We start from the raw sequence: 72,089 nt of genomic DNA, 5'->3' as shown, positions 1-72,089 counted from the left end.
CAAATGGCAAGACTCATTCTTTTTAATGGCTGAGTAATATCCCATCATATCTATCTATCTATCTATCTATCTATACCATCGATATCTATGGAGAGAGAGATCTCCACATCTTCTTCCTCCATTCATCAGTAGATGGACATTTGAGCTCTTTCTATAGTTTGGCTATTGTTGATAATGCTGCTATAAACATTGAGGTGCATGTGCCCCTTCAAATCACTATTTTTGTATTCTTTGGGTAAACACCTAATAGTACAATTGCTGGATTGTAGGGTAGTTCTATTTTTAACTCTTTGAAGAAACTCTGTACTGTTTTCCAGAGTGGCTGCACCAGTTTTCATTCCCACCAACAGTGCAAGAGGGTTCCCATTTCTCTGCATCCTTGTCAGCACCCGTTGTTTCTTGGGTTGCTCATTTTAGTCTTTATGACAGACAGGTGTGAGGTAGTATCTCATTGTGGTTTTGACTTATATTTCCCTGATGATGAGTGATGTTGAGCATCTTTTAATGTCTCTGTTAACCATCTGGATGTTTTCTTTGGAAAAATGTCTATTCGTGTCTTCAGCCCATTTTTCAACTGCATTTTTATTTTTAGGGTGTTTATTTTGGTAAGTTCTTTATAGATTTTGGGTACTAACCCTTTATCAGATATGTCATTTGCAAATGTCTTCTCCAATTCTGTAGGATGCCTTTCAGTTTTGTTGATGGTTTTCTTCTTTGTGCAGAAGATTTTTATCTTGAGGAAATCCAAATAGTTCATTTTTGCTTGTTTCCCTTGCCTCAAGCAACATGTCTACTAAGAAGTTACTATGGCCAATGTCAAAGAGGTTTCTGCCTGTTTTCTCCTGTAGGATTTTGATAATTTTCTGTCACATTAAGTCTTTCATCCATTTTGAATTTGTTTTTTGTGTATGGTGTAAGAAAGTGGTCCAGTTTCCTTCTTCTGCATGTTGCTATCCAGTTTTCCCAATGCCATTTGTTGAAGAGACTGTCTTTTTTCCATTGGATATTCTTTCCTGCTTTGTTGAAGATTAGTTGAGCATACAGTTGTGGGTCCACTCTTGGGCTTTCTATTCTCTTCCATTGATATTTGTATGTTTTTGTGTCAGTACCATACTGTGCTGATTACAACTTTGCAATATAGCTTGAAGTCTGGTATATTGATGCCTCCAGCTTTGCATTGCCTTTTCAGAGTTGCTTTGGTTATTTAGGGTCTTCTGTGTTCCATACAAATTTTTAGGATTATTTTTTCTAGCTCTGTGAAGAATTCTGGTGGTATTTTGATAATTGATTGCATTAAATGTGTATATTGCTTGGGGGTAGTATAGACATTTTAACAATATTTGTTCTTCCAATCCATGAACATGGGATGTCTTTCCATTTCCTTGTGTTCTCTTCAATTTCCTCCATAAGTGCTTTATAGTTTTCAGAGTACAGATCTTTTACTTCTTTGGTTAGGTTTATTCCTAGATATCTTATTGTTTTTGGTGCAATTGTAAATGGGATTGATTCCTTGACTCTTTCTGCTGCTTCATTATTGGTGTATACAAATGTAACAGATTTCTGTACATTGGTTTTATATTCTGCAACTTTGCTTAGCTCATGTGTTAGTTCTAGCAAGTTTTTGGTGGGATCTTTCAGGTTTTCTACATTCTATGTATCATGTCATCTGCACATAGTGAAAGTTTGACTTCTTCCATGTTGATTTAAATGCATTTTAATTCTTTCTGTTGTCTGATTGCTGAGGCTAAGACTTCAAGTACTATGTTAGTTAATATAGTATCCATTCTTGATGAAAACCCTCAACAAAGTAAGGTCAGATAGAACATATACAACATCATAAGGCCATATACAAAAAACCCACAGCTAATGTCATCCTCACTGGAAAAAAACTGAAAGCTTTTTCTCTACACACAGGAATAACACAGGGATGTCTGCTCTAACCATAACGAATAAACCTGTGTTTTAAGTAGTACTATTACACTTCATTTTATTAAAAAAGTAAATAGATTTAGAAAGAATATAGTTGATTTGACCATAGTGTTATGTCTGATGCAGATTTCACAGGTGCACACACACACACACACACACACACACACACACCATGTGTATAATGTGAAACATGAATTGGGAAGAGTAAACTAACTGGCATTCACTGATGATCATACAGCAGATTATTCATCTATTATCCTCCCACATCTCCTGTTTCAGTACTTCTCAGATCTTCCTTCTTCCTCATATTCTCCAAACACAAAACAATCTCTCATAAATGTTTCATGGGAAAGGTTACTGACAGTGGTGTCCTGTAAGAGTCAATACACTCATAAACTTCTTTTTCCTAACAATAATGAGTCAAAAAAGCATAAATACTTGTCCTGTAAACATAAACCAGTGAATATTGAAACATCATTTTTTCACTTATTCATCTAGTCAAAAAATATTAATTTGAGCTGAGGATAAAGGTTGACCCACAAAACAATGCAGAGAACAAGGCAAAACTGCTCCCTACACTCACAGAGCCCACTACTCTTATAAAAATAAATTCAATGGGTATCATTGATACCACTGGTGTACTTAAATATTTACCAGTAAATACACATGTAATATAACAAAAAGGAAAGTAAATAATGCTCTGGGAGGAAAAAAAACAGAACCATCTAAGCTCCTCTGGGAAGACAAGGAGTACTTCCCTGAAGAATATGAGATTGAAATTGAAAACCTAAGAATAGAAATAGAGCGCTGAAAGAGAAACATTGAGGGGAAAATGATACAGGCAGAAAAACACAGTTTGTGCAGTCATGGAGGAAGTACAGAAAGAATATAGGGTCGCTGTAGTCGAGGCAGTTAGAGAAGAATGCAAACCATACTGCTTTAAAGGAAAGCAGGAATTAAGTAATGTTATTCCTTTTAAACTTTGGTAAGTAGGGGCACCTGGGTGGCTCAGATGGTTAAGCATCTGACTCTTGGTTTTGGCTCAGGTCATGATCTCACAGTTCGTGAGTTTGAGCCACACATCCGGCTCTGTGTTGACGGTGTGGAGCCTGCTTGGGATTCTCTCTTTCTCCCTCTCTTTCTGCCCCTCCCCTACTCATTCTCACTTTTGCTCTCTCTCTCTTTCTTTCTCCCTTTCTCAAAATAAATAAATAAACTTTACATAAATAAAAAATTAAACAAACTATGGTAAATATTTTGAGAATGGGAGTCCACTTGAAAGCTTGTAAGTGGTGATGACCATGACCAATTTACACCCCAGCTGTGGAACAGAGATTAGAGATGAACAAGAATGGAAAGGTTATTAGAAGGTTATTGCAATAATCCAAGAAGGAAAGATAGTGGTTTGAACTACAATCACACAATATTGAAGGGAGCAACAGAAGATAAGTGAGATGTGAATCGATTATTAAAGATGAAAGAAGGAGAAATTGAGAGCCATTCATGGGATTCTGGCTGGAGTGGTTAGGTGGACTGTGGTGGCACTTATTCAGTTTAGAGATGCTGAAGGCGGAGTAGTTCTGGGGAAGAGATGATAGGTTTGCTTTATGATATGTGTTCAAGATGTCTAAAAGACTTACAAGTGAAGATACAATTGAAAAACTTGTCTATAATGGTCTAGAGTTCAATAAACATGTAATTTCTGCATGTATTTGGAGATCATCAGTATACTGATAAAAACTGAACAACTACAAAATGATGAGGTTCTCTGGGTAATAAGTATATGAGGAGAAGAGAAGAATACCTCATGCATAGAACTTTAACATTTAAGTGTTGCTTAGAGGACGTTTTTCTTCAAAGGAGACTGAGAAGTGAAAAGAGGTAAGAAGGAAAAAGAGGAGTATATGAAAGATAAAGGCAGAGTGTTACAATAATATAGTTTTCAATGTGTAATGCTGTACTGAAAGGCCAAGTAATGTAAGGACTGATCGGCAGCCAATGAAGTTAGTAATGAGTAGTTATTCACTTCTTCCAAAGATAATCCCTCATCATTTCCTAAGTGTTCCTAAGTGTTCCTAAGTGTTCATAGTTTTCTAATATGATTACTTTCAGCTTCAATTTAAATTGCTATTTTATTTAAATTTATTACAATAACATCCAGCAGCTCTTACAGCCATGGAAAGAGGCAACCAGTTAAACACTTGAAGCTTACCCGTTCACACAATACCCTTATATTAGTGAAACAGGTAGATGAGACTGCTAAACATAAACTACCACTTTATGCGTGTCTGATAAATCTATAACACATCCTTCCATGTGAGTGTCACCACTGGGTTAGGCACCTTCTATATGGGATGCCTTGGGCTTTAAAACAGTTTTATATTATGGACACTCTTGCTTTCTAAGAGGAAACATTTACAGTCCAAATTTATCCTCAGCATTAAAAAATATTCTAATGATAATTTAGACACAATAGGCAGTTGGCAAAGCATTTTGTTTATTGTTGGCTAGTGTGTATTTGTGTGGTGGGGTACTTTCTGGAAATGCTCAAATTCCTCCTTCCTAAAAGTAGCCCTAACTGACCCAGCATGGTAAACAAAAGACTGTTCTGACACTAGCCTTCCCAGAACAAGATGAAATCAGCACTGGGTTAGATAGCCTGAAGGAATGAATGATTCAAGGGCAGATCTCACAAAGGTCTGACAGGACCAATGCCATCAGTTTCAGATGCTGCCTTTGAGAGTCTGATGAATGCTATAAAGGTGTGTATTTTTGCATATTTTCTAGACATGCAGCATTATTTATGAGCTGATAAATAACCATTGTTTAGACATTGACTTTTTAAAATTGCATGTTATCAAGGAAATTGACTTTTTTTCCCCCTCTTTTAGCAATGGTTCTGAACACTGGAAGGGTAGTATACAATGTACAGGTATTCAGAAGCCATGTCTGGAAAGTGCAGCTCAGTTTTACTGAAGTAAGGCCCAGGACTCTGTATTTTTAAATGTTTCACGCAAATGTCAAATGCATATTTCTGGCTGGGAATTACTGGAATGCTATCAAAGCACTTGGCTAATATCACTAATGGCTTGTTGGTGGCTATATCAGTGGCAGAAGTGCTTAGCAAAATGATCCTTTTGCACATTGTAAGATTCTGCAGATAAATACTTCCAATGCTGAAAATAAAAGTAACTTTTGGCTGTAAAAATGGCTCAATCCCATCTCTTTGAGTCAAGATAATAAATCTTTATGAATTTGTCCCTGAGGAAAAATTTTCATTTTCAAACACTTTGCCATTTTTATAATGGGGGAAAGAGCAATAAAATGCTTGTGGCAAAACAGCAATTCAGAGCTCCACTCACTGACTTCTTTTGAACCAAATTTGATGGTGTCAGTGAAAATTGTCCTCCTTTGGTAACCAAAGAATACATAATATTTTCTTTTATTTTCTTTCTTTCTTTTTTTTTTATTTGTTAAGCACAATGAAGATATTTTCATCAGCTTCAGAAAACGGAAACATGCAAAGTCTTAATATACCTATGTATACATCAATCATTTTAATAGGAAAATGACAAAAGTTTATATTTAGTTAGAAAATCCATGGCCTTTTTGATCATCCTGTAGGATGTTGGGTATGAATCTTTTATTGTGTGCAAGCTCAGGTAACTATGATTAGCTTCAATGTAAGAGATAACTTCTACACCATTTATACATACACTTGTATCTGTGAAAAAGTCTTTAAACTCCAATTCAGCTTCCTTATTTGGATAACCAGATATATAATGATATTTTCAAACTGTGTAACATGTAGCGCATTCAACATGGGTTCAACAAACTGAAGCCCCCAGGAAAAATATGCTGGCCTCCTATATTTTTATAAATAAAGCTTTATTGAAACAGAGCAATGCTCATTCATTTATATATTGTCCATAGCTGCTTTTGTATTACAGAGTAGTGTAACAGTTGTGGCAGAGACTATATGAGCCACAAAAGCTAAGATACTTATTAGAAGGTCTTTAATTAAAAAAAAAGTTTGCTCATTCCTGTTTTAGATTGTTGGTAACACAATATTCAATTGAAAGTCACTTTAACTCTGATGGTTTGGTTAGTTTACACAACCTGAGATAGGTGGACCTTAAATGAATAATTTTGTGTCACAGTGATATCATTCAGAATCCAATTGGTCTGTGATATTTCTGTACATGGTCACAGGATGATCTTAATTATTTAAGGCAACTTATATAGACCATATAATATCCAATTATGAAGAAAAGTATTTTATTTTTGATGTACATGGGTGAGTTCTTTCTATCAGAGAGAAAAACTTCTTCCTAGAAGCTTCCAGCAAACTCACTTTGGGTTCCACTGGAACCTATTTAGTGACATAAACATACCTAAATAAAACACAAGCTAGAAGAATGTAATTACCATAATGGACTTAGAGGGTGGTAGATAATCAATTGTATGCAATTAGTGCTCTGTCAGCAAGAACAAGTTAGTGAATGGATGCGGGATAGACATCCACCTGTCTGCCAAAGAGCCCAGAAACACTCAGATAGATCAGCGTTTGGATCTCTCCCTTCATGTTTCCTAGCTGCATAACTAGCTTTAGTGAATTTATTTGCCAAATGGTGTTAAGATCATCCTTAGTCTGTTTATGTAAGGTGAAAATGTAATAGCATGTACATTTCTAGCAGATGGCTTAAACTTCTCAACTTCCCTTTTGAACAAATGACATGAGCATTAAGGCATCAAATTTTTTCAGCTAGTCCTCAGATCATCCCTGTGACTTTTGGCATTGCCATCAGTGAGTCTCTATGAAAAATGCGTAAGTCCAGTCACACATGATGGTTAGTTATTAAAGAGGCTGGGCTGTTTGTTTTCTTGCATACATAGGACCAAATTTGCATTCATGTCACAGAGCACTCTCTGAGACACTTCAAGTCATATGCCTTCTCTGGCGCCTATCAAGTAAAGCTTCTTTGGAGTTATTTAAACTTAAAATTGTGAGCTACTTCAGCCAAAAGATTTTCCCTTAGTAATGAAAAGGGAGGCAAATGAGTAATAGTCATATATTTTTTTAATTTCTGATAAAACAAATGGGCTCGATGTTTACAGCTTCTAGTTATTTTTCTAAAATTTTTAAAATACGTAACTATGATTTGATTCAAGAACGAACTCAGACAGCCAAGGATACCTTCCCCTGGTTTCTTCTGGAGTCAAGATAAACTTTATTTATTATTATATTTATCTTATATTCACTTAGGGAATAAAGAGAAAATTATGGATTATGAAAAAATGAATTTAAGTTCATGAGAATTTTCTCCTTGAGACTTACATAATTCTATGGATTAATTTTCATGAATTATATGTGTTACAATCCAGATTCTGCCCAAAGTCATCATTAGTAGAAAGTACCAAAACAACGATTTATATGACTAATACCTTATTCTATTGGATTATTCCCAAAACTTTATCTAAAAATGAAGAAACATTCACAAGCATATGAACATTTTCATTAGGAGTATAATTCAAATTATGTTTAAATCTGGTATCTGATGTATACATACAATTTTATAAAGTAAATTAAATAGAAATACCACATAATTGGACCTTATTCCTTGGTATACACAATGTTTCCTCTGGTGCTAGTCAGCTTAGAATCAAAGGAATAGAACAGAATGTTTTCATGATTTGTTACATACAATTTCTGTATGTGTTATTTACATATATGCAGTGAGAGAAAAAGAGGGAGGGTTTATCTGGTTCAGCTGAATGTATTTTGATTAATGGATTCATCCTTAACAGTCAAGAAAATGACTATTAAATTAACTAATAAAATCTACATATACACATTTATTAAGAGAGACAATTTCACACTAATTAAGAGTAAGGACTTTAGACTTTGAGGATATGTTTCATTTCATATTTATCAGCTATGTGGGTCTCCTTAACTTGAGTTTCTTCATCTATAATATTGGATCATAAGAGCTACCACACAGAGTTGTAAGAATTGTAAGATGAAACACATTTAAAGCACTTAGAAAGACACCTTGCATAGAATAGGGAGGGGATCAATAAAAATACGTTAATACCACTCTATTAATATTATTGCTATCATGAGTACTATAACTCCATATTGGAGCAGCAAAGAAAAACATAAGTACTGATCAGACTTCAAGGTGCTAGACAATAAGATGTTAGTTTAAAATGCCTAAAAGCATAAAAATGAATTGAAATCATTAAAAAATATATAAAAAACAAGGAAAAAAGTATAAATAATATTCTTCATTTTATTAGATGTTTTATATAAAGATATATGTATATACATATGCATAATAATGTATTGATATCATATGTATGATATCAGTACCTATAGATGAAATCAGTACATTATTATAGCAATACTATATGTATGTACTATATATGCATAATATATATATGCCAGTACATTATTATAACAGTATGCATATATAATCAAAACACAATGATGTATTTGCCAGCAAAACAGATACAGCTGTGGCTAGAACTACCATGAACACAGAACAAAAAAATAATGACAAGTAAGGAAGTGAGGTTAAGAGGCCTGAGAAATAAAGGAATAAATTACTAACAAATGTCAAGTAAGATTTCCATAATAAGGAAACTGGGAGAATAGGGATAATGAAGTGAAGAGAAATAATTAGAAATAAATACTGAGATGATGAAATAACGTAAACCTTCAAATTCAGTAACTGTACCAAGTAGGATATAAGCAAAAAAGTAACACATACAATGGAACAGTTTAAATGGTGTAGCAAGTATGTATACACTTCAAAAGTATGCTATTCCATTTAATAATGTGTCAAAAGGATTCAGCTAGTGTTGACTCCATTATATAAAATTAAACAGTATATACATTTCATAAACCATACAAAACACTATTTATGAGTATAAACAAAAAGTAAGAGAAAAAACCTTACTGTATTTTCATTTATACAGTTCAGGAATAGAAATGCGTGGTAAAAGTTAAAACCATATTTAGAAATAGTAGACACTGGATTTAGTAGGGCTGATTAGGGGTATGAGACTTAACCTGTATCTTAAATATTTTATGTTTTTAAAAAAATAATTTAAAAATGTACTGAAACCAATGTAATAAAATATTAGCATTGCTGTGTTGGTATTGGTTGGTGCATAAGTGTGTGTTATATTATTTTCTGTTCATTTAAAATATTTCAAAAAAATTAATTGTTGAGCTACAATGAGATATAAGAATTTACAAACAATAATTCTCAGGAAAAAAAAAAACAAACCTTTGGGGGAATTCTTCATTAATTAGGTGGTTAACACAAACCTTTGGGAATAGAAATATTTCTTTTCTCCAAAGATTCAAATAAGCTGACCTACAAGGAATGTATCTTATCGCTCAGAAAATTAGGGAGCTATGTTGGTTTTGCCAGGAAATGAAACTGTGGTTCCAGAAAGTCTAAGAATTTTAGTGCTGATACGTATTCTACTAACGGTCATTTCAAGAGACATTTATAAACCAGATGCTCCAAATTCAACCTTTATCAGAACAATTGCAAAAATAATTTAATGAGAAGAATCTATAAATAGTTTTTCTTAAAAATTAAAAATGTCTTTAACTGAGAATATAAATGTTAAAGTTGAAACAATGAAAACACATGCAGACTGAATAAAACAAAATTACATAAATGTTCTTTCTTTAAACTTCAAGGCAAGTATTTGTTTCTATATGAACAGAACAAAATATATGAGCTACTGTAGTATATGCAATTTCACTATATTTCCTGTCTGCAATGCAGTTAAAAGCAATTTTATAAAGGTAAGGGCCGAATAGAACATGATATCAGACCAGTGAATCAAGTCCCTGTGTTTTCATTCTTCTCTGTCATTCTTATGCTGACACTGCAGCACCTTTGTACAAGCAGGAGTGAGCACTGCACTTTTAGTGGTGTCATCTTTCAGTCATGATGTTAGGCCTTAGCCTTCTGCTGGATTCTGGTAACTGAGGGAAACTGCTGATCAAATTTTAAAAACCTTTCAGCATTACACCAAAGACAGTCTGTTTCTTAGAGGCACAATAAGGAAGATGGAGAATAGAATTAGTTCTTTGTGTCTTTAAAGAGTTGGGTTTTTGTTTTGTTTTTAATTTTTGGTTTTTAAAACTTTGCACACATTATATTTTCATTATGGATAAATTGTGATGTACTGAACAGTATCTATACTTTGCCAATGTCTATTTCTAACAACTACAATCTCCATTCTCACCCCTCAGAAACAACCATTATTAACATGCTATTCAAATACATGTTCATACATACTATTTTTAAAACATAAACTGGCTCCAATTTTACGAGCAATTTCGTAATTCATTATTATTCTTTGGCTTAACAATTTAGGGCAAATATCTTTCTATGCAAATACATATTTATCAATTTCTGACCATTTAATTACCACCAGTTTAACTTATTTCCATTGTATTTTAAGGTTTGAGGACTCTGAACATTCTTGTACAAATACACCTGCATGTGATATAAACGTGAAATTATAGATACTACAAAAGAAGCCTATGTAGAAATAAATCATGATAGTCAGACCTTTTTTCTGACCTTGAAGAGCTGATCCAAAGGCCAAATGTCAATCATATTTGTCTTTTAAAAACATTACTCCAAGTCCTTATTCCTGGACAAATGAATTCCAAACAAAAAGTTATCAGTGCTGAGAGACTAAGACAATGTTGTACTGTACTATTCTCAGTAGCCTACAAATACACACCAATTGTAGGACTGGAGTCTTTAATTTAAAAGATGATAATGATAACCATCATCATTATGACAATACTGATAATACTATGTGAAATATTGAGCCTGAGTTAATGGACTGTGAATTTGGTAGATATTAATATTGAAATAATATTTTGTGAGATTCATTCACATATATAAACTTGATGCCTCCTTTTTGAGAGGCTTGAGGTTGTTAATAAATAATAAAATTAAAAGATTATACTTTAAAAGTTATTATTAAGTAATCTCTTGGGGCTTGAACTGATGATGTCAAGATCAAGAGTCACATGCTCTACAGACTGAGCCAGACAGGTGCCCCATAAAAGTTATACTTTAGTGTGGTTGGCTATTTGTGGATGTGAATATTTTGTGAAAAAAATAAGTACAGTGACCCTTGAATAACAAGGGGATTAGGGCCACTGAACCCCACTCAGTCAAAAATCCATATATAACCTTTGAATTCCCCAAAACTTAACTGCTAATAGCCTATTATTTACCAAAGATATTACTGGTAACACAGTTAGTTAACACATATTTTTTATATGTATTATACACTGTATTCTTACAATAAAGCTAGAGGAAAGAATAATGTTATTAAGAAAATCATAAGGAAAAGAAAATACACTTACATTCCTCTACTGTACTGATTGAGAAAAACCCATGTATAAGTAGACCCACACAGTTCAAACCCATGTTATTCCAGAGTCAACGTGTATTTGTTATATTAGAAATAATCATGCCTTGGATAAACCTTGTTGGCTATGATCCTGCCACTGTGCAAAGCTAATGTGTATTTGTTATAGAGCTACTTCTCCAGCATGTCACTAGTATAGACTCATTTGGAGAGTTGTAAAACTGGGGAATTGTAGCATGAATATACTATAGAGATAGAAAGTAGTGCTAAGTATTTTCCCCTAATTCTTAACAAATTCATATGCAGTATCAATCCAACTGTCTATAACTGGTAATATTTAATTTTGCATATTTTTTATTGTAAAATAAAAACTTTCTGGCACTATCAGATTGCTATAAAAGTTAACATTTGCCAGTTGTCGTAAGTAAGATCTACTGAGGCAAGATGTGAGTAGAGTTGAAGAAGGGTTTTAAAATAGTTTTTAAATACGTTTTAAATAGTTACTTTTATTAAAATAACTTGGTAAATTCAAAGCAGCTAATATCACAAGCTACATCTTTACCCTGTGACTGAAACCATACAGAAGTGATATAAGGAACATGGGCTTTTGACAAAAGCTGGAAGGGAGAGTATTCTTAACCCAAGTAGGAACCAGTACCCAGATGAACAGAGTGTTCTGCACAATATCATAGTCTTATGTACTATATTATAAATTGCAACAGATGGTATAATTGGAAGGACAAAATAAACATTAATTACAAAGCACTCTTCCCCAGGCTTTCAGGAATAAAACATGCACTGCAGGGAGTATGTTTATGGAGTCTCGTCCAGTATTCATGACTATCAGCTACTCTAAACCTAAAATGAATGACAAAAAAAGTATTAACCCTGTAGGTATAAATCAGCCCCAACATAAATTCCTTTCCCCCTAAAATATTGGAATATGTCTTACAAGTTGATAATCACAAACAACAAATATATAACTGGTTGTTGCTGCTTCAATGTTTACTTCTCCAAAACAAGACATGCTTAAAACTAAGCAATTATGGAATTTAACCCATCTTTTGAAGTTTCATTTTTATGCCAGCAATGTTTACTGAGAACCTGCTATGTTCTAGGCATTGCTCTAGGTGTTGGAGACCCAAGAGAGCAAGTAAGTAAGAAAGACACTATTCTTTTTTTTTTAAGTTGATTTATTTATTTTTGGGAGAGAGAAAGATTGTGCACACGTGTGCACAGGGAGAGGAAGACAGAGATAGGGAGAGAGAATCCCAAGCAAGCTCTGCACTGTTAGCATGGGGCCAAAGCAGGGCTCAAACTCATGAAACCATGAGATCATGATCTGAGCCGAAATGAAGAGTTGGATGTTTAACCTACTGAACCACCCAGGCACCCCAAAAGATAGTATTCTTATCCTATTCTTTTGGAACTGGCAGTGAAGATGGGCGAAATAATGAAAACAATAAAATAATAAATACAGTTATGGTTAAGTGCTAAGTAAAAAGAAGAGTGAAGTAAGAGAAAGTGAAGGAAGGAAAGCTACATGATATGTGGTTAAGGAGCTGGCAAGAATGATCAGAGCTAAGGTACAAATGAAAAGAAACTAAGCATATGATTATCTGGGGAAGTATATTTCATACAAATAACATGGACTCATCCCTGAGATGTGAATAAGTTTGGCAGTTTGTATTCTTAGTTTGAGACCAAAACAAACAAATAAACAAACAAGTAGAACAAAACAAAACAAAACAAAACAAAACAAAAAACATGTAGTGTGACCCAAGATGAGGCTAGAGTAGTCAGCAAGACAAGGACATATAAGGCCTATATACAGATGAACTCAGATATTATTTTCAGGAAACAGAAAGCCATTTGAGGGTTTTAAGTAGAAAAGAATAATATAATCTGATTGTATTTTCACTGAGTCACATTGGTTGTGTGAGGTAAAGGTAAAAGCAAAAACCTAATGAGGGAGTTTTGCAGCTCTCCAGGTGAGATAACATGGTAGATCCAGGTAGTATACTGATGGTAGAAATGGAGGGAGGAACACAAGTTATAGAAACATCAAGAGGATTGAACCGACAAGAATGAGATACAGAGGGTAATCAAAGATGACTCCAAATGTTACACTGTGATGAATTTGGGAGATGATGGCACCATTTTCCAAGATGGGGAAACTTGGGAGAAGAAGAAAAGTGGAAAGAAAAAAATCAAAATTCTGTTGTGGACATTTGAGATTTGAGGAAACATGGTATCGTTGCAAGAAGAAAAAAAAAAAGCCAAGTGTGGAGTCTGCAACTCAGGGATGAAACCACGACTGAGATGAAAATGTGTCACTGACAGAAAAAAGGTATGTAAATCCATGGGACTGGAACCAAAGAGACCGATATTGTTGGAGTAGTGCAAGCACATAGTAGAAAAGGAGATTCGGAGTAGGAAATGCGGTTCATGTAGGGCGTTATAGTTCATTTTAAAAATGTTACCTTTATTCTAAGTGAAATGAGAAGCAATGGGAAGTTTTGTGCAGAGGGATCGTAGGCTTTGTGTTTTTAAATGATCCCTGCTGTGTGGAGAGTAGGCTGGAAGGAGAAAGGCAGGAACAGAGAGGCCTATTAGGATATGCTACTGCAGACCCCAGGTGAAGTGGAGGTAACAATGGGAGTATTTAGAAGTGGCCTTATTCTCTCTGTATCTTGGAAATAGAGACAAGAGGACTTCCTGAGAGATGAGATGGAAGATGTGAGATAAAATGCTGAATCAAGAAGGACTCCTGAGTTTTTTGACCTCAATAACTGGAAGGATGGAATAGTTATCAGAAAGTTGAAGGACGTAAGTAAAGGAGTGAGGCAGTTCATACACTGAATCAGAGTTCTCCCAAGAAAAGGCATGATACATACACACAAAGAGATTTATTGTGAAGAATTGGTTCATGTGGTTATGGAGGCTGAAAAATCCCACAATCTGCCATCTATAAACTGGAGACTCAGGAAAGCTGGTGGAGGGATTCAGTGCAAATCTGAAGGCCTGAGAACCCTGGGAACTGAAGTTGTAAATTCTAGCTGAGGTCAGGAGAAGATGAGATGAGATGACCCAGGTTAACTAGTAAGACACATAAAGGACAGATTCCTCCTTCCTCTGCCTTTTGTTCTATTCAGTCCCTCAAAGGATTGAATGATGCCAACCCACATTGGGAAAGATAATCTACTTTACTAAATCCAGCAATTCAAATGCTAATCTCATCTGGAAATATCCTCACAGACTCACCCAGAAAAAAATGTTTAATCTGAGTATCCCATGACCAAGCAAGTTGACACATAAAATTAACAACACAGCAGGTTTGGGTGGAATATCAGTTTTATATATGTTTACTTTAAGCTATGTGCCTTGATTACCAGATGGTTGGTGTCTTGCTTATGAAAATGACAGAAGAGAAAACAGTAGTCACAGCAGGTTACATATGGTCCCAGCTCCATATTGGTTTATTAGGCTTAGCATGATAATATAGAGTATATTTCATTTATACACACCTTGAGCATAGTGGCTTTTCTGTGATAGTAGTCAGTTGCCTGAATAACCATTCTATTTAGTTTTCCATTTTGGAGATGTGTATAGGTATACCTTGAAAGATTTAGTGGGGCGCTTGGGTGGCTCAGTTGGTTAAACATCCGACTTCGGCCCAGGTCATGATCTCACGGTCCGTGAGTTCGAGCCCTGCTTTGGGCTCTGTGCTGACAGCCAGAGCCTGTTTCAGATTCTGTGTCTTCCTCTCTCTCTGACCCTCCCCCATTCATGCTCTGTCTTTCTCTGTCTCAAAAATAAATAAACTTAAAAAAAAATTTAAAAAAGAAAGATTTAGTGACTTGATCTCTACATTTCTTAAAGTTTAATAGTCATAGTCTGCGAAATAAAATTCATGCCAACCACCATAATATCTATGGTGACTCTAGTAAAGATGGCCATTTATTCACTATCAATAAATGTACCTAATCATATTATAATTTTCTCTATGCTGTCTGACCTTAATCTTGTAAGAGATTTCAATATGTGTCCTAGCACTGATCTTCCATCTTATATGTTTCTATATTGAAGTTACATTGATTTGTCACTACACTGATTTGTCATAGAAACTCAGGTTGGGCTTGAACCATTATTCCTGAAAGAAAACAGGTGTAATTTAAACTCTCACTATTCTTTCCCCAACTCCACCATACAATATTCTATGCAAGCCTAATCCTTGCTAAATTTTATATATACGTGATCATCTTGACCTCCTGTTTCATCAGACAAGGAGGTGATTCAATCCTAACATATTAGAACAAAGCAGCCATATGGTGCACATTCTTCTTTGTGATAAGTAATTCGGGTCAGCCTCTTGATATTTTTCTATATATATTCTCTGCTTAAATTTTATCTACTAGATAAACAAATTTCAGATAGCACATAGCAATCTATAGACTGAGTTAAGTTCAGTTCAGCCTAATAAAGTGTTGGATAACTTAGAGCTTATCTACAACAAAGCTGTCAAGTGAGAAAAAAAAAATGACCAAGAGCCACTAAAACAGATATTCTGGTGATCTTTCTGTTTCTTATTTCCTCATGACTCTTGGCTATTCAGAGAACAGTTTTCTGAGTCTTTTCTGAAAAAAAAAAAAAACCAAAACAAGTGCAGAGTGGCATGATAAAAACAAAGCAGAGTTAACGATGATTCTATTTTTGGCTCCCAAAGGGTTTCATTCAGTATTTCAGCACACTTGATGTATGCATTTCAAAATGGAGAACATTTGGTGGTTATAATCTGTGTATGTCTATTTATGTTATTCATGAATATTACCATGGGTCAACCTAGGGAGATCTTTAAGGCCAACAATATTTTCATGACTTACATTGTATCTGATTGAGACAGAGAAATTAAATTATTTTCACAAAGACAAAGTGTAAAAAGCCTTAAATTCCATATTTTTCCTATTTTCTCTATTTATTATAGCCATGTTTATCTTCATAAATCCTCTTGAAACATTTCCACCAAAAGGTGTGTGAACACTCAAATTTATACCTTGACCACATACATATCTTGGCTACTATATAATCAGAAAACTTAAAATAACAAAGTTCTTTATCAGTAAGGCTTTTTTTCATTTTTGTTCAGTAGTGACCTTATATAAACTGTGTATTCTCAGGGCACCTGGGTGGTTCAGTGAGTTAAGCTCCAAGTCTTGATTTCAGCTCAGATCATGATCTTGTTGTTAGTGAGTGTGAGCCCCACATCTGGCTCTGTGCTGACTGCCCGGAGCCTGCTTGGGATTCTCAGACTTGCATTGTCTCTCTGCCCCTACCCTGCTCTTGCTCTCTCTCTCCATCTCAAAAGTAAAATGAATAAACATTAAAAATAAAAAATAAAAACCATGGGTTCTCTATGCTTTTCTAATGTTTTCTACTTTAATGTATAAGAACATTAACCTCTTTATTCAGAGAAAGCATGAATTTATCAGGAATCACCAAAAAGAGATAATTGAGTTTAAAAGGGAATAATAGATACCATAAAGATTTTAATATGAACCATTTAGACAGGAAATAAGATTTCTTATTTTCTGTGGAAAGGATATATGAGGGCATAACACGATACTAGAGAAGGTTAGGAATAAAGAATGTCTCATCTTTTAAAAATATGTGAAAATATGTTGATACTCCATATGTGTGTACTCAGTGACTTGACAAAGCCCAGACATTACAGATATAGAAAGTTGCATAATACTGTGAAAATTAAAACATAGTAAGTTACTACTATTGGACTGAAGTTAATACTTATTAAATGTTTTTTTTTTAAACCTGCATTAATTTATAAACTTGTTTAGGTCCCTATCCTTAAAATGTTGATATTATTCTGTTATCACCCACACTTGTTACTTTTTATTCATTGACAACTTCCTAAAGACTGCTCCAAAGAAAAAGTTAGTTCATTGGGTGAACTTTTTATTTTTTCCTTATTAATTAGTGAAACATTGTAAAAACTTACTCCAGTCTTTTTTTCTCTTTTTCCCCACATGATAGGAAAAGATAAACTTATCTAAGCTCTGGTAAATTATTACAAGAAAAGAAGCTCATTCCTTCTGTTTTCCTTCATGTCAGTTGCAGGTTTTCCTTTTAATTTTACTTGTTAATTTGTTTTTATCAAAAAAAGAAGTGTGTGTAACAAGGAGCACAAAAAGTCAATCTTTGCAGCTCTCTCTTTAGCTTCATATCAACTTATAATTATTACAGACAAAATATAGGAAAATACAGATATATAAACAAGCAGAAAATAAAAAGCATACACAGTTACTTCTCCAGAGAATGCCACTGTTAATATTTCAGTATTTACCTTTCAGTAGCTTTTCCAGGTTTCTAAATACACACACACACACACACACACACACACACACACACACACACACAAACATTAATTTCTCGTGTCACAAGCTAAAGAAGGCAACTAGTCTATTTTTTATTATTTTTCCATATCAGGGATTAATTTCTGTCTTAAGCTTTCCATTCGTTCTTCAGTGTATAAAAATTTTAAATTCTGGCCTATGTCACTCAAGGACGCTAAAGTCATAGGGGACTATTTTTGACCTAATTATCTAGGTACTCCATGCCCCTATGTCTATTATACTCATAGAATATCAACTAGATTGTTGGGTACTCTTTGCAGAGGAAGGTTATTCTGGATACTTTAATTCCATGCATTTCCTCAAGAAGTGAGATGCACATCTCTTTTGTGTGTAGAGATTCAAACACATCTACTTGTTCTATAATCCTTCCCCCAGTAATTCATATCTGAAGCGAGATGGAAGTGGGGGATGGGCATAGAGTGTAGGACATCTCAGTTCATTCTTTCCTTCCTCCTAAATCCAGATTTAAAAAGAACATCTTTATGTGGTAGCATATACTACATCTTCATATAGACTTTGCTATTCACTTTGCAACATTTTAAATCTTAAAGTTAAAAAAATTCATGTTTTTACAGTACAAATTTTTGTCTTTCAACAATAACTAGAATTCCAAAGCATACCTAGAATTTAAATGCCATCAATTAACTTATTTCATACAAGTACCTCATATGTATCATCCTTTCTCTGCAATATCTCAGCATCAACTTCCAATTTTTAAAATTCTTTATTTACATCCTTACTTATTTAATATTATTTTTTTGCAATTTTTTTAATGTTTACTTATTTTGGGAAGGGGGGTTGGGGCGGAGAAAGAGGGAAAGGAGAATCCCAAGCAGGTCCTGTGCTGCCAGCGGAGAGCCTGAGGCAGATCTCAATCTCATGGACCGGGAGATCACGATCTAAGGCGAAATCAAGAGTTGGCTGCTCAACTGACTGAGCCACCAGGCACCCCTATTTCTTGTAATCTTTTTAAAATTCCAAAACTTTTTAGCTTCCAGTTTTGTTGCTTGTATGGAAAGACATGGAGTTGAATTAGACAACAAAGAGCTGCACTTTAAAAAGTATTTAAAAATATTATACCTGTGATTAGTCTCTATATATGCCAAATATTTTAATTTATGGAAGACCATCTGCACATGGCCTTTTGTAACATGTTTTATGATTTAACAATGTATCATGAATATCTCTCTGACAGACTTAAATGGCTACCTAGATATCAAATATGTGTGGATTGTGTGTGTATGTGTGTGTGTCTCTATATTTATTTGATCATTTAAAATTTGGCTTATATAACCCTTCTTTCCCATTCAGGTACTTCAATAGCTTTAAACCAACTTTTATACCTTTTGTTTAGGTAAGCTTATATACAAATTTTAAGAATTTTAGAATGTACTTGAAAATCTTAAGGGTGTTTTCTCTAATAATTATCATATTTAACTCTTATGAGATTAGCATTTAAACAAATAAAACCACCAGAACATTCTGAAATTACGTGTGTGCTTTACATTTAAACCTATTGGCTGAAATAAAATTTATTGTTTACCAAAAAAAGAGAAAACAATTACTTTGAAGATACATAAGTAAGACAGTGTTTGTTTCACCATCAGATAGTTCACAATAATACTAAAATATGTTTTTGTTAATTTATACAACATTAAATTTTACTGTTGCTGGATTTTTGAAAAATACATAATATGTGACAGTCTTTAAATATAATTACGATATGGTAAGTTTTCAAAGCATAATGAGATTATTTATGGTAATGCATAGCTTACTGTGTATGCAACAGGTTAATCTCTGCTTTTCTGTATTTTTAGATGTGAAATATTTGCTATTTACTTACTTGAAGATTTGAGAATATGTATTTTTAATGGCTGTAGTTGAGCTGATCCTAAGTGTTCATTTTGACTGTAGTCTTTTGATCGATCTCCTCAAAGATTATATGTCTTTCAGGATAGCAAAACGTGTCAATGAACACTTTTACTGGTATCTTTGCAACCTTCATTAAAGTTCAATCTTAGTTTTCCATAGGAATAAAAGTGAACCATTTTCATATGGTTCTATACTTTACAAGGCCCTAGATGTACTTTTCAAAAGGTGGAAACACCATATCTGGGTACAAGTTGTCTTATTGCGTTCAGTGAATCGACTTTAGAGATGGTTTGACTTAATGTAAACAAGGCAATTTTCAGAAGCATTTGAGGTCCCTTCTATCAGAATAGGTATAGGAGTTGGGTGTGATTTCTTGTGCTAGAAGCATTTTCCTAAACGGATACTTGCTCATAATGCTATGCTACTGCTCTCATTGCCATAGAGATAGCAGGTCAATGGATAAGTCAATGAGTAGTCTTGAATATCAAGTTAAGCGATAATTCATTTTAGTGATCTTTGCTTCTGTCAGAGGCAGTCTTTTATACTCAATATGTCAACACATTTATTTATTTATATGTATTTTATAAATAGGGGAAACATTTTTATGTTTCCTAAGTGCTTTGAAATACATGAATAAAAGTAAAATGATTCAATGTTAGTATAATTATTGTTCTGTTAATAAAATAGTTCAGAGCTCACCATAATAAATTGAGTAGGTTTCAAGGAGAACTCACTGATTTCACAAGTTTATGACATACTTTTAAAATCATAAATGAATGTCATTGCCTTTATTATGGAAAACACAAATTCTCTTCAAACTGGCATTTGGTTGGTGAAGCTCAAACTAGTTTATTTCCATTCTGTTGTTACAATTTAAAAAATAATTTATAAACTGTGTTAGAGAATGTACAAAAATTATTTATGGTACCTATATATACTCATCCATTTATATATATTTTATGTCATTAGATAATGAGAACATCCTTGAGTAGCTAGCAATATAATATTTACTGATGTTTATAAAGAATAAAATACCATAGAATATTATGAAATATAAATAAAAGATGCAGTATTACATTGAAAGTCTCTGGAAAACATCTTAGAGTAAATACGCTTAGCAATTTGCCAGGCATAACCAGTTCTGTATTTGCCATAACCTGAAAATCATGTCAAATTTATAGGTTCTTTTCTTAGTTCATTTTATTTGACATGGAGTTCTGGAGTAAATTTAAGTTTTGGGCTCTTATAAAAAGTACAGAATTCAGATTACAGTCAATAGCATGTCTTTTTTTGATTCATTTGGCAATTAGTGTAGATGAAGTATAACAGTGTTTTGAGCAACTGTGATTTTTATGGAAGAAACATTATGAAGAAATGAAAGGTGGGAAAGTGGAGTGACATTGGGCTAAAGGGTACTTTTTAAAAACAAATGAATTTTGGGCTTCAGCTCCTACCTATTCAAGCTTAGCTCTCCCTACTCATGGACACAGACACAGGGGCACTTCCTCAAGGTCACTTTCTCACTGTGAAACATCACTACATATTTTCCCCATCACTTTTTTTTAGAATAAATTTAAGAAAAAGGACTTCTGAATGAAAGATAATTTGGAATTAATCAGTGGAACCTGGAAAGGATAGAAAGGGTGTTGGGAAATGTATTTTTCAAAAGTAAGGGAAAATTGACAGTAAGTGAATAAAATAGAATTATGATTTATTTGATGATCCTTCTGGGTCAGAGATTCTGTAAGTCTGATTTATGAATAAGAAGTACTGTGTGTGAATTTTAATTTGTTGTCTAGGGTTTGGGTCTATAAGAGACCCAAATAATTCTAAGGAGAAATACTCAGAACTAAGATTTACCTTGGGTGTTCACAAGTACCTGTGGGTGTACATTTTTTCATAGATCAGACTCCAACCTCTGCTTGATTATGCATCCCCCTGGTTTCCTTCATGTTCTTTGGACTAAAAATTTAACTCTACTATAGGATGTGTGGACATTTCTTGAGGATTGGGGTTTAACAGATACTTAGGCCAATAGCCAGCTTTTTTCTTCATTAATGTTTTTTTTTCCAAGCAACTTATAGAAATAATGAGAATTTCCCAATTCTAGTAGGCAAAAGTAAAATGTTTCTGATTATAGATAAATAAATATGACCATGGACTTTTTGGAAGAAAATTAAAATGGAGGAAATGACTTTTCAAATATAACTCAGTTAATACACAAATCATTGGGAAAAAAAGTAAAATTAGGGAGACTTAATATAGCCTATGGATGCTGCTAGATTAAGAAGTATTTAATTTGCTATATTTTATCTATTTTTATACTTCCCTGTCATCTTCCCTTATTTTAAATGATACTTTTCCTTGAGACTTACACTACATAACTAAAAATCTCATTTCTACATTTGAGATTTCAGAAACACTAAGAGTTGTCAAGGATGGAAATAACAAGAAAGAATATGTCCCATGTATATTGAGAAATCTTCTGCATCCATTTCTGTACACTCTTTTAGTAGAAGTTTATCTAAAACAGAGCTCTTTGCTAACTTCCTGTAAGTTTCAAGTCTGTCTCTTTTTAATTCTGCATGATAAAACCTCTCTGCTTTCACTCTTCTAAACAAAATAACACTACTCTCAACTAAACATATACATTTATTGTTGCTGTTTTGAAAGATTTAATAGTTGAAACTAATAAAAGAAAAAAAATGTGGTTTAATCACATAGACCAAAGAACAGGGCATACCTAGGGTCATAGTACAGACTCTGCTACCAGATGGCTATGTATTTATTTGTGTTTCTTCTTTTAATATCTTAATCTGAAACATGGGAATTATATATGCATTTTTTATCTTAAATTGTGAGTGTGTACCTGTGGGAGTTTGAGTTTGTGTGTGTGTGTGTATGTGCACCTATGTGGAAACTGTTTCAAGATAGTGCATGTGAAATGTGTGTGAAGTGCTTGACTATTTGCTAATAGATGCTAACTCAATTTCAGATATAATTATTAAATAAACTACTCCTAGTTTTGAGGGTTGATTTGATTCACACAATACTCTGATGAACCTATATTACTACATTATGAAGAGTATCATAAATAATTATAATTAAACTATTAGAAATGCAAATGAACTAAATGCCACATAAACGTTGTTTCTTAGAGTGACTTCTCTGTTAGATTTAACAATTTCTACTAGTTTTCCTGGTTGTTATTGAAAATTATCCCATGCAGTTGCACTACTAGGCATTTATCCAAGGCATACAGGTGTACTGTTTCGAAGGGGCATATGCACCCCAATGTTTATAGCAGCGTTATCAACAATAGCCAAAGTATGGAAAGAGCCCAAATGTCCATTGATGGATGAATGGTTAAAGAAGATGTGGCATATATATACAGTGGAGTATTACGTGGCAATCAAAAAGAATGAAATCTTGCCATTTGCAACTATGTGGATGGAACTAGAGGGTACTATGCTAAGCAAAATTAGTCAAAGAAAGACAAATATCATATGACTTTACTCCTTTGAGGACTTTAAGATACAAAACAGATGAACATAATGGAAGGGAAGCAAAAATAATATAAAAACAGGGAGGGGGACAAAACATAAGAGACTTAAATATAGAGAACAAACAGAGGGTTGTTGGAGGGGTTGTGGGAGAGGGGATGGGATAATGGGTAAAGGGCTTAAGGAATCTTCTCCTGAAATCATTGTTGCACCATGTGCTAACTAACTTGGAAGTAAATTATAGAAGAAAAAAAATTATCCCAGCTCTACCCTAGAAAGAATACAACTTTTCCACATAGAAGATCATCTCAGATACTCCTCCACTTCTCCTGCTACTCTAAACAACTAGCCCACATTCCTCTAGACACATTTGCAATCATCAGTGTATTTTCAGTGTGTTCTGGGTCTGCAGAAATAAATTTTGCACTTTCTGGCTATCACCTGGGAGCTATAGACCACACTATGTGATCTAGAATAGACATTAATTACCACCTTAAATCTCCCTTTTTAGGAGGAATATATAGAGAATATTTAGCATTTAGCTAAAAAGCAGAAACATATCTTGGGAAATGCTTTCTTCCAGAGTCAAGGCACGTGTGTCCTGCTCAGCAATCTTTATGTACTTTTCCCTAGCAGATCAGTTTTTATCCTTTAAACCTCCTTAAAATAACATATGGGTACACATTATAATAGTGCAAAGCATTAGAGAGCTCTATCTTCTGTAGTTAAAAGAAATCTGTGTTAACTAGTGACTTCTTACTATTGCAGATCATTTTAACTTCTCATTAGAATTGGCCAAAAGTGACAGATGCATAACACCATTACACAGGCTGAAACAAAGACACACAGAATGGATTATTGCTCCTTTTATTACTGATAAGTTCTTATTATGAAGACACGGTTTTTCTAGCTGTGTAATTGCAACTTCCTTTCTTCCCTCATGATATAGCCTAGCCATTTAAACCATTTTATAGCAAGGTGGTTAATAGCAAGATCTTGAACAGATCTGAGTTCAAGGTCATGTTCTACCATTTTCTAGATTTATGACTTATTCTTCATATGTGTCCATTACTTCAGAATGTAGAGAAATGTAGAGAAAACAATGGTAAAGTAGGGACCAAGTCAGTGCATTTGAATAATTTAGCATACATAGTTTGGCACATAAGTACAAAATAAATATTATATTTTGGATTGATTATTATGATGATAATGATGATGGTGACAATACCTAAAAGTGAACAGAAATAAAGCAACCAAAAGCAAAGGATTTATAGTATTAAGAATCATAGATTCCTAGTTACTCGATCTTTTTGATCTGGGTAGAGTGCTGAAAACATGATTAGTGTATTGTTTTTACTATGTAGAAGGGGAAAAATAACCCTTCTATCTTTCACTTCTCATTGATTTCCAAAGAGAGGAAAAGTGAGCATTATTCTATAATTTCCCCCTTCTCAGGTCAAAGATGCATTTCAATTTGGATGGCTCCTTTCCTTCTGAAAGCCTTCTTCTGTTGGCCTCACACTCACCTTGTGAATCTAACGAAATGATTTTTATCCTTGCTTCAGGAGTGTAAAAAAAGGAAAAATCTATAGTAATGAACTTTGAGTGGAGACCGTTTTAGGGATTTTCTCTGATCTTGCCATTACATCAATGTTAGGTCATAAGGCATTACTGTTGCTGAAGAAGAGGTGAGTTAATGTGGTGGAAGCTGTTTTCTTGTTGATCTTTCAAGGGCAATTTAATTAGCTGATCATCAGCTCCTGAAAGCCAAAGCTAGATAATTGGGCTGGAGGCAGAGTAAATTGACTTCTTTGACAAGTATGCTTATTTAGAGAATTAGTTTAATTTCTTTATCCATTGCAGGAACCCTGTAAGACCAAGCAACGTTGGGGTTTCATGGAGATGCAAATAATTGTTCTGATGTATTATTTTTTTTCTTTTGCCTTGTGTCATGACTCATTTTTGGGTATTTTGTGTCCTAAACGTACAGGGATCTTATGTGCATAAGAAATCAAAATAAATCTAAGAAATCTCCTGTCATTTGTGGCACAAAATGGAATTACTCTGACTTGTTTTAGGGCAATATGAGAATCTTATTATGATAGTTGATTTTATGGTCTTTAAGAAAAAGTAATTCGTATGTACTAACCAAAATTAAATGAAATAATCTTTGTTCTCTTCTCAATGTCTCTAATCACTAAAGTAAGACAGAAGTGTATTTCTTTTCTTTACTCGAATTGGTTAGGTGAATGTCAATAGTTAGGTATTTCTGTGTTTGATTCATGTTACTACATCAGGTGAAAAAAAAAAAGCAGAAAAGAAACAAAAGCAACAATTAGAAACATCTTAACAAGGGCACCTTAGTAAGGCATCTTAATCCTTCAGTGGAAGGAAAAATATAGAACTGATAAGTATTCAGTTATCAATTTGTTATATTCTGGGGACAGCAATAAATAAACAACTTTATCAACTGGTACAACAAACAGAATACCTGTTCTTAGATATCTTAACATGAAAAAAAACAATATACTGGAGTCACCTCTAAACAACTATTAATTTCTAAATCAGACCAGGTTAGTAACTGAAACTGGACCTATAAATATATCTTTACTCTATGTAATACATTTTTATAATAATTTCTATAAATATAAGATATATTGTAATACCTGTACACATTAATTGAAGGTGAAGATAGTTGGAATAAAGAGAAAGAATAAACACTGAATCCACCACCTTATAAAATAAATATTACCTGAAAGTGCACTATGAGCAGGAACATTGTTTAATCACAGAAATATCAAGATGACAAACATATGATACTACTCTTCAGGGACTCATGCCTTGATGAAGCAAAAAGCAAGCAGGTAAATTATATCACAACTTGAAAATTTTGCTAGCATACATGCAAACCAAGTGATAGGGGAGTCTCAAGAAGAAGCAACTCATTCTGCCTCTTGACAATGCTTGGTGTCATTTATCACTCTGGTATTTGGGCTTGACAGACTCTGAAACTCTGACCCTTGTATTGATCAGTTGATTTAAATAATTCACAAGCAATCTGGTGTTTGTGTTTTGTAATGGAGATGAAATTTTATCTATACAAAGAACATAGATTACAATTCTATTTTAATCCCATACTTTATTTACATTTGCACTCTAACTAGGTAGAAAGTTAAGGGGGGTGCTCTTCTTATCAATTCTGAAAAAAAACAAAACAATGGATTCATGTATTTTAGGAAATGCAAATAGCTTCACAAGAGAATCTGAGCGCATGAATAAGACACGTTGCATTAAGTACTCTATCTTTATAGATGTGCATAAATATCAATATCTTCTCCGTGGCTGGTTAGTGGAGTTGTTTAGAACATCATGCTAATAAGGTCAAAGTCATGGATGTGGGCTTCCCTCACTTTGTTCCATGGCTACAAATAGATTTTTCATCTCAGCTAGCCTCCTTGCAAACATCTGCATCTGATCACAAGGAAAGGTGCTTTAAATAAATCAATGCAAATCCATCAGCAGTGCTTACACCTGGCGTTGAGTAAGTCACCCAGATAAATTTATTTGCAAGCAAAATGGGATGAAAAGAATGTACTACAAATGCTGAGGCTGATTTTTTTCAAAGTAGTTTGCAAGCCATTTGAGGGGAGGGGAGTGTATTATTCTCTTTCTGTTCCTTACACTTCTCAGTGTAGTGTTATACACATCTACATATATTTTTTGTTGTTGGGTGAATTACTATGATATAATAAAAATATCTCTACTGCAAATGAACTAAAATAAATAGTGATCACTTAAAAATCTGTTTTTTGAGTCCACAGAGGCAAACTATCTTAAGTATGTTTAAATTCCAAAGGCTTGAATTTGCGCAAGTATAGTTGATTGAAAATTTAAAGCATAGTGGGCTACATAAAAAAATAGGGAGAAACAATTGATTCCTCTTAAAGTATGGCTTGAACAAAATACTGTTTATTGAAGTGAACTTTTATAGCGACCTTGTGATTTGTGAGCATGCAAATATAGCAGTATAGGAATCTTGATTCATGCAATCTTATGTTTTTATTGAAGCCACATTGTACAATGGAAAAACAAAGCCTGATGATTTAAGTCAAACTTGGTTTCTTTTTCCTCCTTTTTTTGTGTGTTCTGTAGTTAGAGATTTGTGTTCCATCTCTCTATTTTCCCATCTTTAAACTAAAAATAATAATTTATAAAGTCTTTTAAAAATAGAATATTAGTGTTCTAGTTCTCTCCTCAGACTTTTTGGGCTTCAAAGATTATCACAGATTTCCTAACTTGAAACTAACATTTTATACTAGTTCCTTTCCCCCTCTCTGAAAATATTCAAAGACATATTGTCTGTAAAACTAACATAATATCTTCCTTGACCTTGTGTCCCACCAGCTGTCTACCTCTCTACCTCACTTTATAGCTTTATTTCTTGAAAAAAGTCATTTAATTTCTTCTTACTGTCTTAATCATAGTTATACAAATTGAGCTCATCTCCTACTATTCCTTTAAAATGATTCTTGCTAAGATTACTAAAAATCTTTTATTTGACATAATTTGTAGAAAAAGATTGCCTTTTATCTATCAGATTCAAACTCTTGCCACTGAGCCACCTCCATTTTCAAAGAGAGTATGTTGTCTTCATTCTCTTCTCTATGAGTGATTATTCTCCATCTTTCTCTGGCCACTTGATATTTCCCAGGGCTCCTAATCTTTCCATTCATATGGCTCTTAATATTCAAGACAGGCTTGCAACTATGCACTCCAGACCTGTCCTAGAATTGACTCCTAACTCAACACATGTTTCAAAACTACCTACTGGACATCTCTACTTGGATTCCAATGGGCAACAGAATACAGCATACCTAAAACTTTGTCCCTAAAGATTATTCTGTCTTTTGAGTAAACTTCTATAAATTGAAGACCCCAGTCATTTTACAATCAACCTACTCCTTTTATAACTTGATTACTTAATGGATCACTAAATCTTCTGGCTTTAGCTCCAAAGTGCCAATTATAATTTTTCCCTCTCTGTTTTCATTACCACTAATTTGTTTAAATGCACATTCTTTTTACTCAGTTGACACCATCCTATCTCCTTGTGTCTAATATTTCTCACCCCTATCAAACCTGATTCCACAGTACAGCTGGGACATCTTCCCCAAATCAAACAGCTCACTATATCCCCACTCATCTTGGTAATGAGGTCTCCATATAATACCCAAGCAAAAGCCACTTTTAAATGATTTTTTTCAAATGATGTTTTTTTTTTTCTCATGTTCTTATGTTCTGCCTTACAAAAGTTAAAGATTATAGAGTTTAGAAATAAAGTGGCTGGTCAACGTGATTGTAATACAGGTATCAAGCCTGTTTTTTAAAACCCAATTGGTAATTGTCCTCTGTGTAGGTATATAACTACCTCCAAGATTATGGCCTCTTGGAGTGTCTGGGTGGTTCAGTTGGTTGAGCATCGGACTGTGGCTCGGGTCATGATCTCATTCTCATGGTTTGTGAGTTCAAGTCCCACATCAGGCTTGCTGCTGTCATTGCAGATCCCATTTCAGATCCTCTGTCTCCCTCTCTCTGCCCCTCCCCTGCTTGTGCGCTCCCTCTCTCTCTCTCTCTCTCTCTCTCTCTCTTAAAAATAAAAATTAAAAAAAAAGAGTATGTCTTCTGGAAGTAGACTGTCTTTCAGCGAATATTGACTTTGTCCCTTTAAGACCTTGAAGAAGTTAACATCAGTGTCTCCATTTCCTCATTTGTAAACAAAGAAGTAAAACAAAACAAAACAAAACCCTACCTACATCGTTGGGTCATTTTAATAATTAAATTTAATACATGTGAAACTCCTATACCAATATCTGGAACATTCAATGCACTCAAAAATGGTAACTAGTATTTTTCTAAGGATGTGCTTTAAAGGGTGAGTTTTCTTTTCTTTGCTTTGCTTTGCTTCGCTTCACTTCCCTTCCCTTCCCTTCCCTTCCCTTCCCTTTCCTTTCCTTTCCTTTCTTTTCTTTTTTTTCTTGTCTTTTTTCTTTCCTTTCCTCTTCTCTTCTCTTCTCATCTCTTCTCTTCTTTTCTTTTCTTTTCTTCTTCTTTCCTGGAAGAACCTGAGACCCTGAATGTCTGCCTACACTTGATGTACTTGAGTAAAGAAACTCTAAACACCTTATCACTCTTGATACCATTAAACCCTAGCTTCCCTGGCCACTCCAATATAGGAGGCATAAATACACTCAGATAACCCTATAGAAAGGAGGAACTGACAATAGACTCTTTACCCATATGAAGCAATTAGACTCTACTCTTGGGCTTACCACCCCTATTCCCATCCCAAGAGAGTGCTATTGCTGTATTATCAGAAATCAAAAGAATTGCACCTTTTCTGCCTATGTGTGAATGAATCAGTGTTTTGAGACAATTGCAAGCAAATTTCTCATTCTCCTTGGCTATCAGAATTCACTATAATGTTCTTAGAGTGGGTGCCAAGAAGATTAAGAAAACTTGCTTATAATTTTTATTAAAGTGTATGTTTCTGGGTAAAGGGCCACTCATATAAAGAAAGAGGAATCAGCATTCTTCCTGGAACAAAAAAATATTAGTGCTAATATATATTCTTAATTCTTATTGGCTCCTACTGTCTTGCAACTAAGCTCAAATCCTTAGAATGGAATGTGTCACTCATGATTTTACCTTGCATATTTTTCCACATTTTTATTCTCTCACATCTAAATTATGTTCTAGATACAGTAGATACTTGCATATCCCTTAGCATGCCATGGATTTTCTTACCAAGTGACTTATCTATTTCCATAGCCTGTATCTTCTTCTACTCTCTCCTTCTGTCTCTACTTATTAAAAATTCACTTATCTGTCAAAACACAGTTTAAAATTCACTTCCTCTGAGAAACTTGGAGTCTGCAATACTGGGTAAAGGTACACTTAGACACCTCCCAAGCAAAACTGAGCACTTCTACTACTTTACTTTTTTTTTCATTTTAATAATACATGAAGGGAAAAGTGGACCAAGTAATACATGAACACACAATGACTGCATTACAAGATAAGAAGCCCAAATTTAGGGGACCCAAATCTTTTATAATGGGCAGTAACCTCTCTGAACTTTGCCCTAAGAGGAGGCATTATCTTTATTATACTGCACAGTAAACATATTTGCCCTTTGACCAGAGGGAGAGACTATCTCTATCTTCCAGAGCTGTTCACTATACAAACATTCTTGAAAATATACTCAAAATAAAGAGAGTCAGTGCCTCACAAGATTTGCAGTAACGTGATAGAGCCTGCGCAATACATGCATAAACTGAGTAATGTCCCCCAATATTCTCTAATAAATAATTCAATTATCTTAAGATAAATGTACCAACTTTTCAGTATTTGTAGCATTTTGAATTTCTCAATACATATTTTTCTCTCTCCACAATGAAAAATAAATATCACATATGTTTTATAGACATAAACCTCTTTAGCAACATTTCTTTAGTCCCTACTTTCTGATTCCATGCATAGCATCAAAGAGTAAACATTAAACTCAGCAAAGTGCTTGGTCCACAGAGCCTTCTGGTCAAGGAAAGGGGCTATATATGTATGTCGATCATCAGTTGAATTATAATAGAAGTACATACAAAGTTAAATCCAAATCCTGGGAGGTCTTGCCTATGACCAATAAGAGGATGAGGCCTTGTATGTGGGGGGAGAACCTCAAAGCTAGGAGGTAGAACTTTATGGTTTCTTGTTTTGACTATTTCATGTTTATTATGAACGCTCATGTAATCTTTTATACAATCTTCTAAGTTTTTGGTATTTAATGTAAGACATATATTCCAGAATGTAGAAAAAAGAAACAAATAACTTCTCTAAATTAAAATTTCTTTTATTTTGTTTTAGTGAAAATAGCACTATAAGCTTGAAATAAGTTTCAGAAACAGTCAGAATTCACACTTTAATTTTCCTATCGCCTGTCCTTACTGCTATTGTCCAAATAGTTAACACTGAGATTATCATTTGAACGTCTGTTTCTTCTTTCTTTATTTGAATGGCTGTGCGTGAGAAAGTAACAGTATGATTAGATATGAATATTGTCTTGCTAACCCCTCTGAAGTCTTATTCCTCTTTGTGTACAACCTAAATTTTTGATTTATATTTCCTCTTGCAAACCACCTTCCATAATCCCAGCCATATTTTAAATAATAACAAACAAGAAAAGAAAGAGAAAGAGAAACTGACAGCCATAAGATCTATCTTCTGTAGCAGATATGTTTTTTGTTACTTTTAGGTATTAATAACATTTCATTTTAATAATTTCATAAATCCAATGAAGTTGTAGTAATCATTCTCATTTTAAAGATAAGGAAATCCTCTGGTGATAGAGCTAAGGTGTCCAAGAAAAAAAATCCCAGTGAGTCTTGTAAGCCAGAATTATTAGACCCTGAAATCTACCAAAGTATAATTTCAAGAATTGCATTTTTATCTGCTAACTTAGGTTTTCTTTTTTTTCCTTTTTCTTTTTGTCTTTATATCCCAGGATCTAGCATAGTAATACAAACTTAGAAAATATTGCTTAAATAAGTGAAAGAATAAATATGTGAATGAAACCAAGCAAAAATCACACCTGAGAATAATAATAACATAACCAACCTTACTAGAAAATTATGTTTCATATTTTATACAGAGTGCTAACTTAGGTTTTCTACCAAAAGTTCTATTCTTATTTTTTCTTGTCATTTTTCACTACAAATATTAAATCCTTGAGTTCAACTCCTCTGCCATAAGTATTTTCTTTCTCTTCTTCTTATATCCTTTTTTTTCACTCCCTATTCTCATGTAAAGAATTTGTATTTGAAATATAATACATCCATAGACTGCATAAGTATTATAGTATATAAAGTATATATTATGCATACCACATTATATATATACTATATATAGTGTATACACATAACATATATGGTATATATAGTATATCTAGTATTATATGCATAAATATTATATATATGAATAAGTATTATAGTATATAAATTATATATTATGTATACCACATTACTTGTATTCTATACATTATATATATATAATGTAGTATAGGGGCACCTGTGTGGCTCAATTGGTTAAGCATTTGACTTCAGCTCAGGTCATGATCTCACAGTTCGTGGGTTCAAACCCTGCATCAGGCTCTGTGCTGACATCTCAGAGCCCGGAGCCTGCTTCAGATTCTGTGTCTCCCTCTCTCTCTGCCCCTCCTCTCCGCTCATGCTCTGTCTCTCTCTGCCTCTCAAAAATGAATAAACATTAAAAAAATTAAAAAACATATATAGTATAAATAGTATTATATATATAGTATTATATAGTATATATAAATATCATACAGCCTATAGATGTCTATTTTTTCAGCAGATCATTTTCAAAATTAAACATTTTATTAAAAATTTCAGGTTAGCAACTTCTCTTGAAGATTGACAAGGTCTGACAACACCATACCCACATTTCTGCAAGATAACCATCTGCTCTGGCTGAACTGTGGCAGCTCCTTTAAACAGGGCATTCTGAAGTTACCTCCTTTGTCTCATACCTGGATGCTTTCTCATTTATGTTATAGGCCAGGACCCAAAGGCATTTGAATTTGTGATACCTGATTTATATAGTGTTGGTTTGCTGTACAGATGGCAAAGAACTACTGCCCTGTGCCAAGAAATTATTATGGCACATAGAGTCATTTTATTTCAGAGCTTTCTTGTGCCAGTGGAATAAAACTCTCCCTTTATGGACTACTAAACAGTGATATTCTCTTGTTCACTAGTGTTACTACTGTTGTGTGAGATGCTATTTTTTAACACTCTGGTTTTAATTAACTTGTGAACAAATCTTATGGAATTTTTTATTACTGTTAAACACTAACTTCAGTGAATAATTGTATCCCCTGGGATTTACCTCATAAGAAATAAGGCAAACCACTTATTTTTTAAGTACTTTTTCATGTCTGACAATAGGCTCTAGCAAGGAAAAGTAACTCAGTGTTACAGATGACAAATCACAGTAGCCAAAAACAAGGAACTTCCCCAGAGAAACAACATCATTGATTCATCTCTGATGTTATCCTGTATATCTAACGGCACATTTAACAACATGCCTAGTGACTTTCTTGAGTTGCTACTAAATGAAGAAGAAAGAATTTTGAGTATATTTAAACTTAATCAATGAGATTAAATTAAATATAATAGAGAGTTTGTTTCAGCTTTTTATCATCATATATGATTAATTGAAAATTATTTCTTTCATTGTTACTGCATTAATTTATTCTCACTTCAATATCCCATTAAATTAAAATAAGCAACATCACCGAGGTCATTAGTTGTAACAAAGTATTTAGGCTCCAAATTCTTATTTCTAATACTTAACAAAAATATTCTATAAGCAAGTATCCTTCATTGTATACCACAGTTTAGAAGTCCACATAGAAATCTTCTATTACATGATAAATTTTTTTCTGAAATCAGACAAGAAAACAGAATGTGTCCATGATCACAAGTATTCACAAGGATTCATAAAATATGATATTGAATTTATAAAATTAAAGGGTCTCTAATTTCATTTTGGGTGGTATCATTGGTAAAACTGAGAATTTTAATATTATATTTTTGCTATATGTTTATTTTGCTATATGTTTGCTATAATTTTGTTATAGGTTCATCATAGCATGTGATGAGGGCACAGATTTTGAAATCAAACTGACCTGGCTTTATATTCTGGCTATCCTACATACTATGAGTTTGATATTTTGCTAATTATTTAACTTGTCTTGCCTCTGCTGTCTCCTATCACTCCATTTAAAAAATAAATAATTACTTTAATTTTGGAGAATTTTAGCCAAGATGAATCAAGTAATAAATTTATTGTTCAAAACATAACAGATGCTCAATAATTGATTATTGTTTTTCACTTCTATTCATTAAAATATCAGAGAACATTATTTTAGAAAAAAGTGATCCAAATATTATCAAGAAAAATACTGAAAGCATGCAAGGTCACACAAAGAAAATATTCACATCTAATTTGAAAAATTAAATTTTAGTTAAATTAAAATATAAATTAAAACTTCAGGGGCGCCTGGGTGGCGCAGTCGGTTAAGCGTCCGACTTCAGCCAGGTCACGATCTCGCGGTCCGTGAGTTCGAGCCCCGCGTCAGGCTCTGGGCTGATGGCTGGGAGCCTGGAGCCTGTTTCCGATTCTGTGTCTCCCTCTCTCTCTGCCCCTCCCCCGTTCATGCTCTGTCTCTCCCTGTCCCAAAAATAAATAAATGTTGAAAAAAAAATTAAAAATAAAATAAAATAAAATAAATTAAAACTTCAATAATTTTAGAAATCAGATATTATTTTTATAAAATTTAATAATCACAGAAGGTATAAAAAGGAAATTTAAAAATTCTAATCTAACAAATAACATGTCAAATGTTTATGAGTAAAATTGTAAAAGAGCTAAAAATATGAAAGCATATATCCATGTACATGGGGGATATGATGCATCAGTAAATATATTAATTGTTCTTGATTTATAGGTTGATAGTTTCAATTAAATTCAATTTAAAATTCCAAAATAATTTTATGGCTCTTGACACACTAATTCCAAAGTAATTGTGGAGTTAGCAGAGGCAATGTAGAGTCAAAATATTCTTGAAGCAAAATATTAAAATGACATTGCCTTAACAAATAGAAAAATCATAATAAAACTAAATTAATAAACATAGGATGGTATTGGCACATGGTTATCAAATAGCAAATGTCATATAACAAGTATTCTAAGGTAGGTATTGGCAAGTAAAAACCAAGAGAGCAGAATTGAATAGAACTTTACCAGCAAATTAATGCAAACTTTAGGAGACTCAATATTGACAGCAGTGAGATAAGTAGGGAAAGATGATATATTTAGTAGTGGTACTGGGGCAGTGCTTACCCACATGGAACAATGAAATAGAATTTCTATTATATAACATTCTCCATGTGAAGTAAATACTTCTTTGTCAGAAATAATATTATGATGCTTTTAAATGAAATAGAGAAAAAAGTAAAACATTAATAAAACTGATTATATTATTTTTTCATAAATAGAAATAAGTGAAAGATAAGTAACAGTGGGAAAAGATATTTGCCAGATATTATCAATAAGCCAATATACAGCATGTACAACATTTAAAAATAAATTTAAAAATTCAAGACACTTTAACAAAACATGAAAAAAGAGGCATTTCCTACAGGCACCCAACTTAGAATTGGTAAAGATTTGAATTGGTACAGATTAGAATTGGCAGGGGAGTCTTTCATTAAATGAAGCATTGCAAAAACCCATGGTAGGTGATGTGATTTGATGTGATTTCAATCCATGTTCATGGATTGGAAGAATTAATATTGTTAAAATGTCCATACCACCAAAAGCAATCTACAGATTCAGTGCAATCCCTTTCAAAATACCAACAACATTTTTCACAGAACTAGGACAAATAATCCTAAAATTTGTAGGGAATCACAAAAGACCCTAAATAATCAAAGCAATCTTGAGAAAGAAAACAAAGCTGGAGGTGTCACATTCTACCTTTAAGATATACTACAAACCTGTAGTAATCAAAACAGTATGGTTCTAGCACAAAAAACAGACACATAGATCAATAGAACAGAATAGAGTTCAGAAATAAACCTATGCTTATATGTATAACTAATCTAAAATAAAGGAGGCAAGAATATACAATAAGGAAAAGATAGTTCCTTCAAAAGTGGTACTGGGAAAACTGGACAGCTACATACAAAAGAATGAACCTGGACCACTTTCTTACACTATTCACAAAAATAAACCCCAAAAAAGATAAAAGATATCAATATGAGACCCAAAACTATAAAATACCTAGAAGAAACAGGCAGTAATCTCTTGGACATTGGCCTTATCAATATATTTATAGATATATCTCCTACGGCAAGGGAAACAAAAGCAAAAATAAACTATTGGGACTACACAAAATAAAAACCTTTGCACCACAAAGAAAAGTATCAACAAAATGGAAATACAACTTATTGAACAGGAGAAGTTACCAGAAAATGATTATCCGACAGTGGGGTTAATACCCAAAATATATGAAGAACTTATACAACTCAATACCAAAAGAAAAAGTAACAATATTCTGATTCAAAATGGACAGAGAACTTAAATAGACATTTTCCAAAGAGGACATACAGACATACATACGGAAGACTTAAGTAGACTTATCCAAAGATAGCTAACAGATGCTCAGTATCACTAATCATCAGGGAAATGTACATCGAAAATACAATGAACTATCACCTCGCACAAGTCAGAATGACTAATATGGAAAAGACAAGAAAAAAAAAGTGTTGATGAAGATGTAGAGAAAAGTGAACTCTTCTACATTGTTAGTGGGAATGTAAATTGGTACAGCCACTGTGGAAAACTGTCTGGGAGTTCCTCCAGTAATTAAAAATGGAAATACCATATGATTTAGTAATTCTACTATTGGTTATTTAACCAAATAAAGCATGAAAACATTCAAAAAGATATGTACACCTCTATGTTCATTGCAGCATTATTTACAATAGCCAAAATATGGATGCACCCTAAATGCACATCAATAGATGAATGGATAAGGTATAAATATGCAGTGGAATACTACACTGCCATGAAAAGGAATGAAATCTTGCCATTTGCAACAGCATGGCTGGATCTAGAGGATATTATGCTAACTGAAATAAGTTTGACAAAGAAAAACAAATGCCATATGATTTCACTTATTTTTGGACTCTTAAAAACAAAACAAATGAACAAACAATAACAGCAAACAAACCAGAAATGGATTCATAAATACAGAGAACAAACAGGTAGTTTCCAGAGAGAAGAGGGTGAGGTATAGCTGAAATAAGTAAAAGGTATTAATAAGTACTAACTTCCAGTTATTAAATAAATAAGTCACAAAGATGAAAAGTACAGCATAGGAAATATAGTCCATAATATTATAAAAATGTTGTATGGTGACACATGGTGACTGCTTTCACTGTGGTGAGCATTATATAATGTACACAATGGTGAAATCACTATGTTGTACCCCTAAAACTAATATGGCATCGTTATGTCAACTGTATTTAAATAATTGTTGTCGTTGTTGTTGTTGTTGTTGTTGTTGTTGTTGTTTTAAGGTAGTGATGAGCCAGTTCAATCACTTAATTGGAAAAAACTGAAAAGTCAGAAAATAGTTATGGCTATTTCTTACTACTAATTTGTACTCCTTTCAACCAATTATAAAACAACTTAGAATTATGTACCCATTTTTAAAATGTGCTTATATTAAGAACCAGTTATTTACTCATAAATATATATTTATTTGATACATTACTTACATACTTGCACCAGGGAATAAAACAATTTTCACATCTTAATTATCTCTTGTAGCTAAAAACTGCAAAGAACCCAAATGTAAAACACCAAGGGGATGGATTAAGCCCAATGTAGTCTACACAACAATGAGGCAGAATAACACAGGGAAACTAATGAACTATCCAAATGTGTACTTCATGTTTGAATTTCACCAGCAAAATGTTGCCCAAATAAAGCAAATCACAGAAGAATTAATTTAGTATGATGTCAGTATTTAAACTTCAAGAATTTATAAAATTAAATAATACAAATATTGGCATATATAATATTTAAAAACTAGGGAAAGAAATATAAAATACACTAAAATAGTCTCTATCCAGAAATGTTAACCAAAGTCAGAATGAGATATTATTTACCACCTACCTATGTGGTAAATATTTTTAAAAGTTGGTATTTTCTCAATTTTCAGGTGCACAGAAATAGGCACTCGTGTTTTTGGCAAGTGAGTACTTTTTTTGGACATGTCTGCAATATACATTAGAAATGAAAAAGCATTAAGAAAAAAATGAAAAAGCATTATGTTTTTGATATAACAATTGTATTGCTAAGTATATATCCTACAGTTATATTTACCCAAAGTAATAAATATATGTAAATTGAGATATTATTGTTTTTAACAGATTATAAAATAGAAATATTTTCAAAGTTAATTATTAGGAGATAAGTTAGATGTATAGAATGGAATATCATGAAGTCATCAAAAAGAATTAGATAGATCTACAAGTGTCTATATTGAGACATGACCAGTCTATAGTATTTATTATATAAATTTATTATATGTGTAAGATAACAATAAATTATCTTATATATATATAATATTACTCAAATGCTTATTTTTTAAATTTATTGAGGGTATGCATACTTTTCTTTTTCTTTTTTACTTGTTATTTTTTTTTAACGTTTGTTTATTTTTGAGAGAGACAGAGACAGAATGCAAATAGGTTAGGGGCAGAGAGAGAGGGAGACACAGAATCTGAAGCAGGCTCCAGGCTCTGAGCTGTCAGCATAGAGCCCGACGCAGGGCTTGAACTCATGAGACACGAGATCATGACCTGAGCCGAAGTTGGACACTCAACCGACTGAGCCACCCAGGCACCCCTTTAGTTGTTATTTTTAAGAGTTAATTATTTAGTTGACTAAGATACCAAAATGGGTAAATATATACTCTAAGCTTGCCATTTTGAATGACAAAATCTAAGTATTATTTTAATATTTTGTTAAACAACATATTTAAAAGGAATGGGTAAATAAATACAATGTGATTTAATGTTTTGTTAAACAATATATTTAAAAGGAATGGATAAATAAATACAATGTGATAATTTTTATCACAAGAGTTTCACACTGAAGGAATTCTCAAGAGAATATAATTGCAAACAAACTTCAACTTATATATAAAATGTATCACTTACAGTAAGATTTTAATGAAAAACAATTAGAAACAATTTAAATTATTTACCAATAGGAGCTGGTTGATTATCATGGTACACACATGAAATGGAATATTATACATCTAATAAAAACTCCAAGGTAGATATTATATCCAGTATATATAAATAAATGAAATGATTTGCTATACAATATGTATCATATGAGTTTTGAGAGAAACAGGAAGCACAAAGAATTTTGAAAGGATTTAAAACAAACCACTGCAGAAATTTTCACTATTAGGGTTTACAAGAAATTTTATAGAAATCCTTATAGCTTGATTTATTCTTTACAATAAATTTCTATTACTTTTATAGACAGAATAAATAACAAAACTGTTTCTATTTAGAAAAAAAAAAATGATTAGGGCACCTGGGTGACTCAGCTGGTTAAGCATCCAGCTCTTAATTTCGGCTCAGGTCATGATTTCATGGTCATGAGATTAAGCCCCTCCTAGGGCTCCCCGCTGGGTGTGGACCCTGCTTAAGATTCTCTCTCTCCCTCTCCCTCTGCTCCTCCCTTGTGTTCTCTCTCTCCCAAACAACAACAACAACAACAACAACAAAAACCCCTCCAAACCACTTATGTGAAATAATATTTAAAAATATTTCAATTCTCAAATTTTAAATAATTATTGTATGATAGAATATAAAAACGGAATTATAAAAAGTAAAACACTTATTCATTCAAAATATTAACTGCCTACTCTTAAGTCTGGCTCCCTTGCTGGCACTGACCTAGCAAGCAGTGCATGTAGGACATAGACTGCTTTCTTGGGAAATGGAAGACAGGAGAATCTGTGATAACTGGTTTGGCCCCAGGAAACTGATCTGACCCACTATTGAGAAGCTGTGGACATAAGTTAAAGTGGCCATTTTGATAGGAATTGTATTAGACAGAAGTCAGAGTCAACATCACCTTAGGGCGTGTAGCCACCAGGGAGAGGACCATTTTCTCTGAATTGTTAACAAGTAGTTTTGGCAACATAAACAAGGAGTCAATTGCTTACTGTTGTAATGTGAATCAATACTTTCAAACACTGTGGTATGATGTGATGAATTCCTATATTTCTACATTATATATTAGTTTACAAACGTCTCTTAACATAATAATATATTATTTTTAGGCCCTGAGATGCACACAAACTTGTCCAGTGCATAGTGCCACCCAGTGACATATAGTCTCACCGCGTAAGACTGAGCTGTCCAATATGGTAACCACCAGTCACATGTGGCAAGTGAGCACTTAAGATGTGGTTAGTCTGGATTTAGACGTTAGCATAAATTTCACCCCAGAATTTAAAAAGGCAATATCGAAAAAAAAATCTCATTAAATGTTTTCTTTAATAATGAATGCTTATTGAAATGAAAATATTTTGGGTAGATTGGGTTAAATAAAATATTTCAAAAATGTATGTTACTACTTTTATTTGGCCATTACCCTATTTAAAAATGCATTTATGGCTTGCTTTATATTTCTAAGAGATTGAAATCTCATAAGAGGAAGAAAATTTTCTAGGAAGATCAAGATAATTATATCTCTAGTCCTAGCTATGTTCCAAAAAGTAGGTAACAAGGGATGCTGAAACATGGCAAGTCTAAGCAGTCATGCAAACTTATGGAACAGTAACCAGGTTTTTGGTGCTTTGTCGTCACTTTTGTTTACTGTATGTTACTTAAATGAGTGAAACTTTCAGTGTCTTCAGAAACAGTTAAATCTAATTAGCTCACACTTTCTTGAAAAACAAATCTTTTTTTCCCCCTTTGTTCTTTACATATGCAGAAACAGACCCTGAAGCAATTTCAATATAGTTTTTGTTAAGAATGTTATTATTTTTATTTAATTGAATTTATAACCCAAGTGGTTTCTGTATGCTATGACAGTGTCTTTGAGTTTGAATCCCACGGTAACCTCTGAAGCTTATTCAGCATTAAGAGACAAGTAATGAATTCTAAGGGTTAACATCCCTGTTTTCTTTGGAAGTGGTTTGGCTAGTAATCAGTGTTGGGAGATTCTCTGGCATGTTCCGCTCTACACGTAAGTGTTGGCTGGGGAAGGATGCTGATTATTTAACACCAGTGTTTGACAGAAAGCTTGTGTTTGTAGTGTGAAAAGGTGCAGGCATCTAGAAAACTGCATGTTCAGATGTTGGAAGGGGTCTTTAGGGAAGGATCTTGTGCCAGATCAGCTTCTAAATGTTGACACTGGCTTCCACAGTGTACACAAACTATCAGGGTCTACCAGCACTTCTGTCACATGCTGTCACATGATGCTGCTACAGTTGGAACAGCATAGCCAGATTTAGTGTTGTCGTGCCAGGAAGCATGGGCACCTCTGCTAGTCCCGGTTGACAGCTCCTTAGAATAAGATAAATGCCAACTTCTGTTAAAATGATGGAAATGTGGTTGGCTTCGAAGGAACAAAATTACATGTAACATAAATCCCCTCTGATAATCAAGCCCCAATCTATTTCTTCAGGTTAATTTCTCTTCCTACTTAACTGTAGGAAGAGATTTTTGTCTATTTTCTTCACTTTTAGCTGTAGTTCTATAATGAAGGCTGGTGTATAATAGGTTCTCAGTAAATATCTGTTAAATACCTGTAACCTACCTGTATCTCAGGCCTGGCTTTTTCTTTATTGTATACATTTGTCCATGTATCAGTTTTATGGAGCCAGCAACCTGAAGTGTACTCATATGGACTTCTAAGATCTTTCTGGATGTCTGATAATTAAAGATCAATTAGGTATTTTGTCCTGGCATATTTTTTTTTTTCTTAGAGCTACTCTCAGCCTGGTCCGGTAGATAATTTAATTTTAAAATGGCCCATTACCTGAACTGTCTATTTGCTCTCACCGTGGTGAAATTCTTGCATAAAGTAGGATAGTGGTATCTGTATGTCTTACAGTTAATCATAGAGAACTGTTTAAAACAGGAGCCAATATCTATACTTAGTGGAAGGTAACATCGTTTTCTTTGCTTTTTCAGTCTTCAAGGTAATCTTCTGAATTTCTCATGTACAGGTTTTAATTTGTATTACAAGGAACAGACCTAGGCTTTGAAAGGATTACTGAAAAAGAGAAACATGTAAGTTTTGTGGGTTTTGTTTTGTATTGCTGTGACTGCTTGGAGGAATAATCAAGCAGGGAAATAGGAAGGCATTGCTTCAGGGAAACTGCTTATGAGTCTGGTAATTCTGTATTTGGTATTGTACAAGAAGTGATTTCAATAAAACATATAAAAGGGAATTTGACTTTTTCTAAAGTTGGAATAATTTTTAAAAATAAAATTTTAGGTAGGTGGTTTGGGGTCGTTGGTTTTTAACCCTAAAAGGTAATAGGTTTTTTGAAGTACTCTCTGGAGTTATATAAGAATTCTAGCTTTTTGAAATCAGTTCAGCAGTTTCTAGCCCAACTGTGTAGCAGGCACTATGGCATACTTATTCAAAGATTAACAAATCATGATGCCTGTCCTTAAATATCTAATTATCAAGCAGGAAAAGCAAACAAACACACAAGCAATATAGAGAATGCTGACCTCTTATAAGAACAAATGTCCATGGGGACACAGGGGAGGACATACCAACTTTAAATTCACCAGGTTCACAGACACCTTTAAATCAGGCATTGAAATACAAAGAGGGTTTAATCTCGTTTAGGTAGCCTGGAGGTTAGGAGTGGGGCTTACTGGCACCTAACATGAAACAAAAGCAAAGGAACAGATAATTTAAAAAGTGTGATGGGTCTAGCCATGTTACTGCAGTGCATAATTCCAAAAGCCAAATTCCCATTGTAGTCCACGTGAACAACTATGCCTTGCAAAAGTCCAGGGGGCATTGTTCATATAGCTTACATGAAATGAACCTATTGGATTGTGCAACCCAGCAGTCCAGGGTTCTGCTGAAAGTAAGTAGTCAAGCTATTTGTAACTACTTGAGAAAATGTGGTAAGTGAGTCCATAAATACCTGTAGTATGAGGTTTTAGGATATAGAGCTAGGGATTATTAATTTGCAAAAAAAAAAAAAAAGGAAGCTAATTAGATCATTAAGATAAAAATGGATAATTATAAATTCTTTTGAAAATTGGAATTAAAAAGCGAAAAATGAAATTTGAAGGTACTTACATTATATCGTCATGATTTAGTAACCATTGAGCCTGAATAAATATTTTGGCACTTAACACAAAATAAGTCACGAAAACACCTAAGTGTTTTTCACCTGATCATGGGATGTGATCATGGGATATTAGAAAAGTGAAAGTTTGAGCTTCTATATGAAATCACCAGGGACATTAGAGGATAACGGAACAGGAAAAAAGGAGGCACAAAGATTTTAGAATATTACAATTTAAGACACGTAATAAATGACACCTAAGAATTTTGATTCTTTAGTTCAAATATTCCTGTTTGTAATAGAGCTCTTCTTCCCCACCTCCATACCTTTTTTCATTGAATTGGATATTCTTTAGCTGCCTTCCAATTATAGGATATGTGGCATTCATCTATTCAAAGGCAAAAACAAAATAGCAATTTTTTTAAGTAGCAAATATAATCTTATTAGAAGTGGGAAGCTGAGACATTACTTATGTGGCCATAGGCAGACCCTAAGTAAGTAACAGCTGCCTGGTTGCTTTTCAAATTGGTTTGTGTGTTTGGAGCACTGTGTGGATATTGGTCTGCTTGCTTTCAGATAAATAATTCTCCTAATGGACTATCAAGTACTTGGATAAATCTATCAGTAATGCAGACCATGGCTCCTGTAGTTTCCTGAAATGCCTTCAAACCAATTTGGTAAATTACACCCACTATGAGAGTTAGATGACATGTCATGAAAGATCAAGCTTTTTGGTAAAATGTCATTTCTTTGAAAGTCTTATATTCTCCTTTCAGATACAAAGTCTTTTGAAAGGGAAAGTGTACCATTAATATGTATTTTATCTGTTATCTTAAATTTTATACAGAAATGCATACCATTCAGAAAGTTCAAGAATACATGAGAATTGGATAAGGAATTTTCTTCACTGTGAAAAAGCTTTTTATTTTGATGTAGTTCTAACAGTTTATTTATGCTTTTGTTTCCCTTGCCTCAGGAAACATACCTAGAAAAATGTTGCTATGGCCAATGTCAGAGAAATAACTGCCTGTATTTTCTCCTAGGATTTTTATGATTTCAGGTCTCATATTTACTTCTCTAATCATTTTGAGCTAATTTTTGTGTTCGGTGTTAGAAAGTGGTCCAGTTTTATTCTTTTGCATGTAGCTGTCCAGTTTTCACACCATCATTTATTAAAGACACTGTCTTCTCCCTACTGTATATTCTTGCCTCTTTTGTCATAAAGTAGTTTCATTTCAGGACTCTCTATTATCCACTTGGTTCCATTCATCTATGTGTCTATTTTTGTGCCAGTACCATACTGTTTTGATGATTACAGTTTTGTAGTATATCTTAAAAAGTGGCATTGTGATGCCTCCAGTTTTGTTTTTCTTTCTCAAGATTCTTTTGGCTATTTGGGATCTTTTGTGGTTCCATATAATTTCAGTATGATTTTTTCTTTTTTTTTTTTTTTTATGAAATTTATTGACAAATTGGTTTCCATACAACACCCAGTGCTCATCCCAAAAGGTGCCCTCCTCAATACCCATCACCCACCCTCTCCTCCCTCCCACCCCCCATCAACCCTCAGTTTGTTCTCAGTTTTTAACAGTCTCTTATGCTTTGGCTCTCTCCCATTCTAACCTCTTTTTTTTTTTTTTCCTTCCCCTCCCCCATGGGTTCCTGTTCAGTTTCTCAGGATCCACATAAGAGTGAAACCATATGGTATCTGTCTTTCTCTGTATGGCTTATTTCACTTAGCATCACACTCTCCAGTTCCATCCACGTTGCTACAAAAGGCCATATTTCATTTTTTCTCATTGCCATGTAATATTCCATTGTGTATATAAACCACAATTTCTTTATCCATTCATCAGTTGATGGACATTTAGGCTCTTTCCATAATTTGGCTATTGTTGAGAGTGCTGCTATGAACATTGGGGTACAAGTGGCCCTATGCATCAGTGCTCCTGTATCCCTTGGATAAATTCCTAGCAGTGCTATTGCTGGGTCATAGGGTAGGTCTATTTTTAATTTTTTGAGGAACCTCCACATTGCTTTCCAGAGCGGCTGCGCCAATTTGCATTCCCACCAAGAGTGCAAGAGGGTTCCCGTTTCTCCACATCCTCTCCAGCATCTATAGTCTCCTGATTTGTTCATTTTGGCCACTCTGACTGGCGTGAGGTGATACCTGAGTGTGGTTTTGATTTGTATTTCCCTGATAAGGAGCGACGCTGAACATCTTTTCATGTGCCTGTTGGCCATCCGGATGTCTTCTTTAGAGAAGTGTCTATTCATGTTTTCTGCCCATTTCTTCACTGGGTTATTTGTTTTTCGGGTGTGGAGTTTGGTGAGTTCTTTATAGATTTTGGATACTAGCCCTTTGTCCGATATGTCATTTGCGAATATCTTTTCCCATTCCGTTGGTTGCCTTTTAGTTTTGTTGGTTGTTTCCTTTGCTGTGCAGAAGCTTTTTATCTTCATAAGGTCCCAGTAATTCACTTTTGCTTTTAATTCCCTTGCCTTTGGGGATGTGTCGAGTAAGAGATTGCTACGGCTGAGGTCAGAGAGGTCTTTTCCTGCTTTCTCCTCTAAGGTTTTGATGGTTTCCTGTCTCACATTTAGGTCCTTTATCCATTTTGAGTTTATTTTTGTGAATGGTGTGAGAAAGTGGTCTAGTTTCAACCTTCTGCATGTTGCTGTCCAGTTCTCCCAGCACCATTTGTTAAAGAGGCTGTCTTTTTTCCATTGGATGTTCTTTCCTGCTTTGTCAAGGATGAGTTGGCCATACGTTTGTGGGTCTAGTTCTGGGGTTTCTATTCTATTCCATTGGTCTATGTGCCTGTTTTGGTGCCAATACCATGCTGTCTTGATGATGACAGCTTTGTAGTAGAGGCTGAAGTCTGGGATTGTGATGCCTCCTGCTTTGGTCTTCTTCTTCAAAATTCCTTTGGCTATTCGGGGCCTTTTGTGGTTCCATATGAATTTTAGGATTGCTTGTTCTGGTTTCGAGAAGAATGCTGGTGCAATTTTGATTGGGATTGCATTGAATGTGTAGATAGCTTTGGGTAGTATTGACATTTTGACAATATTTATTTTTCCAATCCATGAGCAGGGAATGTCTTTCCATTTCCTTAAATCTTCTTCAATTTCCTTCAGAAGCTTTCTATAGTTTTCAGCATACAGATCCTTTACATCTTTGGTTAGATTTATTCCTAGGTATTTTATGCTTCTTGGTGCAATTGTGAATGGGATCAGTTTCTTTATTTGTCTTTCTGTTGCTTCATTGTTAGTGTATAAGAATGCAACTGATTTCTGTACATTGATTTTGTATCCTGCAACTTTGCTGAATTCCTGTATCAGTTCTAGCAGACTTTTGGTGGAGTCTATCGGATTTTCCATGTATAATATCATGTCATCTGCAAAAAGCGAAAGCTTGACTTCATCTTTGCCAATTTTGATGCCTTTGATTTCCTTTTGTTGTCTGATTGCTGATGCTAGAACTTCCAGCACTATGTTAAACAGCAGCGGTGAGAGTGGGCATCCTTGTCGTGTTCCTGATCTCAGGGAAAATGCTCTCAGTTTTTCCCCGTTGAGGATGATGTTAGCTGTGGGCTTTTCATAAATGGCTTTTATGATCTTTAAGTATGTTCCTTCTATCCCAACTTTCTCAAGGGTTTTTATTAAGAAAGGGTGCTGGATTTTGTCGAAGGCCTTTTCTGCATCGATTGACAGGATCATATGGTTCTTCTCTTTTTTTTTGTTAATGTGATGTATCACGTTGATTGATTTGCGAATGTTGAACCAGCCCTGCATCCCAGGAATGAATCCCACTTGATCATGGTGAATAATTCTTTTTATATGCTGTTGAATTCGATTTGCTAGTATCTTATTGAGAATTTTTGCATCCATATTCATCAGGGATATTGGCCTGTAGTTCTCTTTTTTTACTGGGTCTCTGTCTGGTTTAGGAATCAAAGTAATACTGGCTTCATAGAATGAGTCTGGCAGTTTTCCATCCCTTTCTATTTCTTGGAATAGCTTGAGAAGGATAGGTATTATCTCTGCTTTAAACGTCTGGTAGAACTCCCCTGGGAAGCCATCTGGTCCTGGACTCTTATTTGTTGGGAGATTTTTGATAACCGATTCAATTTCTTCGCTGGTTATGGGTCTGTTCAAGCTTTCTATTTCCTCCTGATTGAGTTTTGGAAGCGTGTGGGTGTTCAGGAATTTGTCCATTTCTTCCAGGTTGTCCAATTTGTTGGCATATAAGTTTTCATAGTATTCCCTGATAATTGTTTGTATCTCTGAGGGATTGGTTGTAATCATTCCATTTTCATTCATGATTTTATCTATTTGGGTCATCTCCCTTTTCTTTTTGAGAAGCCTGGCTAGAGGTTTGTCAATTTTGTTTATTTTTTCAAAAAACCAACTCTTGGTTTCGTTGATCTGCTCTACAGTTTTTTTAGTTTCTATATTGTTTATTTCTGCTCTGATCTTTATTATTTCTCTTCTTCTGCTGGGCTTAGGCTGCCTTTGCTGTTCTGCTTCTAGTTCCTTTAGGTGTGCTGTTAGATTTTGTATTTGGGATTTTTCTTGTTTCTTGAGATAGGCCTGGATTGCAATGTATTTTCCTCTCAGGACTGCCTTTGCTGCGTCCCAAAGCGTTTGGATTGTTGTATTTTCATTTTCGTTTGTTTCCATATATTTTTTAATTTCTTCTCTAATTGCCTGGTTGACCCACTCATTCGTTAGTAGGGTGTTCTTTAACCTCCATGCTTTTGGAGGTTTTCCAGACTTTTTTCTGTGGTTGATTTCAAGCTTCATAGCATTGTGGTCTGAAAGTAAGCATGGTATAATTTCAATTCTTGTAAACTTATGAAGGGCTGTTTTGTGACCCAGTATATGATCTATCTTGGAGAATGTTCCATGTGCACTCGAGAAGAAAGTATATTCTGTTGCTTTGGGATGCAGAGTTCTAAATATATCTGTCAAGTCCATCTGATCCAATGTCTCCTTCAGGGCCCTTGTTTCTTTATTGACCGTGTGTCTAGATGATCTATCCATTTCTGTAAGTGGTGTATTAAAGTCCCCTGCAATTACCACATTCTTATCAATAAGGTTGCTTGTGTTTATGAGTAATTGTTTTATATATTTGGGGGCTCCGGTATTCGGTGCATAGACATTTATAATTGTTAGCTCTTCCTGATGGATAGACCCTGTAACTATTATATAATGTCCTTCTTCATCTCTTGTTACAGCCTTTAATTTAAAGTCTAGTTTGTCTGATATAAGTATGGCTACTCCAGCTTTCTTTTGGCTTCCAGTCGCATGATAAATAGTTTTCCATCCCCTCACTCTCAATCTAAAGGTGTCCTCAGGTCTAAAATGAGTCTCTTGTAGACAGCAAATGGATGGGTCTTGTTTTTTTATCCATTCTGATACCCTATGTCTTTTGGTTGGCGCATTTAATCCATTTACATTCAGTGTTATTATAGAAAGATACGGGTTTAGAGTCATTGTGATGTCTGTATGTTTTATGCTTGTAGTGATGTCTCTGGGACTTTGTCTCACAGGGTCCCCCTTAGGATCTCTTGTAGGGCTGGTTTAGTGGTGACAAATTCCTTCAGTTTTTGTTTGTTTGGGAAGACCTTTATCTCTCCTTCTATTCTAAATGACAGACTTGCTGGATAAAGGATTCTCGGCTGCATATTTTTTCTGTCTAGCACCCTGAAAATCTCGTGCCAATTCTTTCTGGCCTGCCAAGTTTCAAAAGAGAGATCAGTCACGAGTCTTATAGGTCTCCCTTTATATGTGAGGGCACGTTTACCCCTCGCTGCTTTCAGAATTTTCTCTTTATCCTTGTATTTTGCCAGTTTCACTATGATATGTCGTGCAGAAGATCGATTCAAGTTACGTCTGAAGGGAGTTCTCTGTGCCTCTTGGATTTCAATGCCTTTTTCCTTCCCCAGTTCAGGGGAGTTCTCAGCTATTATTTCTTCAAGTACCCCTTCAGCCCCTTTCCCTCTCTCTTCCTCCTCTGGGATACCAATTATGCGTATATTATTTCTTTTTAGTGTATCACTTGGTTCTCTAATTTTCCCCTCATACTCCTGGATTTTTTTATCTCTCTTTTTCTCAGCTTCCTCTTTTTCCATAACTTTATCTTCTAGTTCACCTATTCTCTCCTCTGCCTCTTCAAGCCGAGCTGTGGTGGTTTCCATTTTGTTATGCATTTCATTTAAAGCGTTTTTCAGCTCCTCGTGACTGTTCCTTAGTCCCTTGATCTCTGTAGCAAGAGATTCTCTGCTGTCCTGTATACTGTTTTCAAGCCCAGCGATTAATTTTATGACTATTATTCTAAATTCACTTTCTGTTATGTTATTTAAGTCCTTTTTGATCAGCTCATTAGCTGTTGTTATTTCCTGGAGATTCTTCTGAGGGGAATTCTTCCGCTTGGTCATTTTGGATAGTCCCTGGCGTGGTGAGCACCTGCAGGGCACTTCCCCTGTGCTGTGGTGTATAACTGGAGTTGGTGGGCGGGGCCGCAATCGGACCTGATGTCTGCCCCCAGCCCACCGCTGGGGCCACAGTCAGACTGGTGTGTGCCTTCTCTTCCCCTCTCCTAGGGGTGGGATTCACTGTGGGGTGGTGTGGCTCGTCTGGGCTACTTGCACCCTGCCAGGCTTGTGATGCTGGGGATCTGGCGTATTAGCTGGGGTGGGTAGGCAAGGTGCTCGGGGGCAGGAGGGGCAGGCTTAGATCGCTTCTCCTTAGGTGATCCACTTCAGGAGGGGCCCTGTGGCAGCGGGAGGGAGTCAGATCCGCTGCCGGAGGTTTGGCTCCGCAGAAGCACAGAGTTGGGTGTTTGCGCGGAGCGAGCAAGTTCCCTGGCAGGAACCGGTTCCCTTTGGGATTTCGCCTGGGGGATGGGCGGGGGAGATGGCGCTGGCGAGCGCCTTTGTTCCCCACCAAACTGAGCTCTGTTGTCAGGGGGCTCAGCAGCTCTCCCTCTGGTTGTCCTCCAGCCTTCCCGCTTTCCGAGCAGAGCTGTTAACTTATGACCTCCCAGACGCTAAGTCGCGCTTGTGGAAACACAGTCCGTCAGGCCCCTCCGCTTTTGCCAGCCAGACTCGGGGGCTCTGCCTGGCCGGCGAGCCGCCCCTCCGCCCCGGCTCCCTCCCGCCAGTCCGTGGAGCGCGCACCGCCTCGCCGCCCTTCCTACCCTCTTCCGTGGGCCTCTCGTCTGCGCTTGGCTCCGGCGACTCCGTTCTGCTAATCCTCTGGCGGTTTTCTGGGTTTTTTAGGCAGGTGTAGATGGAATCTAAGTGATCAGTAGGACGTGCGGTGAGCCCAGCGTCCTCCTAAGCCGCCATCTTGCCCAATTAGTATGATTTTTTCTACTTCTACCAAAAAATGCTGTTGGTATTTTGATAGAGATTTTATCAAATCTGTATTTTGCTTTGGGGAGTATGGACATTTTAACAATATTAATTCTTCCAATCTATGAGTATAGAATATCCATCAACAAAAACAAAAAGCAGTCTACTGAATCAGAGGAGATATTTGCAAATGATATATCCTATAAGGGGTTAATATTCAAAACATATAAAGAACTTGTACAACTCAATGCCAAAAAACAATAACAAAAAAATCTGATTAAAAATGGGCAGAAAATCTGAATAGACATTTTTCCAAAGAAGACATGCAGATGACTAACAGACACATGAAAAGATGCTCACCCTCACTAGTCATCAGGGAAATGCACATCAAAATCACAATGAGATATCACCTCACACCAGTCACAAAGATTAAACACAAAGACGTGTTTTCTAATACTGAGATATAACAAGTGTTGGTAAGAATGTAGAGAAATGGGGACCCTTATACATTGTTAGTTGGGATGCAAACTGGTTTAGCCACTGTGGAAAACAGTCTAGAATTTCCCCAAAAAATTAAAAATAGAGATAACATACAATATAGTCATTCCACTACTGGGTTTTTAACAACAACAACAACAACAACAACAAATCCTGAAAACACTAATTCAAAAAGATATGTGCATCTCTATGTTCATTACACTATTGTTTGCAGTAGCCAAGATATTCAAACATCCTAAATGTCCATCAACAGACAGATAAAGATGATGTGGTATATATATATACAATGGAATATTATATAGCCGTAGAGGAAGGAGATCATGCCACTTGTGACAACATGGATGGACCTAGCGGGTATTATGCTAAATGTAGTAAGTCAGACTGAGAAAGACAAATACAATATGGTTTCACTCATATGTGGACTCTAAAAACCAAAACAAATGAATAAACAAACAAAAAGCAGAATCAGACTTATAATTAGAGAACAAACTGATGGTCACCAGACAGGAGTGGGATGGCAGATGGACAAAATGGGTGAAGGGGAGTAGGAGATACAGGCTTACACTTATGGAGTGAATAAATCACAGGAATAAGAGGTACAGCATAGGAAATATAGTCAATGGTAATTTGATAGTGTCGTATAATGACAGATAGTAGCTACACTTGTGGTGAGGATAGCATAACAAATAGACTTATTGTACATCTAAAACTAATGTAACATTGTGTGTAAGTCATACTCAAAAGTATTTAAAAATATTTTTCTTGAAAGAATTTTTTTAAATATTAATTTTTTCCTACATAATATTCATCTGTCATAAGTAAACAAGTTTATACACAACTATAGGAGAAGTAGAAGGAACATTAGTGTGTCTTCTAGAATAATGACTTCTATTACCTGAACATTTTAAAAATAAAAACAAAATTAACATGTTTTCTCCAGCTTTGAACTATACTTATGGAGTATGTGCATTAAATTTATTATCAAAATCAAAATATGCTTTTGCTTATTAGATATCCCTATAGCTGTTTACAAGGCAAAATTAAACATTCTTAAACTATTTATTAACCATGGGACATATCACTTAAAAAAACATTTTTTTTTAATTTAAAAGTTTTTTGTTAATGTTTATTTGTTTTTGAGAGAGAGAGAGAGAGAGAGAGAGAGAGAGAAAGTGAGAGCGGGGGAGGGGCAGAGAGAGAGGGAGACATAGAAACTGAAGCAGGCTCCAGGCTTTGAGCTGTCAGCACGGAGCTTGAACTCAATGGACCAGGGCTTGAACTCAATGGACCACGAGACCATGAGACTATGACCTGAGCCAAAGTTGGATGCTTAACTGACTGAGCCACCCAGGCACCCCTAAAAAAACACTTGAAAACATTTGTGTGGAGGTGAGTATTTCTAATTATGAAAGTAATATATGTTTAGGGAAGTAAATGTTGGAGAATGCAGACAAAAGTTTATACATTTAATATTCAACTTATCAAGGGTTTAAATATAAGATACAATTACTGTTTTTAAATCTCAATTTGGAGAGTAACTTTCCTTTATTCCTTTATTAAATCTGGTAGTAATTAAATGAACCATGGAAAGTGGTAATTGGCAATAATGGTCTATTTCCTCAGCTCCTCTGTGAGATGCCTGTAGCCCTCTCCATCCAGGAGAGGACAGGCTAGGGAATCCATTTGGCTTTGTTAGAACTATCTCAGCCTTGGCAGTATGCATTATTATACACATGATATTTTGCCTAAAGGTTTGTTTTCTTTACTGTAAGTAAATTTTAAGGTAACATTTGGCTTGTTCTCATTTGTAGAGGAAAAGGAACATAAATGTCATTTTCTTATCAGAACAAAGATCACTGATACGGTAAGTATCTTTAGAGATGGGAGAGTAACCTTGGGACTTGGTTTTGAAATGTTTGACAGAATGTTTAAAAATAGTCATTCCTTAAAGCCTTCATGTGAAGAAAAATCCTGATGTCCAGAATAGCTTTATCCACAATTTGTCACTGCATAGCTAGGATTTTGGTCCGGAGATCTCATTCAGAAAGAGCTAACAGTCGGCCAAAGGGATTAATTTGAAATAGACTTATTATATTAGCTTGAAAAGGTGAGTGTGATAACCACAACAATAGGAATACAACACCAACCAATTGTATACCTTGAAAGGTATACACTTTCAAGTGTGGATGCACTGACCCACTATCCAATTGTATACCTTGAAAGACTCAAGGCAGATCTTGCTATTTTACAAATCTTGTTCAACTCCGTTATTTTTAAAAAGTTTATGGAGAGAGCTTACCTCAGAAATTTCATTAATTTGGATGATAGATTTAACTAAGAACAATTTTAACAAAGATAGAAGGTTAACTTGATATGCTTATTGGCTGGTATCTCATTCCTACTGCTCTGCCATAGGGATGCTGACATCGATTTTAAATACTCATCCCATAATTTATGAAAAGATGATTTACTTAAAAATATCTCTGAAACCATATGACATTTAAAACAATGTTGTAAAACTACATTGTTTGAAAGTGTTATGTCCCAATAAACTCATTATAAGGTGAAAATATCATAAATAGAAAATGTATTTAATGCACTCAACCTACCACACATTATAGCTTAGCCTAGCATCTTAAATATACTCAGAATGCTTACGTTAGCCCACAATAGGATAAACTCATCTAACACAAAGGCTATTTTAGCATAAAGTATTGAAGAATCATGAGAGAGGGTCCTACAACATAGCAGTAAATGTTAAATTGAAGTTTAAATATTGTAAGTTGAGCCATCATAAGTTGGGGACCATCCATATACACACATTCTTTGAATGATACACCAAAATTTTCTTTCTTTCTTTTTTTTTAATTTTTTTTTTCAACGTTTATTTATTTTGGGGACAGAGAGACAGAGCATGAACGGGGGAGGGGCAGAGAGAGAGGGAGACACAGAATCGGAAACAGACTCCAGGCTCTGAGCCATCAGCCCAGAGCCTGACGCAGGGCTCGAACTCCTGGACCGCGAGATCCTGACCTGGCTGAAGTCGGGCGCTTAACCGACTGCACCACCCAGGCGCCCCACACCAAAATTTTCTAAAGGGAGCATCTCCAGGAAATGGAGGAAATGGTTTGGATGGCAAAGTGGACTTTATGTTTGCTTTTAGGCATCTATCTAGAAATTTACATTTTTGTTATTTGCTTGACTTATTTTTATTTAAATAAGTACATTTAAAATAATACATACTTTTGGGGCATCTGGGTGGCTCGGTTGGTTAAGCGTCCAACTTCGACTCAGGTCATGATCTCACGGTTGGTGGGTTTGAGCCCAGGTTCTGTACTGACAGCTCAGAGCCTGGAGCCTGCTTCAGATTCTGTGTCTTCCTCTCTCTCTCTGCACCTCTCCCCTCTCTCTTTCTCTCTCTCTCTCTCTCAAAAATAAATAAACATTAAGAAAGTTTATAAAATTGGGGCACCTGGATATCTCAGTTGGTTAAGAGGCTAGCTCTTGACTTCAGCTCAGATCTTGATCTCATGGCTTGTGAGTTCATGCCCCTCATGGGGCTCTGCGCTGACAGTGTGGAGCCTGCGTGAGATTCCCTTTCTCCTTCTCTCTCTTCCCCTCCCCCACTTGTGCTTTCTTTCTCAGAATAAATAAATTAATTAATTAAAAGAATTATAAAATACATACTTTTAAAGTTTTCCTATTGCATAAGAGTCATGCCGAGACATGTATTTACCCTAACACTGTATTCAGTGTGTGTATGTTGTGTGTATGTGTTTTATATCTGAAAGATAGTGGGGTGCATTTATTTTTGTCCCTCTATTTATTTGTAGTTGAAAATTAAAACTCTGGAAGGAGTTATTTTTTCTGTTAAATAGAAGAAATAGAGTCTAAGAGTACAAATAGTTTATTCTGCTATAGAGATCCATATCTATATCTATCTATCTATCCATCTATCTATCATCTATCTATCATCTACTGAAATAGAGATTTTAAGGAATTTGATTGTGCAATTGTAGGGACTGGCAATTCCAAAATCTGCAGGGCAGGCTAGCAGACTGGAGATTCAGGGAGAATTTGATGTGGCAATATCAAGTTCAAAGGAAGCATAAAGGCAGAATTCCTTCTTCTTGGGGTAACTTCAGTCTTTTTTACTTTTCTTTTTTTGAGTATAGTTGGGGTGTCTGGGTAGCTCAGTTGGTTATGGTTAAGTATCTGACTTTGGTTCAGGTCATGATCTCACTGTTCCTGAGATCGAGCCCCGCATCAGGCTCTATGCTGACAGCTCGGAGCTTGGAGCCTGCTTCAGATTCTGTATCTCAGTCTTTTTCTCCCCCTCCCCTGCTCATGCTCTGTCTCTCTCTCTCAAAAATAAATAAACATTAAAAAAGTTAATTTGAGTATAGTTGACACACAATGTTACATTAGTTTGAGGTATATAATGTAAAGATTCGACAAGTGTATACACACAGGCTATACCACAAATGCAGCTACCATCTGTCACCATACAATGCTAATGCAATACCATTGACAATATTCCTTATGCTGCACCTTTTATTCCAGCTACTTATTCATTCCATAACTGAAAGTGTGTGTCTCCCATTCCCCTTCACCCATTTTGTTCATCTCCCCTAGCCCCTCAGTATTCTTTTCTTATGACCTTCAAGTGAATGCTTGAGACCAACACACATTATGGAAAATTTGGCTTTACTCAAAGTGTACTAATACAAATGTTTATCACATTAACAGAACACCTTCACAGAAGCATGTAGACTGATGTTTGACCAAATATCTAAACATCATAGCCTAGCTAAATGGAGACATAAAATTAACCATCACAGGTATAATAAAGACCACAACTTGATCTCTATTAATCTCAGTCAACTACTGTGATTACTTGAATATGTGTACTTATTTTAGAAGGAAATTGTGACATTTTCAGTTTAATTATAAATGAAACTAGTTAAGAATTAACCTTTGTTTAAAAAGTACCTCATAAAAAAGATAACTTCTAATTACCAAATTTATCTTTTATGAAATTAGTGTGTGATACATGAACACCCTATAGAAGGTGTTCCCCATAGAAGAATTAGGGACTAATTAGGGACTACAATATTTACATTTTCCTTAAGAATAACGTTAGCACACATGCTTGTAATTTCAGATGTCAGACAGATAATTGAAAAGTAATAAATGAGATATTCAAGGCCAATACTTAAGGCGATTTATATGTGTGTTCTTCAGGTCTCTTCTTTTGTCCCATGTCCATCCTTTCCATCCATAAATTTCCACTCAGCCATTCAGTGGCATCAACTTTCTTGCCAGCCTCCTTTATCAAAACTTTCCTTTAGAGCCTTCATTTATACTAAAGGACAATTATGATAAATGTTTAGAAGATGGTCTCCCTTGATAGCATGAGAGATCAGAGTCCTAAGCTAAAGGAATGAAGTACTGAAAATAAAGGAACTAAATAGTGTTGTTTTCCTGTAGTTTGGGTGGTTTTCCTAAGAAAATGTTTTTATTTGGCACCCATTTTGGCTCAACCAATGAATCACAGTATAACTCTGGGCCAGAAGTGAAATAGAATAAAAACAGAATTGTGGGGTAGAATTGTTTTAGTAAATGCATGTATTTCTCCCAGATTTGTGACTTGATTTTTACTCTTTTTAAACAGAATTCATTAATGGCGTAAAATATATCAAGTGTAATACTTTAGTATAAGTGCTTAATTTTAATTATATATTTTTTTCATCCTTTTTTCTTTTGCAAGGGGATTTGCTGCTATTAGCCCTTAATTTTGATTTTTTAACTATCCAAGTTTTCAAATTTGTCACTGGCTAGAATTGTTTTGATTTACTATTTAGTGACTACTTAATGACTACTTAGTGGGTCTAATAGGACTGCAATTCATAATAATAAGATTTAATTAGAATGTCAATATATTTCTCAGTCTTTCATTGTAACAACAAAATTCCTGAGCAATTTCCATTGTTACCAGGACATGTGATCCTGCTATCTGATAGTATTTTCTATTTCCCAAACATTCAGTGTATTTCATATCATTATGTCTTTGGAGAAATTATTTCTTTTTAGAATGATAGACCTCCTCTGGAGAAGACATCTTGCTGCTACTTAAATAACACCACTAGCAAGACTTCAAAAAAAAGCTTATTTTATTATTAAACAATCTAATGCTGAAGCATATTTTCCCTTAAAGTGAAATATGCACCCTCTCTGTAAAGTCTGTATGGATTCCTTCTGAATAAATAAAAACTTGTTATTGATAATAGTTATCATGTATTCATATATCTACTTTTTAAAAAAATTTGGGACTAAGACTTATTTTTTCTTGACTTCCTTATAATTCTGATTATTCTCCTAATACACACTACTTCTTAAACATCCATCTTAAAATTAATATAAAGTGAAAATATAGCTTTAAGCTTCATGTACAAGAGAGTTAAATTGTTAACACTAGAGGCTACTCTAGCATTGTGGAAAAGTCCTGGCCTTTTGAGTTATACAAACTTAGTTTTATATCCCAGATTTGCAATTTACTGGCTCTGAGCAATTGACTGAACTTCCCCTGTAAAATGATGAAAGTAATATGTCAACTGTAATGGTTATTATGAAAATATAATATGATAATCCATGTAAACCCCCAGAACATAGTAAGTATTCAATTATCTTCACCAATTTATCCATTTACTTGCTTCTTTTCCAAGGAGAATTTACCTCTGTATAATAACTCTTCTCCTAAATGTTTTTTGTGTCATTGTACTTTATTGATACATATTAACTTTTTTAACTTTTTATTTTGAAATAATTTTTCGACCTAAATAATTTTAAGACTTTTAGACTTAAATAATTTTAGACTGAAATAATGTTAGACTTACAGAGTTGTAATATAGTACAGAGTTCTCATATGCCCTGCACTAACTTTTTTCATGTTGACATCTTCTATAACCATGATTCATTTATCAAAACTAAGAAATTAATATTGATATAACACTATTAACTAAACTACAGGTTTTATTCAGATGTCACCATTTTCCACTAAACTCCTTTTTTCTGGTGCAAGATTTGTTGCAAGATACCATGTTACATTCAGCACATATTAGTTTTTGTAATGCAGACCCAAAGATATTTGATGGTAGCCTACTGGCTTTAGGTAAGCAGCTTGGCATTGTGTCACCACACATTTTTCTTTTGGATTGTTTTTTATATCTTCACCCAAATCATTAATAAAAAGTTTGAACATAATGAGATCCAAAAATTATTCCATAAAACAGCTCTTGAGAACAAATTGAGCCACTGAATCCATTCATTAATACTCTTGAGTACTCCTCCACATCTCAAGATTTGGACCAGAATAACTGAGCCAAAGAGGGTTTCTTACAGGAAATGTATATATGGGCTTTATTTTTCTATTATATATGATAATTATAGATATCTTGTTATTATTTCTATTTGTCCCATGTATTCTTTAATATTTTTCAACTTTTTCTACTTCTTTTGAATTAATTGAATCATTATTGTACTTTTGTTTATGTCCCCTACAGGTTTATTAACTATACTTCTTTGTTTTATTCATCTTTTTTGATGGTTGATCTAGAATTGATAACATACACGTTTAATTTATCAATATTTATCTTCAAATATTGCTGTGTTGGTTTACATATGGCATAAGGACCTGAAAGTACTAAACCTTATTTTCCCTATTCCCATCATTTCTGCCATGGTTGCATACAATTAAATTCTGGATAGACATTATTTACTTAAACAGTTAATTATACTTTAAATAGATTAAAAATGAGAAAAAGTTATTTTATATACACTTGCATATTTTTAATCTCTGAGATTATTGTTTTCTTTGTGTAGACCCAACTTTCTCTCTGGTATCACCTTTTTTCTATGTGAAGAACTTCCTTTAAATTTTAAGTTTTTACTCTATTCTTCTAAATATGAAAAAGTTGATTTTGCTTCTCTTTGTAAGATAATTTAGATAGGAATAGAATTTTCAGTTGACATATCTATATCTTTTCTTTGTGTCTTTCAGTACTTTACAGACATTGTTCATTATCTGCTAGTTTGCACAGCCTCTGGATACTTAGGTTGTTTCCATATCTTGGCTATTATAAATGTTGCAATGAACACAGGAGTGAATATATATTTTTGAGTTAGTGTTTTTGTTTCTTTAGGGTAAATACCCATACGTGGAATTGCAGGATCATATGATAGTTCTATTTTTAATATTTTGAGAACCCTCCATGCTGTTTTCCATAGTGACTGCACGAATTTACACCCCTATCAACAGTGTACAAGTGTTCCCTTTTCTCCACATCCTCACCCACACTTTTTATTTCTTGTTTTTTTGATAATAACCATTATAACAGATGTGAGATGAAATATCATTTGATTTGCATTTTTCTGACGATGAGTGATGTTGAATATCTTTTCAAGTATCTGTTGGCCATCTGTATGTCTTCTTTGGAAAAATGTCTGTTCAGGTCCTCTGCTTATTTCTTAATCAGATGAATGATGATGACTTTGCTATTGAGTTCTGTGAGTTCTTTATGTATTTTGTATATTAACCCTTTATCAATTATATGATTTGCAAACATTTTCTGCCGTTAGGTAGGTTGCATTTTTATTTTGTTGATCATTTATTTTGCTGTACAGAACCTTTTTAGTTTGATGTAACCTGCTCTTGAGATTCTTATTTAGTTCTTCCATATATAGTGTGTCTTTTTGCTTCTCTTTCTTTTAATATTTTTTATCATTGGCATTTTAATCATTTGTCAGACAGGTTTTAGCCTTTTTTTCCCCTCTTCTTCTTCACTGTTGGGTTTGTTGAACTTCTTGAATCTGTAAATTTATTTTTTATCTATTTTAAAATGATTTGGCCATTATTTCTTTGTGCATGGGCCATGCTAATCTTCTCTGTATCATTCCAGTTTTAGTATATGTGCTGCCAAAGTGAACACTGGCCATTATTTCTTTAAATATTCTTTCTGCCCTCCCTTGTTACTTCAGGGTCTCCAATTATACATGCAGACAATTGACATTTTTCAATAACACACCAAACAGTGGTCATTTTTACTTTTCAGTCTTATTTCTCTCTGTGCTTCATTTTGAATAGTTTCTACTCATATATCTTTATGCTCACTGATATTTTTCTCTTCCATGCCTAATCTGCTTTTAATTGCATCCTGTGTGCTTTTCACTTAAGATATTGCATGTCAAGTCTACAAGTTCCATTTGGGTCTTTATAATATCTTCCATCTCTCTTCTTTATGTGTTCATATTGACATTTCGATTATAGATCATGTTCATGATATTTATAATAGCTATCTTAACAACCTTGTCTATAAATTTCATCATCTCCATTATTATGAGGGTCTGGTTCTACTACTTGATTTTTCTCCTGCTTTGGTTTATATCTTCCTGCTTATTTACATGCTTGATAATGTTTTATTAAATGTTGGACAATTTTTAATTTTATGTTGTTTGTTTCTGGATTTTATTGAACTCCTTTAAAGAATGTTAGATTTTGTTCTGATGCATTCATAAGTAGCTTGTGGTAATTTTATCCATTAAAACACAACATTAAGTTTTGTTTGGAGAGGTCTTACATAGATTTTTATCTCTGGGAATAATGTAATCCCAACTGCTGAAGTGTCACACATCTGTTAAGACTCTACCCAATGTTTCCATTATTATAAGGTCTTTTTACACAAATTATTTACAGTTTGTGTGAGCTCTGAGTAGTATTGCTAATCAGTGATTCTTGCTTGGACTATGGGAGTCTCTGTTAACACATGCATGCATCAGTACTCAACCAATGCTTAAAGCATCCTTCTTAAATTTTTCATTGTTCTATGTTCAGTTCCTTCATCCCTTGAATTCTACACCATAAATTTTAGCTGTCTAGATATTCCAAACTTTAATTGCTGTATCTTCAACTCAGTGAGACTATCAGGCTTTCTCCTGGAAACTTCATCCTGGCAATAAGCTAGAGTATTGTAGGACCCAGTTCATTTGTTTCTCTTCTCTCAGGGATTATAGCCCAATGGGACTTGTTTTTCAATGTCTGAAAATGATTGTTTCATATATTTTGTCTGACTGTTAAATTGTCAGATGTTTTGTTTATGGTATGAGAGCAATTCTGAAGCAGAATTCTAAGGCATTCATTTGCATGAACTTCTCTAGGTCTAAAAATGATTTTGTGGAAGGAAAAGTATTAATAGCTACCTAGGTCATACATTTATTAAAAATTTGGAATCTAGTAGTTTAAACTATTAAGTTCAAATTACATATTCTATCTTAACCATACACAAAAATCAACTCAAATCAGATTAAAGACTTAAATGTAAGACCTGAAGCCATAAAACCACTAGAAGAAAATATAGGCAATAAGCTCCTTAGCATTGATTTTAGCAATAATTTTTTTAATTTGACACCAAAAGAAAAGCAACAAAAACAAAATAAACAACCTTAATTACATTAAACTAAAAAGCTTCTGCACAGCGAAGGAAACTATCAACAAAATTAAAAGGCAACCTATAGAATGAGAAAAAATATTTGCAAGCCACATATCTGATAAATGGTTAATATCCAAAATATACAAGGAACTCAACAATTCAATAAGCAAAAAATAAAATAAAATACCCCAACCAAAAAGGACCAAATTGACATTTTTCCAAAAACATACAGATAGTTAACAAGTACTTGAAAAAGTGCTCAACATTATTGATCATCAGGGAAATGTGGATTCAAATCATAAAGAGATATTTCACACATGTTAAGAATGCTTTTAACAAAAAGACAAGAAATAACAAACACTGGTGAGGATGTGAAGATGAAGGAATCCTTAATGTAAACTGGTATAGCCATTTTGTAAAACTGTATGGAGGTTCATCAAAAAATTAAAAATAGAATTACCATATGATCCAGCCATGCTACTTCTGGGTATATAAATTCAAAGGAAACTAATCATTATCTCAAAGAGATATCTGTATTCCCATGTTTATAGCAGCATTATTCACAGAAGCCAAAGTATAGAAACAGCCTAAGTGTTTACTGGCAGATGAACAGGTTACAAAAATGTGATATATATATGTGTGTGTGTGTATATATATATATGTATACATATATATATATATGTATATATATATATATAATATTCATCTTTTAAAAAGAAGGGAATTCTGTCATTTGTGACAACATGGATGAAATTGATAAGCATTATGCTAAGTGAAGTAAGACAAACAAGGAAAGGAAAATACCACATGGTATCACTTACATTTGGAATCTAAAACAAAAACAAAAACAAAAAAGAAAAACTCATGAGAGAGAGTAGAAAAGTGGTTGTCAGAGGCTGGGTTGTGGGGGGAAATAGGAAGAGACTGATAAAAGGGTACAAATTTTCAGTTATAAGATGCATAAGTTTTGAGAATTTAATGTATAAATGGTAACTAGAGTTGATAATGCCATTTTGTATAACTGAAACTTGCTAAGAGAATAAAACCTACATGTTCTCACCAAAAGAAAAAAAAAGGTAAATATGTGAGGTGGTGGATGTGTTAATTAATTACATGGAAAGGAATCCTTTCCTACTCACAAGAAAATCCTTCCAAATGCTTTAAATTTCACAAATTAAAAGAATATATATTATTAATCCAGACCTCTTAAACGCCCCTCTGCCATTTACAAACTTCATCAAATATCTTACACTCTTTGGTTGACAAAATCACAAACCCATAAGTATATATTCTAATTAAAATTAAAAATCAGAGATTACCAGTGGGATTAATTCTGACAATTACAATATCTCTAAACTACTAAATTAGTTCTTTGAATTTACTTTATTTTTAAATTTAACTTTAAAATATTGTGGGGATTGAGAAGATAATTTACCAACTCTGGGAGAAATGTTAGCATCTCAAGCAATTTGAGTCTATTAAAATGATAATTTGTGATTGTTAAATCCCACCTTCACAAAAAGCTGACATTGTTTATTCAAGATTGTAGACAAAGCAAGGGATTTAGGGACAGTATACATCTTGAGTTTTCTCCAGTCACAGATAAACATTCTGATTCCTCTTTTTTTTTATAAACAAGGGTTCCCAAGTCTGCATGTTATTCAATTGGTATTCTTTAATCTGATATGGTTAGATGAAAATCTTCACAGCTATGCAGGTATAGCAAACTTCATTGATTTCTCAGTGGAATCTGCATTTCCTTAGCTTTAGGCAACAATTCCATATTCATTTTAATGACATCCCATTGTATCTTGAATATCTCTCATATTTTTTCTTCCTCTGAAATCCCAACTCTAAAGTTATGCTAATGAAACTTTCTGAAACATATAATCTATTCTAGAATTTTCTTAGAATCTACCTGTCATTTCTGGCTTCTATTCTTCCCTTAATTTTGAAAGCATTTACCCATCATTAGTCTTATGGCATATTTTCCTTTTATTATGAGTTTGTTAGGATTACTGACAGGTGTTCTGAAATTACATCTATGAATTCATTTGACATTGTTGGATAAATTTTCTGAGTTTAGTATCCTAATTTCATTGAAACAATTATATGCATTCTTATACTTTCCTCACTCAACTTATACCTCTGCTTTATTTATTCTGCCCTTTCTAGGGTTTTTTTTTTCTGAAGAAAAGGGAAGTAAAATTTGTTACACAGTTCTTTCTACTTTCTCTCACTTATTAACAGGACACTCTGTTCATCAAACAATAGATCTATGCTTTCCCTCTTTTTCTGAACATGATTTATTGTCGCTTAACAATCATTGCTTCAATTTCCAGTATTCCATTTTGATGCTCCTTTGGGTTTATAAACAAAAGCTGTTGTAGAAAATGCTTTTGCTTCACAGGAAAAAATGCTTTAAAAATTCAATTAACTTTAGAAAAAAAAGTTATTTTTTTAAATCACTGTAGTTAAGAAATTCTCAGTTATTGATTGTCCTTTTGCAGCTAAAATAAACAACTTTATGTCATTAGCCTGCCATTCTGGTGGATTTGAATTTACTTAGAATTACCACACAGCCAATCATTTAACTAAATTCAATTTTTGGTTGAAAATCTCTGAGTCCTATAATATTACTGGGAGTGGCAAATTTTATTTTTGCTCCATAGAATAAGTTTTTCCAACCCTGCTAAAACTTATGACAAAGAAGTCTAATTTTTAACCCTCACTGATTTAAATACTTTTTAAGGTTGAAATATTATTTTATAAATATGAATTGCTTTAGCAAAATACCACTGCAAAAACCAAATAATGCAAAAGGAATACATGTTACTAAAAACAAAAATGTCACTAAACATATTGCAATCTATAAGTATTTGTCATTTAAGTCCAAGAAAGGACATCATGTTGTTATTAACATGAGACCATTAGATATCTTGCAATAGTGACACTGAAATATTAATCTGTCCTAGAAAGCAATTTTCTTTTTATTTTTATGAACAAGAGTAATTTGTGGTCCATAAGTAGAGAGGGAAATGATTTTAATGATAATAATCATAGAAGAAATTAATGCTAGCATACTTACAAATAATATTCTCTTCTACAAAAAAAGATTTTATCATGATTGTATGCAAAACACAACATCTCTATGTTTGTCATGGAGAATGTGAGTATAGCAGATGATATGAAATAATTCCTAAAATACTTGTATTAATATAGTGAATTATTAAAAGAAGAATGGGTTATTATAATATTGTTACCTAAATTAGGTTTAATGTATCTGTATATGTTTTATCATCAAATAGAAAAATAGTTTTTGTCATAATTAATAGCCTAAGTATGTTCAAATATTTTTTACCAAATTAAGAATATTACTGCATAAAGCAAGTTTTAAAAAACTGTGTAGATGCATACTGTGAGAATTGCAAATGCCTCCATTTTTGAGAACTTAACCCGCCATTGATAGCCAGGAAAAAATACATTAGAAACACCTAGTGTTTGGCACTCAGTTGTGAAATTTTGCTTAGTTCTGATAATGCTGGGCACTGACAGCCTGGTGGAGTGGGCACACCACAGCCTCCCACAGCACTCCAAAGGTCACATGGTGGCTCTGAGGCCAGCTTCTTTAGGTTCAGCATTTCTGCACTAGGATTGCCAAACATTAGGGAACATGAAGTGGAGGGTACACACTTCAATTAGTTATTTTACAGACACAACAGCTCTTTGCTTCTGCAAAATTTTCTTCTACTTTTTATCTAAATGTCTTCCATTTCTTGAAGCTCTACGAAAGAGAAAGTGATTCAGGTACCATATCTTTTTGCAGATTACTGGCTGGTAAAATGCAATGTGATGGGCAAAAACAAATGTGAAATCAAATGCACTTGTCTTTTCAGTTTTCAGTTTTAAATTGAAGTGTTTAGCTTCCTTATAACTTTTCTGCCATGTTATGGTAAGTACAGGTCTAATTTTATTTTATTTTTACAGATTTTCTCAACATTTTATTAACTGCATATTTCATAATATATGTCTGAAAACTGCCACCTTAAGCATAGAGTGCACTGAAAGGTATACATATTTTTAAGAGTAATAAATAGTGTTAAAATAATTATCTTGTTAAAAATAATTTACTCTTTTGGATGGATTATGGAGAATTTTTCTCATCTTTACATTTTTCCCATTGAACTTATTTTTATAATTAATGAATAATCTATTATCTTTAAAAGTGGATTTATACTACAACCTTATATTCAAGTTTAAACATAGAATCTCATTCTCATGTCAGTAAGATTTGTATTGAGATAACTAATCAGGCAGAAATAAGCACATATCAACAAAAGTATTTTTAATGACAGATTACTGTAGTATAACTCTATCCTAAAATTCTACAAAGTTCTGGGGTACCTGGGTGGCTCAGTGGGTTGAGCATCTGACTCTTGATTTTAGCTCAGGTCATGATCCCAGGGTCAGGAGATGTAGCTCCGCATTGGGCTCCACACAGAGCATGGAGCCTGCTTGAGATTCTCTCTCTCCCTCTGCCCTTTCCCCTGTCATGTGCACGGCTGCTCTCTCTTTCTCTATCAAATAAATAAATAAATAAATAAATAAATAAATAAATAAATAAATAAAATTCTATGGCCTAAAACTATATATTCAAAATGAGCAATGTGATAACAGAATCGGTAAGTTACTATAATACTTCTTCCTATATATAAAATATATTTCACTTTAAAAAAATGTTTATTTATTTATTTTTGAGAGAGTGAGTACACAAGCGGGAAGGAGCAGAGAAAGAGGGAGACAGAGAACCGAGAGCAGGCTCTGCACTGACAGCACAGAGCCTGATGTGGGGCTCTAGCTCATGAACTATGAGATCATGACCTGAGCCAAAATCAGATGCTTAACCAAATGAGCCACCCAGGTACCCCTATATTTCAAATTCTTTAAAAATGTTTGTTTGTTTATTTTGGAAGAGAGAGAAAGGGGCAGAGAGAGAGAGAGAGAGAGAGAGAATTCCAAGTACATTCCTCACTATCAGCACAGAGCCCAATGCTGGGCTCAAACTCACAAACTGTGAGATCATGACCTGAGCTAAAATCAAGAGTTGGACGCTCAACCAACTAAACCACCCAGGTGCCTCTATTTCAAATTTTAATATATTTTATTACATATAACTTTTATAACACACACCAGTAAGAATAAAAACATACTATTTCAAATACACATGTTTAGAAATGCTTCTGAGTAAAATATTAAATTTAATATATTTTTGAAAAATGTGTTTGAAGTCAGATAAATAAATAATTATAATATATTGACATTTTTAAAGCTTTAAATATATAGAACTTTGATGAAGCCATCTATAGGAAACCATCTCAGACTCTTTTTAATTGATAAAATATAAGACTACCTTGTTTCTCAACACATATAAGTGTTACATTAAGTGTTTAAAAAGAGTTTGATTTCTTCAATCTAAGCCAGAAAATGTTCTACAGAAATATTATAAATGTCCAGGCAATATTTTCAGCTAGCAAACATATTCCACTCCCCACTTCCACACTAAGAATACACTTAAACTGACATTACAAGATCTTAATTTAGTGGGTTAGAATTAATTATGTTCCACTCTATCTTGTGATTGGTAGAAATGTTTACTTCTCCTCTGTCTCCCTTAGTGCTTAAATGTTCTGTTGACTTCACCATGAACTTCAAGGTGAACTTCATAGGTTCACGGAGAGGTTTATTCATTTTGGCAGAAAAAAAGGCTGACTCTATACATAGCTAAGCTTTAAACTACATTCCTGTACCGTGCAAAACCATCAACATTTTCTCCACAACTGGCTATTTTCCATTTGTGATATGATGAAAAGCAAAACAAGTTAGCTAAGGAACCAGAATTCTTTTCAATGCTGGAAAAGTGGGCATGGGGGTGGGAGTGGCAGCGGGAAGCGGGGGCGGGGGAGAGGGAGAGAAAAGAAAGAAAACAAAACAAAAACAAAATGCTAAGGATACAATTTTGGTTACATGTGCACTGTATCAATCTTTCAATCTAATTTCATTTTAAGATAGACATTGGATGATCTTTAATTTTTTCCCTTGAAAGCTGTCAAATTCACTAGAAATACAAAAATAAATTTAACTTACCTAAACTAATCAAGTAAGTAACCTTTCTGTTAGTATTCGAGAAAGGAAGAACAAACATAATTCCAGACATCATATATACACAGAACTGTACTCCACTTTGTAATGCCAATTTCAGTCTTGAGGCACAGTATGCTTGCATTCATCCTTGGTCTCTATTTATTGGATAAGTTAAGTGCTCCCCAAATTTGCAAGCATGGTTATAAATTATTGTTTTATTTTATTTTATTTATGGACCAGTTTAGTAAAGCATGAAGCTTTCTTTCCCCTGAAGATTTGAAATATGGAAGTTTTAACATACCCCCTTGTCTATTCCTTCCTTCTTCTTATATATTCTAATGCAGCATTATTACCTCACAACTTCAGGGGGAAATCTGTAGATATGACAAAATACTTTATAATTCCATTAAAAAAGCCAAAACATTGGGGTGTCTGCGTGACTCAGTTGGTTAAGTGTCAGACTTCAGCTCAGGTCATGATCTCACAGTTCCTAAGTTCAGGCCCCGTGTCAGGCTCCTTGCTGACAGCTCAGAGGTTGGAGCCTGCTTCAGGTTCTGTGTCTCCTCTCTCTCTGCTCCACACCCACTCACGCTTTCTCTCTCAAAAAAAATTGTTTTAATTACAAAGAAAAGCCAAAATATTTACAGTAAAGTAGGGAACTTAGGTTTCTTATATTTGGATATTTTAAGCAATGGGGAGAACAGTACTATCCTAAATCTCTGATTATTATTTTTAAAACCTAGTATAGAATTCCGAATTCTCAGACCATTAACATGTAAAACATTCTAAGAGGATATTGCTGTGAAAATTAAATGTAGCTGTTCATTGTAATGCTTTTAAATGCTCTGCCATTCTTAATTCACATCAATCAATTGCAATCATTAATCAAGTTGAATGCAATGGTTTGGGCGAACACTTAATATTGATTCTAGCTTAAATTTCACTGCAATTATAACTTAATGATAAGTAGTATGTGTAATATTTAAATATAATCTAGTTTAAACTGTCAATTAAGTGACAGCAGTGAAAAAGGACAAGTCCTGTGACCCGAACAGAAATTATAAGGAAACCTTTTCTGAAATGGATAAGGAAAGAAGCCAAAGGATTAAAAGAGCAAGAGGAAGTTGATATTAGTTGATAATGTTAAACTTACTGTTGAACTATGCCAACACTAACATGTTTACAGGGATCCTCTAAGACCAAATGGAAGAAAAACCAGATGCACCAACAAACAGAACAGTCATTTGGGTGTCAGAAGAAAGCATTGGTTTCAAACTCCCAAGGATTTTCTGCTGAAATTCAAGGTTGCCTTCCTAGGTGGAAAGTTCAAACACTTATTTTTCACAAAATACAACATTTAGAAAAGGAAGCCAGTCACTTAACTATTTCCTGGATCAAATGTGTTGCTCAGATTTTCCTGAGTCAACCAATCAATCAGCTTTGTGTTAGTCCCTTAATTTCACTGATTCTAATTTTCTTCATCTGAAAATGAATGTTTCCGCCAAATAATTCATAAGGAAAAAACCTTTATTTCAGCAGTTTGATTTGAGGAAAAGTATATTTCTAGACCTACTTGAAGGAATACTCTATGAGAGATGCTTAAAATGTGGCTCCCTGACAAGCAGCATTGGCATCACCCAGGAACTCACTGGAAATGCAGATTCTCAGGCCTTCTACTAATCAAATCAGAAACTCCAGTGATTCCAACACAGACTGAAATTTGAGAACCATTGCTCTCAGGCATGGGATTTGTTAGACAAAAACAGGAAGTATCAAATGCAAAATGGCTGACTTTTCTCTCCAAAATCACACCAAACTGACAAATACTTAAGAGCAAAAATTACAAAAAGAACAACTAGTAAATAAACACCCAGCAATACCAACACTTTAGGGAGTTATTGACTATATCTATTCACTATATCTAGTGACTATGTCTATTCACCTGCTGACTATATCTGTAAGCAATTTCTGAAAAGGAAAATATAGACAAAATCCAAATCATGCCAAAACCCAGTGGATAGGAGAAATTATCACATATAATTAAAATAGTAAGTTTTTGAAAAATCTTTGTTTGCTTTTCAGGAGAGCTGGAGAGCCTAAATTCAAAGATCACTGCAGTAGAGGCAGGGATAATAAAGGTGTAATGAAAGTAGATTCAATTAGTTTAAAGACTGAGGAAGAGCTGATCAGTCTCATGTGCAGATATAAGCCACAAACCCAGTGATAAAACAGTTCTGACATTGGAAATGGTCAGAGTACCCGAGACTTTGGAATGTGTTCCAAGCAATATTAAATGTTATGGAAAGAAGAAAGAAATATATTTCCATGTGGGAAGACATATTGCCACCCTGAAGTGAATCTGTAATCCCTCTATCCCTAACTACACACTCACGCATAAACTCATCACAGCTGCCATTGCTATGCATTAATCAGATGCTACATGTACATCCACAAGTGACAAGAGCATAGGCAATTACTACTACTAATACCAAATATCTTTATCTCTGTATATCTATGTATCTCTATAGATATACTCAAAGTCTAAGTATTTGAAGAACTTCAACTGCATAAGAGGCAAAAAAAGAAAAGAAGAAAAGAAACACACACACATGCACACAACATTGCAAAGATGACTAAACCCCCTGGAGAAAATTAATATGGGGGCAAAATTCATCAGACTGCATCGCATAAAGGTGTAGAAAGAAGCAAATATAAATAATATACAAAAAGACAATTATAGGTATAAAAGATGAAAATAGGAAATTATATATCAAAACTAGATTGGAGCAATAAAACAAATAGCTGGTTCTTTGCAAAGATCTAGAAGGACAATATAGTTTTGAAGTCTGAAAAAAATAAAAGAATTAAGGGAACATGAAGAAAACATATAAAGGATCTAAACAAGATAATAAGTATAAATAAAGAGAATATTAAAGTTTAAATGAATACTATAATCATATTTATATCAACAATTTTGAAAGTCTAGCCAAAATGGTTAATTTTCCAGAAAGGATTACGTAACTTGCTAAAGTCACACAGGTTGATGGAATCAGTTTGGTCTGAATACAAATTTTTTCCTATCAGACATCTGCTTCGTCATCCCCAACCTCCTTCTGGCATTGCTGGTGATGACTTTGGTCAGATATCCACCTTCCTTCACAAGGCCAAATATTTCAGGGAAAACAGGCAATCTTCATAACCCCAGAAGGTAGAATCAAAATGGGTTTAATCCAATTCCAAAACCATGTATCAAATCAACCATCCTTCTTCCATTGATTTGAAATAGCAGCATTGTCATTCTTTTAGATCCCATATATATGAGGCGACTGGGTGTCTCAGCGGGTTAAATGTCAGACTCAGTTTCAGCTCATGTCATGATCTCACAGTTTGTGAGTTTGAGCTCCCCATCAGACTCTATGTTGGCAGTGTGGAGTCTGCCTGAGACTCTCTCTCTCCCTCTCTCTCTGCCCATCCCCCACTCTTGCTGTGTCTGTCTCTCTCAAACAAATAAACTTAAAAAAAAGATGCCATATATATGCAGATCTATTTCTAGAATCTCTTGTTTTGTTATTTTATTGATCTACTTGGATATTACCTGTATTAATACAATATATCTTTGAAAACTACACCTATTTAAATTAAGTTTTCATATGTGGTAACAGAATTCCCATATTACTTTTCTCATTTGATACTAATTATTCTTAAGTAGTAATAACTTTGATCTCAGTAAATATATTTTTATAATTTGCCTTTGAAATCATTGAAATAGCTATTTGAAGGTTCTTAAAACTTTTAATTCTACTATTAATTTCTTATTTATTTTCTATCTTATATTCCTATCACCATTTAACAACTATGCTCTTGTTATACCAAGTAATTTTAGAACAAAGGAAAATGAGATTTGTTTAAATAACATGAAGGGTTGCCAAAAGTTGGATTATTTCCCTATTTTAATTTTTTTGTTTTCATCCATCATTTTGAAAAAAAAATCTTTTTGATAATTCCCTGTGTGCTAGAACTTTCACATTTCCTCATTTATTAATTATTCATTAAGATGTCTTTAACATGTAGTCTTCTTCCAGTTTTTAGATGAAGTAAAGATATGCTAATCTTCAGAATGTCATTCAACTTAAAATTTTCAGTACCATGGATTTATAAAGCTGTTTTTAAAATACTAAGATGTGAAGATATCTGGAAATGAGTAGAATCTTAGTCTATTAGAGTGAGGAAATACATTCAGTCTAAACAAGATGAGTAAAACCTCAAGGAGCCGCTAATTTTGCATTGTATATCACTCCGTATTTGTGCAGTTACAACTGGGCAGTTCAGAGATTAGGGGCAAAATCACTGGGTGGTTTGTCTTTGGTCAAGACCATAAACATGAACTGGAGATCAAAGAAAGGACTTTAGATAAGCAGGAAAATGATAGGGAAAACGAAGGAAGGACCCTAGCTGCA

At 34.1% G+C, this 72,089-nt stretch overlaps 1 pseudogene; it reads right to left on the bottom strand.

The window, feature by feature from the left end:
- Positions 1-59,901: 59,901 nt before the first annotated feature.
- Positions 59,902-59,994, bottom strand: LOC122492470 (annotated as a pseudogene).
- Between the last annotated feature and the right edge of the window lie 12,095 nt (positions 59,995-72,089).

Source organism: Prionailurus bengalensis, chromosome C2 (genome assembly GCF_016509475.1).
Source record: "Prionailurus bengalensis isolate Pbe53 chromosome C2, Fcat_Pben_1.1_paternal_pri, whole genome shotgun sequence".
Lineage (NCBI taxonomy): Eukaryota > Metazoa > Chordata > Mammalia > Carnivora > Felidae > Prionailurus > Prionailurus bengalensis.
The sequence above is the reverse complement of the archived record's forward strand: the minus strand, read 5'-3'. Positions and strand labels throughout refer to the sequence as shown.